The sequence below is a fragment of the Oncorhynchus keta genome, chromosome 23 (genome assembly GCF_023373465.1).
Source record: "Oncorhynchus keta strain PuntledgeMale-10-30-2019 chromosome 23, Oket_V2, whole genome shotgun sequence".
NCBI classification, from domain to species: Eukaryota; Metazoa; Chordata; class Actinopteri; order Salmoniformes; family Salmonidae; genus Oncorhynchus; species Oncorhynchus keta.
The window spans coordinates 25,195,334-25,267,422 of NC_068443.1; the positions used below are offsets into that span (position 1 = coordinate 25,195,334).

Below are 72,089 nucleotides of genomic sequence, written 5' to 3' on the forward strand. Positions count from 1 at the left end.
ATCCAAGTATTTCTTTCTAATCATCTTTCCTATATTCCGGTTGAAACATCAATGGTTGAATGTCACCATGTAGCTAATAGACCAGTTTTTGATGTTCTATCGTCAAATTCGTTGGGTGGAATCATTTGACGCCATTGCGTCAGTTCTTTCAGTTTTGCCCAAAGGATTGTGTTAATGTCTGCCTCCCTTTTTAAAAAGCCTGCCTCGGGGGAGGATGTGGCCAGAGCACCAAGCACCGCCCCACACGAGTTGTAGTCTTTCAGAGACTGGAAATAATGTGTCAGTTTGTATATTTAGCAATGAATTCAGGGATAGAAACATCGCTGAAAGACGTCCAATGGCTCTACTGAACTAGGACAACATATCTACTCACACAAAAACGTATAGCGTTATCAATATAACATTGAGCACAGGTGTCAAACTCATTCTACGGAGGGCAGTGTGTCTGCGGGTTTTCACTCCTCCCTTGTTCTTGATTGATGACTTAAGGTCACTAATTAGTCATTAATTTTGCTACACCCACACTAGCATCTGCAAAAATATGTGTATGTGACCAATACAATTTGATTTGAACTATCCACACTTGGTTGTCTCGGGCTTTGCGCAATGCCACAAAGCAGGACTACATTTATTTTCAGATCACACCCCCATATCAATAGACTAGAAGCCGTCATAGGGTGTATCATTCAGCGCGCGAAGCCCAGAACTTCCTTACTTCTGGGCAATTATGTGTGAAACACATCTCACTGACGTAGGTACGCTTCAGACATGATGAAAACATGCCCAGATTCCTCCAGATTGAAATTCCCCATTAACCAAATTAGACACTCTCTCTCATTGACCTCCATAAAAAAAAATATTTTAAAAATCGCCACCTGCTGGAGAAGACAGATTTTGGGCCCAATTATCCCTCTCGCTTCACCTCTTCCTCTCTATTCTAACTAACTGCACCATGAATGCAGCCTGACTTGCATTGTTGGAGGCAATATTTGTCAACCAATCATTAGGGTGTTTTTGTTTGACCCACTCGAACATGAACATAGATGGGATTGAAACATGATCGGGATAGAATTGAAAATTATATTTGAGACCTCTTTCTAACCAATTAATTGTGCACATATTGGGCCTCCGGGGTGGCGCAGGGGTCTTGGGCACTGCATCACAGTGCCAGCTGTGCCACCAGAGACTCTGGGTTCTCCAGGCTCTGTCGCAGCCGGCCGCGACCAGTAGGTCCGTGGGGCGACGCACAATTGGCCTTGCGCAGTCAGTGCAGCTTGGTTGGGCTGTGATTCGGAGGCCATGTTGTAGAGACAAGATAGTAATTGCTAACAATTGGATACCATGAAAAAGGGGGTTAAAAAACACATTTTTTGCACATATGTTTTCAGTTTGTGATATGGGGTATAGAAAAGTGTATTTAGATGTTTATACATAAACTTTTACAAACAATACACTATATACAAAAGTATTTGGACACCCCTTTGAACTAGTGGATTCAGCTATTTCAGCCACACTCGTTGCTTACAGGTGTATAAAATCGAGCACACACCATAGACAAACATTGGCAGTAGTGATTTTCTCAATGACTTCCAACAAGTCAGGTTGTCAAATTTCTTTAGAGCTGTGCGCAATGCCAAGTGTTGGCTGGGGGGGAGTAAAGCTCGCCGCCATTGGACTCTGGAGCAGTGGAAATGTGTTCTCTGGAGACATAAATCACGCTTCACCATATGGCAGTCCAACGGACAAATCTGGGTTTGGCGGATGCTAGGATACGTTACCTGTCCCAAGGCATAGTGCCAGCTGTAAAGTTTGGTGGAGGAGGAATAATTGTCTGGGGCTGTTTTTCATGGTTTGGGCTAAAAACCTTAACACTACAGCATACAATGACATTCTAGACGATTCTGTGCTTCCAACTTTGTGGCAACAGTTTGGGGAAGGCCCTTTCCTGTTTCAGCATTCCAATGCCCCCGTGCACAATGCGAGCTCCAAAAATAAATGGTTTGTCAAGATCGGTGAGGAATAACTTGATTGGCCTGCATAGAGCCCTGACCTGAACCCCATTGAACACGACAAGCTGGTGTCCACATACCTTTGGTCATGTAATGTATCTGGCCTTCTCCCCCTCCCCCTTCACTTCAATGGTGGGCTGAGAATAACTTTCCTTGTCTCTAAATATTAAAATAGAGTGAAGGACAGAATAATTTGACTGCTCCCTGCTTGGTGTTACTTTTCATCATGTTCTGTACTCTAGTTTCCCTCTGTTCAATGGCTTTTGTCTCTTGAGGAAGAAGGCAAGCTGTCAGGACATTCTGTATTCAGGTTTTATTCTCTGTCTACATTGAGCTCAGTAATAGTGTTTTGATTGACAAATACCTTATTCTTGTTCTCAGCTGAATTGCTCACCGGGGAGTGCAGGCAGATGTACTGCCTGAGCCCTATGGGCCCTGGTCAAAGGACTTGAACTATATAGGAAATAGGGTTTCATTTAGGAATGGGATGCAGCCATATTTTGACAGCTGGATAAATATTTTATCATGTTATTTCCAGATTATTTATTTAGAAGTGGTGCCTGTACACAAGGCGAGATCCATACAGAAATGGTTTAGTCGAGGTTGGTGTGGAAGAACTTGACTGCCTGCATAGAGCCCTGACCTCAACTCCATCGAACACCTTTGGGAGGAATTGGAACACCGACTGCGAGCCAGGCCTAATCGCCCAACATCAGTGCCCAACTTCACTAATGCTCTTGTGGCTGAATGGAGGCAAATCCCCACAACACTGTTTCAGTGGAACATTCTAGTGGAAAGCCTTCCCAGAATAGTGTAGGATATTATAGCAGCAAAGGGGGGACCAACTCTATATTAATGCCCATGATTTTGGAATGATGTGTTAGATGAGCAGGTGTCCACATACTTTTGGTCATGTAGTGTATGTTGACGCTGCCATGTTAATCTGAGCCTTGCTGTTGGGAAACCACTACAGTGTCCGACTTTCGGCTGTCGCAGATGCACCTCCCCTGACTTCATTCACTGATTTTCGACTACCGTCTGCATGCTTGAACACGCCCAGTGTGAGAAGGGGTTGGGTATGAGAGAGGTGTTAAGGGCGGTTGGGGGAGTTCCATGTGGGCGGGGTATTTTCGCGTTGTTGGCAATCAGACCATTTTTTTCCTCCAAGCAAAGAATACAGAAGTTGGTGAGAAATTGCCCAGAGTAATTTGTTATGACAATGGATACAATACGCTGTTATTTCATATTTTTGGTCATGTTTCTTGGAGCAGGAATTCACATATCAATCGGTAAGTGATGCAGACACATTAGACAAAGAATTATGATTCAAGTTAGATTTTCACACTTGGTTTTTGTTTTAAAAAATTATGTTTTCAAACATGGCGCAGGTCATGGGGAACCGAGCTGCCAGGAATGTTTATTGTCAAGCAAATGACCAGGCGGGTGAGAGAACGAATAAAAAGTCACTTGCACGAAAATTGCCTCACTTGGCTATAATTTAGGACTCGGAGGTGCTATGGCCAGACATTTATATCCCGTTGTATTGAAGTGGCTGATATGTTGTCTAGCAAAAGAGAGACTCGACAATTGCTCTTTCTGTACTTGGTGAAGTCGATGTGTCCTGTGTATTTTTTTTTGTCAACATAGTTTGTTTGAGTCATAGGACGAGCAAAGCGAACCGAAGGAATAGGATCGGCACATATGAGCTGTTGAAAACGTGACAGTTTTATACTTGATACAATGTGATACAATGTCCAGATAGTTATCATGGAAGCGTGATAGGGTGGCGACATTGGATCATACAATGCACCCGCTTCGTTGCTGAGGATGTGTAGTGTCTCTAGAGATCTAAAAAGCTCGTCATAGCACTTGTCGAATACAACAAAATAAGTTATCTGAAGACATTAGTCCAAAGAGCACATTATCATCTAAAATGTCTAAATAGTCGATTATTGATAAGGACTCACGTAGGAATATCAATATGTAGCCTAGGCTAAGCCGCTTCGAGCTATTTAACGTTAGATACACTGTTGCAAATAACTGACTACCGAATGACCCGTTTACCAGATTCAAAGCATACGATTTGTTACAGAATATTGGAGACGTATCGATTCAATACGTGGGGTTTCTGATAATTGACTAACAAGGAATGATGACTGAGCCTACCAAACATACTCTACGTGCCTGCTGATGCATCCATGGATACTGGAGGCGCATGTAGCCTACGTTGACATTGTAACCCACGAGTAGTTGCCCGAGGCATCAATTTATATATTTTTCAGCTTCTCCATTGAAGCTTTGCTATCGCAAAATTACCTTGTCACAGTATAGTCATTATCTCGATTTCCAATTCTAAAATTGTACAGGGAGTTAATTTGTATTTGTTATAACGGATGGATAGGAGATGTAGTCTAGAGAAGGTTATAGTTAACGAAGCCATAACGTATTTAATCTTAATCGCGATCCAATTTACGGAGTAGGCTCGTGGAAACATCCCATCTGTATGAGGAATGGTGATGGGCTCCATTTGTCCACTGATGGGCAGAGCTGAGAACGGCTAATCCACACATACCTTCAATGTACAGAGAGCACAAATGCTCCAGCACAAGCATCCCTGTGTAGGGTGTCTTGTAATGGATGACTAGAGGAGAGAAAAGCAGGGACATGATCAGAAACATGATCTCGTTTTCTGCTGTAATATGTCATAGGTTCATAAATGAGTAATGTTATTTTGCATGGTTAGATCTCATCTGGTCCATGCCTATCAGTGTACTGTGCTGAGATGTGAATAGGTCTGTATGTAATTTCCATAATGTGATTTACAAACCTATAGTCTACCCTGGGGAATAAACCCTCCTCAGAGCCATTCCACAATGTGCACAGAGGGATGGAGTTCTGTGAACCAATTGAAGATGGGTCTTTCCCAGATTGTATCTGTAGTTAGAAAGAGACAAGATTAGCATTCCTGCTAAATTTGGTTGAAATATAATTTAATCTCTGATAAATTAAGGTGATTGATTCCACACAAATTGGCCATTTTTAAATTATAGGATTCATATGCCAATTCAGAGACTTTCCTCAATTGGCCCAGACCAGACCTAATATTGAATCCACTTTAGAATAAATCAATTTGATGTCACATGTGCCAAATACAGCAGGTGTGGACCTTACAGTGAAATGCTTACTTACAAGCTCTTAACCAACAATGCAGTTAAGAAAAATAGAAATATAACAAATAATTAAGGAGCAACAATAAATTAATATTAGCGAGGCTAAAATACAGGGGGTACCGGTACAGAGTCAATGTGTGGGGGTACCGGGTAGGCGAGGTAATATGTACATGTAGGTAGAGGTAAAGTGACTATGCATGGATAATAAACAGAGTAGCAGCAGTGTAAAAATGGGGTGTGGGGACAATGCAAATAGTCAGGGTAGTCATTTGAATAACTGTTCAAGTGTCTTATGGCTTGGGGGTTGAATCTGTTAAGAAGCCTCTTTGACCTAAACTAGGCGCTCCGGTACCGCTTGCCGTGCGGTAGTAGAGAGAACAATCTATGATTAGGGTGGCTGGAGTCCTTGGCAATTTCTTGGGCCTTCCTATGACACCGACTGGTATAGAGGTCCTGGATGGCAGGAAGCTTGGTGTACTGGGCTGTACACACTACCCGCTGTAGTGCCTTTCGGTCAGAGGCCAAGCAGTTGCCATACCAGGCGGTGATGCAACCATGCTCTCGATGGTGCAGCTGTAGAACCTTCTGAGCATGTGAGGACCCGTGCCAAATCTTTTCAGTCTTTGGAGGGGGAATAGGTGTTATCATGCCCTCTTCACAACTGCCTTGGTGTGTTTGGACCATGATAGTTTGTTGGTGATGTGGACACCAAGGAACTTGAAGCTTTCAACCTACTCCACTACAGCCCTGTCAATGAGAATGGGGGTGTGCTCGGCCCTCCTTTTTTTGTAGTCCACAATCATCTCTTTCGTTTTGATCATGTTGAGGGAGAGGTTGTTATCCTGGCACCACACTGCCAGGTTTCAGCCTATAGGGAGGAGGTCAGTCTCATCATTGTCAGGGATAAGGCAAACTTGTCAGGCAAACTTAATGATTGTGTTGGAGTTGTACTTGGCCATGCAGTCATGGGTGAACAGGGAGTAGAGGAGGGGACAGCGCACGCACCCCTGAGGGGCTCCTGTGTTGAGGATCAGTGTGGCATGTGTTACCTACCCATACCACCCGGGGGCGGCCCGTCAAAGTCCAGGTCCAGGATCCAGTTGCAGAGGGAGGTGTTTAGTCCCAGGATCCTTAGCTTAGTGTTAAGCTTTGAGGGCACTATGGTGTTGAATGCTGAGCTGTAGTCAATAAATAGCATTCTCATGTAGGTGTTCCTTTTGTCCAGGTGGGAAAGGGCAGTGTGGAGTGCAATAGAGATTGCATCATCTGTGGATCTATCGGACGGTATGCAAATACCGACCCGACAGCCATGCCGCATCTGAGCCGGTGTAGTACGATTCAATCTTAGGCCTGTATTGACGCTTTGACTGTTTGATGGTTCGTTGGAGGGAATAGCAGGATTTCTTATAAGTGTCCTTGAAACCGGAAGCTCTACCCTTTAGCTCAGTGCGGATGTTGCCTGTAATCCATTGCTTCTGGTTGGGGTATGTACGTACGGTCACTGTGGGGACGACGTCATCGATGCACTCATTTATGAATTGGAACAACCCCAGAACATATTCCAGTCTGTGCTAGCAAAACAGTCCTTTAGCTTAGCATCTGTGTCCTCTGACCACTTCCTTACCTGCTTTAGTTTTTGCTTGTAATTTACCTTTATTTAACTATGCAAGTCAGTTAAGAACAAATTCTTATTTTCAATGATGGCCTAGGAACAATGGGTTAACTGCCTTGTTCAGGGGCAGAATGACAGATATTTACCTTGTCAGCTCAGGGATTTGATCTTACAACCTATCGGTTACAAGTCCAACGCTCTAACCACTAGGCTACCTGCCATCCCATAAGCAGGAATCAGATTTGTTATGGTCAGATTTGCCAAATGGAGGGAAATCTGTGTGTGGAGTAAAGGTGGTCCAGTCCCCCCTCTGCTGGCAGAAATGAGGTAAAACCGATTTAAGTTTCCCTGCGTTAAAGTCCTCGGCTTTTAGAAGCGCTGCCTCTGGGTGAGCATTTTTCTGATTTCTTAGGGCCCCACATCTGGTGAAATTGCAGAGAGCTAACATTTTAAATACACCATTCATTGTATTAAACATTCTTGTAAATACATGTATCTTACATCATTTAAAAGATGAACGTCTTATTAATCCAGCCGCTGTGTCAGAATTCAAAAAGGTTTACTGCAAAAGCAAACATGCGATTTTCTGAGGACGGCTCCCCACACACACACACACACACACACACACACACACACGTATTACTAGCATTTTCCAAGCATTAGCGTCAGAAACGACAATAAAATACATTGCTTACCATTGAAGATCTTCCTCTGGTGGCAATGCCAAGTGTCCTAACTACACAGTGAATGTTTGTTTTGTTTGATAAAATCATTTTTTTTATAGCCTAACACAAAACATTTGTAAACCGGTTGAGTCTTGATTTCCGTCTCATTCAACTTTGGATGAAGCGTTCGTGGTAATTACACACACTAAACAAACGTTTATACACTCCTCTGGTTGTTACTAACACAACCATACATGATGGTTCTTTTCCCAGGATGTATTGACCGAAACAAACCGATTTGAAGACACCAATCAATGACCTCATTGCACACCAATGGTAGGACCAGTCTATCGTTGATTGACTGTATTTTGGCCCAATGACCACTGATCATCTTGAAATCTAGCTTGGAAGATCGCCAATGAGCTAAGGTAAACGGCAATATGTAATGGTTATACGTTCGAAGACCAGCCTTTGTCGTAAACTCTGGCGTAAAAGAGGTTAATTCGCCATTGCAAATCCTACTTGACGGAGCCACGAGTGTTATGCATAGCAGTACATATTCAATAGCATTTTCAACAAGTTTATATATTTAAATTATGGTGAATAAATCAGGAAAAGCTAAAGCAAAGTCTAGGTATTCAGATTTAACCCAAATTATAGAGGAAATTGATCGAGACGGCGAGACCGAGTTTCTTCAGGAAGAGGAATCTTTCAGCGAAGCTAATCCAAGGCGGAAGACTTGTTTCTGCACGGCGAGGATGCCATGCTGGATTGGTAAGTTCTAATGCTAATGTCATTGTTTGAAATTAATATGAAATATTATTCATTTGAGATTTTTTTTTGTTTTATTTTATTTGCAATATATAAAAATATAATCTGTAATGAAATTGGCAATACTGTGTGTGTGTGAGATATATTTTTTAAATGTATTTTACATAAACATGGAATGGAACAGCACTTCACCATGGTGATTATGTTCCCTGTACTCAGAGAGATGTATATAGATATAGATATATATAGATCTGTTTATTTTACTTGTTGATTTAGGGCTCATCCGTGAAAGTATTGTTACTGATTTTTGTAATCTTTCACAGTGGCAGTGAATCTGATTATGAGCCGCCAATGTCTAGGTGTCAATCTCCCTCCGAAGCTGGTTCATCCAGCCGGACCCCCGCTGTCTACGGCTCCACACCTACCTGGCCATCTAGAGATGTGAAGTCAGTGACAAAGAAGAGGAGGTGGGGAAGAGATAAACCTGCAGACAGAGGGCCAGAGGGTTGTTGGCACTCTGTGTTAGAAGATGATGTGGAACCAAATCCACCAGTTTTTAGACCCAAAAGGCAGCCAGGACCTCAACTAGACATGAATGCCACAAAGTACAGCCCCCTTCAACTTTTTCAACTGTTTTTCAACTCATCAGTTGTTGATTTTCTGGTGGCGAACACCAATAAGTATGGGGCTAAGAAGCAGGCAGGAAAGAAAGAGGCATGGAAGACCATTTCTATGTCAGACCTTTTCTGCTACTTTTCAATGGTCATTTACATGGGGCTGGTGAAGTTGAAAACTCTAAGGGACTACTGGAAAGCGTCAGCTCTCTATCAACTGCCTTTCCCCATGACTGTCATGTCTTGTAAAAGGTTTCTGACTATCTCACGGGCGCTTTACATCAGTGACCCAGAAATTGATGGGGAGAATGACAAGAAGAGAGGCACACCAAGGTTTGATAGGTTTTGTAAAATAAAACCTCTCTACCCCAGCATCGTTGATGCCTGCAAGACTTACAGTATTTTCAGCCCGCCCAGAACCTGTCCATCGACGAGAGGATGGTAGCCTCAGGCCAGAATCAGCCTCAAACAATACATGAGAAACAAACCAACCAGGTGGGGTTACAAGCTGTTTGTTTTGTCTGATTCTGTGTGTGCCTACACTTGCAATTTTTTTGTTTATGAGGGGAAAAACAGTTTTGCTACCGGTAATGGACTGAGTTATGATTCCGTTATGGAGTTATTGGATTTTCAACTGCTGAGGAAGGGCTACAAACTGTTTGTGGGCAACTTCTACACAAGCCCTACCCTGTTTACAGAGCTGAGGAAGGGCTACAAACTGTTTGTGGACAACTTCTACACAAGCCCTACCCTGTTTACAGAGCTGAGGAAGGGCTACAAACTGTTTGTGGACAACTTCTACACAAGCCCTACCCTGTTTACAGAGCTGAGGAAGGGCTACAAACTGTTTGTGGACAACTTCTACACAAGCCCTACCCTGTTTACAGAGCTGGGGAAGGGCTACAAACTGTTTGTGGACAACTTCTACACAAGCCCTACCCTGTTTACAGAGCTGGGGAAGGGCTACAAACTGTTTGTGGACAACTTCTACACAAGCCCTACCCTGTTTACAGAGCTGGGGAAGGGCTACAAACTGTTTGTGGACAACTTCTACACAAGCCCTACCCTGTTTACAGAGCTGAGGAAGTGGGAGGTGTGGGCTTGTGGCACCATTCGTACCAACAGGGTGGGATTTCCAAAGACCAAGGTGAACGACATGCCTAAGCGGGCTGAGCGGGGAACCATACAATGGATCCGTGAAGATGGCCTGCTGTTTGTGAAGTGGATGGATACTATTGAGGTGGTCATGTGCTCCAGTATCCACAAGTCTACAGAATCAGTTCTGTTTGCGTGCTAATATAAGTACCATTGACTTTTGGGCTGTTTACCCCTCTTGGTCGACCAAGAGTGGTCTATTTTTTTTTTGACCAATTGTTTGGTAAAAAATGGAAACTGTGGATTTGTCAATATATAGACACAGTAGACACGGTGGAGATCACGTCATCAGGCGTGTGAAGGACGGTGCCGGGGCATGGACCACAAATCTCCCCATTCCAGCTGCTGTGAAGGACTACAACAAGAGTATGGGAGGTGTGGACCTGTCAGATGTGCTGATACAATGTTCTTCACAAGACCATGAAATGGTACAACTTTTCTTTCTATCATTTCATTGACATTGCTATGATGAATTCCTTCCTCATCCAGAAGGAAATGGCCAAGAGCTGTGGACAGCCCCCCATCTCACAGCTAGCCTTCAGGGAGCTGCTCATCCAGGAGCTTGCTAGCTACAGCAAGTCCACTGCAGCACCTTCTGCTCCAACCAGTGGTGTTCACCTGCCCAGATTCATCTCTGCAGGCATGAATGTGCCTCAGGGCAAAAAGGGCACAGTAGGGAGACGTCGTTGTGCCCTTCGTCACAGGAAATGCCCCATCACCTGCACAGTAAGCCTCTGCTTTACAGCAGAAAGAGACTGCTATGGGCCATGGCACCAGCAGCACAATATTGTGTAGAGGACTGAGGGTCTTCACAATATTGTAAATAGAAAATGTGTAAATAGTTACCCGTGTTATTTGTTTGTTTATTATTATTTATTTGATAATTTTTTTCATATATTTTTTTTTGGGGGGGGGGTGTTAGAATAGCATTTATGTATTTTGTATATAGTTCCTTCCTTCAAAATGTATCACTGTACCAATTCGGCCACTTGGGTACATTTGTGTGGGACGCCTGGGTGACTTCATGCTCAATGTCATGTAGCTCGCTCATTTTTGAAGTTATCTGTCTAAAGCTTTGCTCAGCTATTGTTGCCATCGTATGTCCTTCATTCAAATCATCCACAGCATCCTATCTGTATGTTTGGTTGTTCTTGGTCATTTGAAAGATGATGCAGCAACAATAAAAAAACAGAAAACGTATGTTTATTTCCTTGTATTTTTTTCTACCAGATCTATTGTGTTATATTCTCCTACATTCAATTCACATTTCCACAAAATTCAGAGTGTTTCCTTTCAAATGATACCAAGAATATGCATATCCTTGCCTCTGTGCCTGAGCTACAGGAAGTTAGATTAGGGTATGTCTTTAGGCGGAAATTGAGAAGGGGGGATACCCCAAAGAAGTTAACTGGCTTGCCTAATTAAATAAAAATACATCTGACTCCCTCTTCAGTATCCTACATTTTATTCAAACACAGGGTGTGTCTATATATTGACAAATCAACGGTTTCCATTTTTTACCAATCAATTGGTTGAAAAAAATGGACCTCTCTTGGTTGACCGAGCTTCATTTTTTTTTAATTGTGGGGGGGGGGTGAGAACAGCCCAAATGGTACTTACAGTGCCTTGCGAAAGTATTCGGCCCCCTTGAACTTTGCGACCTTTTGCCACATTTCAGGCTTCAAACAAAAAGATATTAAACTGTATTTTTTTGTGAAGAATCAACATGTGGGACACAATCATGAAGTGGAATGACATTTATTGGATATTTCAAACTTTTTTAACAAATCAAAAACTGAAAAATTGGGCGTGCAAAATTATTCAGCCCCTTTACTTTCAGTGCAGCAAACTCTCTCCAGAAGTTCAGTGAGGATCTCTAAATGATCCAATGTTGACCTAAATAACTAATGATGATAAATACAATCCACCTGTGTGTATAAATGCACCTGCACTGTGATAGTCTGAGGTCCGTTAAAAGCGCAGAGAGCATCATGAAGAACAAGGAACACACCAGGCAGGTCCGAGATATTGTTGTGAAGAAGTTTAAAGCCGGATTTGGATACAAAAAGATTTCCCACGCTTTAAACATCCCAAGGAGCACTGTGCAAGCGATAATATTGAAATGGAAGGAGTATCAGACCACTGCAAATCTACCAAGACCTGGCCGTCCCTCTAAACTTTCAGCTCATACAAGGAGAAGACTGATCGGAGATGCAGCCAAGAGGCCCATGATCACTCTGGATGAACTGCAGAGATCTACAGCTGAGGTGGGAGACTGTCCATAGGACAACAATCAGTCGTATATTGCACAAATCTGGCCTTTATGGAAGAGTGGCAAGAAGAAAGCAATTTCTTAAAGATATCCATAAAAAGTGTTGTTTAAAGTTTGCCACAAGCCACCTGGGAGACACACCAAACATGTGGAAGAAGGTGCTCTGGTCAGATGAAACCAAAATTGAACTTTTTGGCAACAATGCAAAACGTTATGTTTGGTGTAAAAGCAACACAGCTCATCACCCTGAACACACCATCCCCACTGTCAAACATGGTGGTGGCAGCATCATGGTTTGGGCCTGCTTTTCTTCAGCAGGGACAGGGAAGATGGTTAAAATTGATGGGAAGATGGATGGAGCCAAATACAGGACCATTCTGGAAGAAAACCTGATGGAGTCTGCAAAAGAACTGAGACTGGGACGGAGATTTTTCTTCCAACAAGACAATGATCCAAAACATAAAGCAAAATCTACAATGGAATGGTTCAAAAATAAACATATCCAGGTGTTAGAATGGCCAAGTCAAAGTCCAGACCTGAATCCAATCGAGAATCTGTGGAAAGAACTGAAAACTGCCAGTCACAAATGCTCTCCATCCAACGTCACTGAGCTCAAGCTGTTTTGTTAGGAGGAATGGGAAAAAAATTCAGTCTCTCGATGTGCAAAACTGATAGAGACATACCCCAAGCGACTTACAGCTGTAATCGCAGCAAAAGGTGGCGCTACAAAGTATTAACTTAAGGGGGCTGAATAATTTTGCACGCCGAATTTTTCAGTTTTTGATTTGTTAAAAAAGTTTGAAATATCCAATAAATGTCATTCCACTTCATGATTTGTGTCCCACTTGTTGTTGATTCTTCACAAAAAAAATACAGTTTTATATCTTTATGTTTGAAGCTTGAAATGTGGCAAAAGGTCGCAAAGTTCAAGGGGGGCGAATACTTTCGCAAGGCACTGTATATTAGCACGCAAACAGAACTGATTCTGCATACTTGTTGGGATTGGGGTGGGTGGCTTTTGACCATTTCTTTGGATCCTCATGTCTTACTCATTACTCAACACGGGGCCCCCTCAGGGGTATGTTCTTAGTTACCTTCTGTACTCCCTGTTCACCCACGACCAAATACGACTCAAACACCAGCCTTAAGTTTGCTGACGACACAACGGTGGTAGGCCTGATCACCAACAACGATGAGACCGCCTATAAGGAGGAGGTCAGAGAACTGGCAGTGTGGTGCCAGGACAACAACCTCTCCCTCAATGTGAGCAAGACAAAGAAACTGATCGTGGACTACAGGAAAAGGCGGTCCGAACAGGCCCCCATTAACCTCAACGGGGCTGTAGTGAGCTGGTTGAGAGTTTCAAGTTCCTTGGAGTCCACATCACCAATGATCTATCATGGTCCAAACACATCAAGACAGTCGTGAAGAGGGCACAAAACTTTTTCCCCCTCAGGAGACACAAGATTTGGCATGGGTCCCCACATCCTCAAAGTTCTCCTGCCGCACCATCAAGAACATCCTGACCGGTTGCATCACTACCTGGTATGGCAACTGCTCTGCATCTTACCGTAAGGCACTACAGAGGGTACTACATACGGCACAGTACATAACTGGGGCCAAGCTTCCAGCAATCCAGGACCTATATAATAGGCGATGTCAGAGGAAAGCCCATAAAAGTCCAGTCACCCGCACGGCAAGTGGTACCGGAGCGCCAAGTCTAGCACCAAAAGGCTCCTTAACAGCTTCTACCCCCAAGCCATAAGACTGCTGAACAACTAATCAAATGGCCACCGGACTATTACATTGATCCCCCCCCCCCACCATTTGTTTTGTACACTGCTGCTACTCGCTGTTTTATTATCTATACATAGTCACTTCACCCCTACCTACATTTACAACTGACCTCTAACCTGTACCCCCGCACACTGACTCTGTACCGGTACCCGCTGTGTATAGCCTCGTTATTGTGTTTTATATTATTTTGCTTTATTTGGTAAATATTTTATGAACTCTTCTTGAACTGCACTATTGGTAAAGGACTTGTAAGTAAGCATTTCACGGTTAAGTCCAAACTTGTTGTATTGGCGCATGTGACAAAGTTTGATTTGATTAACCACGTTTCCATCCACATCATACTGTATTAAAAAAACAACAGCTGTGATGGAAACAGGAATTTTCGGTAATGCAGACAGATTCTACATGGTGAGATCTTTTTGTGTCAGTAAAATTTTCTTTATACGGATTTTAGAATATTCACATCAGTCTGTCGTCAACTGGATGGAAACATATCTATTGTTAGACATTGTTGTTGCTCCAAATCAGATATTATGTACTTTAATATTTATTGAATATTATATGAATCCTTTAATTTAAAATGGCCCGTTTGGGTGCAATCATTTAGCTTAATTTACCAGAGAGAAATTATATTTCAACAAAATAATGTTGCAAAAATGCTAATCTTATGTTTCTTGCAGAAATGATTTCAGTACAATCTGAGATCTAATACAATTTTATTGGTCGTGTACACAATTTAGCGGGTTTTGTGGCAGGTGCAGCGCAATGCTTATTTTCCTAGTAATCAATGCAGTAAATGTCTACAAAATAATAAACTATGAGATGGTGGATGTCAATCCTTTCTTGTGTTTTTTTTCAGATGAAACGACACAGATTTCACATCAATTGACACAACCATCGTTTAGCTACTTTGTCAACCAATATTTCTCATCAACAAAGGCTTTGTTAGTGAATGCTTCTGCTCCACATATTGAATAAAGATGGTCGGGCCAGCACAAATTTATAGAATATCTTACATTTTATTTCGTAACATCAGCCTCAAGGACACATATTTTGGTCACAGAGGCTTTGTTAGCTGTCCACAAAGCTAGAATATTTCAGCCAACTTTGTTTTGTGAATTGTCTGGGCTGTTCTATCCTTGACATTGCTGTTATGAAATAGCCTAAGAAATAGCCACTGCACTATGTTTGTGAGTGCTGCTAACCTCTACATTCATTATGTAAGTGTTCAATGTCCTTGGTGACAGGCAATGGGTTAAGCAAGAGCCATAGGCTAGATGGATATTCTATATGACTGGGTAAGGCCTTCGGATCCTGCACAGGCACTAGGCATATGCAGACAGACCACATAAAAAGCTTATCCCACTATCTGACAGAATTATATTGTTGGGTCTAACTGTTGGCAGAACCACTTGTAGCCTTGGTTTCTGTTGGGTGTGTTCATGACTAGGTTTTGATTACTCTGTAGTGCTTATCATTTTCATGACAGGCTATAGACGGGTTTGTTGTTTCGCAACAAAACAGATGCATGCTCAACTATGGGGCAAAACTGTCGAGGTTGGCTTAGTGTTGACAACATGTAGACAATATTTAATCTAATGTTTATTGAAAACATAAATACATTTGCACAATGAGCACTTGTCTCTCAAATACATTGTTAGTTTTTGGTTCGCTAGTCAGCGAATGTGAGCCATATTACCATAGACGTGACATCAGTCAAAACAAGACATGGTATCAAGAACAAGATGAAACTAGCTGAAACGAGCCACCTACATTCCCCATGTGGCTGCTTCTTGTCACTGTTGCTAGATACACTAGAGTGTGTGTGTGTGTGTATATGTGGACACCCCTTGAAATTAGTGGATTCGGCTATTTCAGCCACACCGTTGCTGACAGGTGTATAAAATCGAGCACACGGCCATGCAATCTTCGTAGACAAACATTGACAGTAGAATGGCCTTACTGAAGAACTCAGACACTTTTAACGTGGCAACGTCATAGGATGCTACTTTTCAGTTTGTCATATTTCTGCCCTGCTAATCTGCCCCGGTCAACTGTAAGTGTTGTTATTGTGAAGTGGAAACGTCTAGGAGCAATAACAGCTCCGCAGCGAAGTGGTAGGCCACACAAGCTCACAGAACAGGACCGCCAAGCACTCGCACACAAGCCTAAGATCACCATGCACAATGCCAAGAGTCTGCTGGAGTAGTGTAATGTTCACCGCTATTGGACTCTGGACCAGTGGAAATGTGATGAATCACGTTTCACCATCTTGAAGGACGAATCTGAGTTTGGCAGATGCCAGGAGAACGCTACCCGCCCCAATGCATAATGCCAACTGTAAAGTTTGGTGGGAAATCTTAACGCTATAGCATGCAGTGACATTCTAGAAAATTCTGTGTTTCCAACTTTGTGGCAACAGTTTGGGGAAGGTCTTTTCCTGTTTCAGCATGACAATGTCCCCGTGCACAAAGCGAGGTCCAGACAGAAATAGTTTGTCGAGATCAGTGTGTAAGAACTTGAACACCTTTTGGGATGAATTGGAACACCGACTGCAAGCCAGGCCTAATCGCCCAACATGAGTGCCCAACCTTACTGATTTTCTTGTGGCTGAATGGAAGGAAGTCCCCACTGCAATGTTCCAAATTCTATTGGAAAACCTTCCCAGAAGAGTGGAGGCTGTTATGGCTGCAAAGGGGGGACCGACTCTATATTAATGCCCATGATTTTGGAATGAGATGTTAAACGAGCAGGTGTTCACATACTTTTGATCATGTAGTATATGTTGATCTGAAACTTGCTGTTAGAAAACCACTACAGTGTCTCACTTTTGGCTGTCGCAGATGCCCTTCCCCTGACTATATTCACCGACTTTCAACTACAGTCAGCCCGCTTGAACATTCACATATCCATCGCTAAGTGATCCAGTCACTGCCAGATATGGCTTTAGACACAGAATTGTGATTCTCTTAGTTAGATTTTCACACTTGCTTTTTGTTTTCAAGAATGGTGTTTTCAAACATGGCGCAGGTCACGAGGAACCGAGCTGCCAGGAATGTTTATTGTTATGCAAATGAGAAAGCGGGGGAGAGAACGGTGGGCTGAGAAGAACTCCTGTGTTCCCAACTCAACGTTCGCTTTCCACATCATGACATTTTAATACTCTATCCCTGTTCTGGATAAAACCTTACATTTACTTTCCCTGTCTCTAAATATTCCAATAGAGAGGATAGGATAGTTTGACACTGCTCCCAGCCTGGAGTTACTTTTCATCTAGTTTCTCTCTGTTCAGTAGCTTTTGTCTCTTGAGGAAAAAGACTAGCTGGCAGGACATTCCATATTCAGGGTAATTCTCTGTGTGTAGATCTACATTGAGCTCAGAAATAGTGTTCTTGTTCTCAGTTGAAATGCTCACCTGAGTGTGCAGGCAGATCCCAAATTGCACCCTATTCCTTATAGGAAATATGGTGTCATTTGAGAGTGGAATGTAGCCATAGTGTTTCAGCTGTATAACTATTTAATCATGTTATTCCAGATTTATTCATGTGGTGCCTGTGAATCGAGACCGTCCGTCTGTGCACTGCCAACAACTATAACAAGTTAAATTGACAAATGTTGTTTATTTTCACATTTCCAAACAAGTGTACAAGTACCTTACAGCTCAGCATTTCTCCGCTCGCAAAAAAATGAATTCAACTAAGCAGGTTAGGGTTTTTATTGTATTTGGACCAACTCGGGAAATGTTTCCTCTGAAATTGGTTGTGTTGGTTGGTGTGCTATAAGGACAATACGGTTTGCCAGGACAGGGGAAAGTGAAAACACAAACGTGATCTCAGAAGTACATTGTTGGCATTGTAGGTTTCCACAGTATTCAAATATCCTTTTACCCTTGAGCAAAGCAATTTTATATGAACTATCGATTCATATAAAATAATTATAGAGGAGCAAAGACTGCTCTTTAGAGACTGACAACACAATTAGTCACTAAGCTAAGGGCAAAACATTGGGTGTTTCTCGAAATGCATACTACCGTATTCCGAGCACGCAAATTGGAGTACAGCAGGGTCAGAGTATAAGTCCAAATCATAGTAAGTCTATAGGGCTAACTGGCTAGCTCCTACTGTTAGCTAGCCAGATGACCATGAATAATTCTTAGCTAGCTACCCACAAAGATTTGACATGCCTAACTTGCATAACATTAGTTTTAGGTCATTTTTGCCTGTTGAACTATCTGGTTAGCTATATTTTAATTGTCATATTGTAGCTAACTGATAGTTATGAAGTAAAATGTTTGCTTTGTGTACTGTATATCATGTTTAGTCTTTATTGACATTTTCCTGGCTGGAAGAAGGTTCAGTGAATGGGTAAAATCCGTAGTAAGTCAACAGGGCTAACTAGCTGGTTAGCTAGCTACCTACAAAAAATGTACATCTACCTTGCATAACCTTAGCTTTAGGTCATTTTAGCTAGCTAGATTATGATTCACATATAGCTAGCTGATAATCTCCATTGTTGCCATTGTCTTGGCTATAAGAAGGTTCAGTAAATGGGTGGTGCAGTGTGAGGTAATATAGTAGGTGCTGCTCAAACCGTGGAGGCTGCTGAGAGGAGGACGGCTCATAGTAATGGTTGGAATGGCGTCAATGGATAGGTATCAAAGATGTGGTTGATACCATTTCATTAACTCCATTTCAGCCATTACTACGAGGCATGCTCCCCTCAGCAGCCTCCACTGTTCTCAAATGTAATGTTTTATGCGTTCTCCACCCTCTCGTCCTCACAAGAACATACTCGAGAACATCCTCGATGAATGCACTCGGAGCATGGTAGTGTCGTGACTTTGTATTAGTTAAAGTGACGACTGTTGCTCATCGAATGATTAAAGTTTCTAATTGCGTGATTAACTGAATCAAGCAATTATTAACTCATTAACCTGGGGCACCATGGGAAAACTAGTTTTATTGAGTTTCTATTTCCCAAATTAACTCAAAGAATGTCGATTTTACAACAGCCGCTAATTAACCAGTTACCTCTACCATCTCGTTCTGAACGTTGTATAGTCCGTGAATCTGCACAGACCCGGGTCTCACCAATGAGTTCGTACCACACCAATCTTAATTGAATATTTATTTTACTAAAAAACTAAAATGATGATAAAAGATACACATAGACAAAACACATTTTATACTATTGATTAGAACTTAGTATAATGGGCCAACACACTTTGGCGCGTGTTACCCAAAATGGGGATTTCAATGGGGGAGAGAAAAAATAAAGTACACGAGAGAAATATACATTTGGGTGATTTGTCAGCTATACTATTCTAACCCTAGCCTTGCCCCAAACTGCCGCTCTTATGGGTCAGAATATATGATGTAATTACGTGGGGGAGGTCTCCGAGGATTCTCTGCGCGGACCGTTCAAGGGACCGTTCAGCTGCTCGATGATGCACTTCTCCGGCGCGCCTTTCTGGTTGTCCTCACGATGTCAGTGTCCTTTTGGCTTAGGAGTCTGTTCCCTCACCCTTGCTATGGAAGGGGTCTTCTGAGGACAGACAGCTCTGCAGCTCAGAGGTCACAGCGTTGGAATGAAACAGTGTAGATAGCACGATTCGATGGGAGATGGAGGCTAGGTGGTTCGACTTGAATTCACCCGCTTAGACACAGCTACTCATCCATAGCTTGGGTAGAAAAATATTTATTTGTCTTCAAACTTGCATTGCGTTTTGGGTTCGTTGACTTTTTAGACCTTGGCTGCAGCTTGGGTTACGTAGTCTTCTCTGGAAATTCTTTACTAACAGGTTTTATATCCTTGGGTCAGAAGTGGGCATAACCGCCTTTAGGGCAATTCTCTGGGCGTACCAAGTTAAGAGGGCAAGGTCTAGATTTTACTCAAATCCAATTTTAGACAACTAACTTCACATTTCATCTTCCCCAAAACATTCTCTTTGATTTGGATATTTTCCATACAACGTACAATGTATAAACATCAAACATATACTAGGAAAACTCTTGACGTTACAATGTTTTCGTAATAACGTCATCTATTAACCTTTTCATAACAAAACAAAAATTACTTACATTTTCATATTCCATTTATCGTCATGACCACCATTGTGGCTGACAGAAACCATTGTTCCAAAGTCCCTTTATTTAATGTGTAATGTTCTGAGGCTGGTTCTCCACGACAAAGGAATTTGTCTGTGGCCTGAGATTTACCAGGGGCGTGAGGGGTCATGAAACCCCCACATCTTCAGACCCCTAGATCTCTCCTCCTCTGTTGGGGATGAGAGATCATCTGTAGGGTTGTGGTCTCCTGTAACCTGACCTGATCAGGACAGTCATGACAGTAGTATGCATATTGACAAACACCCAATATTACTTATAAAACATTGTTTTTTCCCGAAACCACTGTCTAGAGGGCGTATGGAGGAACATGTGTTTTTGAACGCTTGTTTTGGAGTGGCTTCTCCATACGTGTGGCTGTCTTCCAGTTCAGTGTGACTCACAGGGTGGATTTGGAGAAGACCAGTGGCTGTACCAGGCTGACTTTTTATTTTATTTTCTCCAGACTTTGCTGTCTGTCACTTCCTCTACAGGCAGAGCAGACATATTGAATAATGCTTCAGCAGAAAACACATTCTGCAGAAGCCCAACAGATTCCATTGAAGTACATCAAGTCAAAAGCTATACACTTGACTTTGTGTTCCAGCTCTAAAATCGATTTAGATTTGTGTTAAATTAGGTAATCTCAGTGTACTGTCATCAGCTAGTCCGAATAGGCTCACACCTACTGAATTACGCTTAGGTCCCTAAAGTCATGAATGGGCAAGGAACAGGCCACGACCAGACATCTGCTGAAATCAGGCCTTGCCACACACACACACACACACACACACACACACACACACACACACACACACACACACACACACACACACACACACACACACACACACACAAACGCTCTCGTGAGGACAAAAGAGCTTCAATCAGGGTGATGGAGCAGAGCAGCAGGGCTGTGACCTGACTATGGAAATGAATGTAGAGCTGTCAGCTCAGTGGAGTCAGACACACAGGGAGGGAGAAGCAGCTGATCAGTGTGACCAACACAACAACAGAGTCAGATTAAGATTAAACCTCTCTCTCTCTCGTGTCACAATTACCTCAATGTCCATTGTCCATGAGATGCCAGAATCATCAGTGTGGATAGGTATTCTTGATTGTCACTTCTGTGAATCAAAGGTAATGGAGTTTGGTTATGGTAATTTCTGTTAATGCATTCAATATATATTATTATTCCTTTAACCGTTCTCATTATCAGAGTAGACACATTGTTTGCAGAGCGACACAACCTATACAACACAGTATTGGTTTATTTCATTCCATTTTACGAGTTTTGTCAATTTGAGTCATTTTCTTTTGTTTGGAGCGCTCCTGTCAATGTTGAGTAAGGACGCTCACCTGATAACGCTTAGAAGTAGGCCTATAGGCTACCTGGCATGCGTGCCATTGTGGGCATATACGTGTGCCAATTTGGGGATCTGATTGTATTTTTGATTGACTTAACACACCACCACTAATGAGCTGTGGAGCTTCTCAAAGTAATGTTTTCTTCACCTCAAACGGCAAACAAACCAAGTCTGTTTTTACATCCATTGAGATTGACAATAGTTCCTCAATGTAGTTGTAAAATCTTTCCAGCTCTCCCCCTTTCAATAACCACTCAGTGTGAAAGGGAAAAATGTCATGCTCTGATCCAGTGGAAATTTAATAAAATAAGCCTACCTGACTATTTCTTATTAGTGCTTAACTTGGAGAGAAATAGGTTCTGGTACTCATTTTGGGTGCTGGTAATGTTTCTATTTAGGTGTAGGAGCTCCACAATACTTTTAAGCTAATATTATATAAGAGGAACTGGAGCTCAAACAGTAGAACATTTGAGGTGTTGGTACTCTGCTCCGGTGAGCTCCTGTCCAAGTCAAGCACTGCTTCTTATCCCTTGCACAAATAGCCTACAGCTGTGTCTGTCCAGAGCTCACTGGTGTGGGAAACTGAGGGCCCAGAATATTTTATACAATTTTGCAAGTTCAGCAATATTTTATACAATGTTGCAAATTCTCGCAAGCTTCAGGGACTCAAGTTAATAGTTGATACAATGTTTCAAGTTCAGGCCATGCAAAACCAATGTGATTTATAGGATACCTGCAGGCTGCTGTTTTTATTTGTTGGCTTTATGTAGGCTAATTTTACACATTTGGCAATAGAAGTTACTTTTTAGGTTTATCATTTTAATTTAGATTTGGATAGAATTTTGATTAACCACATGACAATGATTTTGAGATATGAAGACTATTATAAATGTGCATATTAAAACCATATCTGGCACGCAGATCGGTAGAAATGTTAACATAAATTGGCATTCCACATGAGAAAGCTTGCCGACTCCTCTTGTAGCCTATTACCGGCAACTTCAGGAGAGTAGTGACAGAATCTGTGAAATCCAGCAGGAGAGGGAAGAGAATGTTTGTTTGTTTTGGTCAGGTTAAGTTTTTTTTTTCTCTTCTGGTTATCTAGATCTCTGGCTTTCATCTTATTTCATTAAACAGTAAGCCTAAAGCATCAGATAAGCTCAATGCATATAGTTGATTTTATTAAAACACATAAGGTGTGTCAATATATGGAAAAATACACATACCATTTTTTTCTACCAAACGATTGGTCGAAAGAGCAGGCGACTTTCGGTTGAGCAATATTTTTTTTTTTCAGGGACAGTCCTAAAATAATAATATAATAATAATAATATATGCCATTTAGCTGACGCTTTTATCCAAAGCGACTTACAGTCATGTGTGCATACATTCTACGTATGGGTGGTCCCGGGAATCGAACCCACTACCCTGGCGTTACAAGCGCCATGCTCTACCAACTGAGCCACAGAAGGACCACAAATAAACACCTGTCTAGATAAGGTTCCACAGTTGACAGTGCATGTCGAAGGAGAAACTATACCCCGAAGTCCAAGGAACTCTCCGTCGATTTCAGAGATAAAATCAGGATGAGGCGTATATTTGGTAAGGGTATAAAACAATTTCTAGTGTTGAAAGTTTCCAAGGGCACAATGGTCTCCATTGGGAAATGGAAACTACCCAGACTGCCTAGAGTTTGCTGTCCGACCAAACTGGGCAAGAAGCACCTTAGTCAGGGCGGTGTCCAAGCACCCAATAACCACTGACAGAACTACAGAGTTCCTTGGCTGAGATGGGAGAACCTGCCAGAAGGACAACAGTCTCTACAGCACTTCACCAATCTGGGCTTTATGGGAGAGTGGCCAGATGGAAGCCCCTCCTGGAAAAATGGCACATGATAGCAAGACTGGAGTTTGCAAAAAGGCACATGAAAGCCTCTGAGCATAAGGCAAAAGATTCTGTGGTCTAAGACCAATTGAACTCTGGCCTAAATGCAAAGGGCTATGTTTGGAGAAGCAGGCACAGCTCTCACCTGTCCTAACACCATCTCTACCGTAAAGCATAGTGGTAGCAGTGTCATGCTATTGTGATGCTCTACCTTCGGGTAAATGGAAAGGCTTTCCCAAAAACGTTTTCAATTACATTTTCAACGTCCACATCAGTAGAAATAAACTTTTTCAAGCTGAATGACGATGGCCAGAGCTTACCCATAATGTTGCAAAACGATGTAATTCAGTAAGTCATAGTTTTAGTAAAAGTGTGATATATTCAGGCTTGAAGTGCCAAATCCAAATGTGTGACTTTGGATGTTTCCGGGAGTCTTGCCTGTCTTTTTCTATGAGATGTGCAAATTATTTTCAGCCCATGTTTCAGGGTTGGGTTTTATATATTAATCAGAAACACCTGCTGCAAAGTTCTTCCTATTCGCAAGTCATCTGTAGCCTTAATTTCAACTAGCTAAAACAACCACAAAGTCAAAATTCGCTATATCATACAAATGTTATGAAAAGAAAAAGGTTATGCTACGGTTATCAGTGCGGTTGAGTTAGGTTTAAAATCTAATTTTTAAGAGAAAATGTAGAAATGTATTACTTTGTGTCTGTGTTAACTTGTGACGACCCTACACTTGGCCACCTTGCCATGGAGCCAATTAAAATATGGTGTGCAAAATGTTTTGGCACCTCCTTTTTTACATGCAAATTATCATAATTCCTGATCCATCAAATTTCACTTTTGTTTTTAGTTAGTCTGCATATTTTTTTTTTTAGAAATGGTAAAATTGCATGATCTGACTGCATTTTAGAATGCCTTTCCCCCTGTCACCCCAAGATGAATGGTTTTGACCAATAATGTTTTAGGCAAATTCCTTTTGCATGGCCGGGTGTGCAGAGTTGGCTCATTCCATTGATCTTAAAGAAAAATCTCCACCCATCCGGGGCACCGGTCCATGCAAAACAAACTCGCCCATTATTTCAATACATGCTCCAAACCGTTTAGTGGTTATACTATCCATTTTACCGGAGCTTATATAATTTTTATTTCTATGGCATATTTGCGGCCGCAATTTTGATAATGCAATGACATTTCGCTGCCCTATTTTGATAATGCATTAACACTTTTTTGGTTACTATGATTCCATGTGTTATTTCATAGTTTATGTCTTCACTATTATTCTACAATGTAGAAAATAGTAAAAATAAGGAAATATTAACCTTTTGCGTGTAGGGGGCAGTACCCATTGGAAACTGCCTATTTCTCAGCCCCAGAAACTAGAATATGCATATAATTGACAGCTTAGGATCGAAAACACTCTAAAGTTTCCAAAACTGTAAAAATACTGTCTGTGAGTATAACAGAACTGATATTGCAGGCGAAAGCCTGAGGAAAATCCAATCAGGAAGTGCCTCTTATTTTGAAACCTATCTGTTCCTATGCATGCCTATCCTCCATTTAAAGGGATATCAACCAGATTCATTTTTCTATGGCTTCTCTAAGGTGTCAGTTTTTAGACATAGTTTCAGGCTTTTATTTTGAAAAATTAGCGTGAAAGATCACATTGCGTAAGTGGATAGGTGGGGGCTCTCAGAGTGAGTTTTGCGCTACAGAGTAAAGCGGCCATTGTTCCTCCCGGTCCTATTGAAAAAGCTACACACCCGGTTGATATATTATCGAATATATATTTTAAAAACAACCTGAGGATTGGTTATAAAAAACGTTTGACATGTTTCTGTGGACATTATGGATATTATTTGGAATATACGTCTGCGTTGTCGTGACCGCTCTTTGCTGTGGATTTCTGAACATAATGCGACAAACAAACGGAGGTATTTTGGGTATAAAAATCATCTTTATGGAACAAAAGGAACATTTGTTGTGTAACTGGGAGTCTTTTGAGTGAAAACATCCGAAGATCAAAGGTAAACGATTAATTTGATTGCTTTTCTGATTTCGTGAGCTTAATGCTTAGTGTACATAATGTTATGTTATGCTATCGATAAACTTAACTTGGGATTGCTTTCATTTGTAAAGCATAATTTCAAAATCTGAGACGACAGGTAGATTAACAAAAGGCTAAGCTGTGTTTTTCAATATTGCACTTGTGATTTCATGAATATGAATATTTTTTTGAAATATTATTTATCTGTGGCGCTATGCTATTCAGCGGTTGCTGATGACAATTATCCCGCTACCGGGATGGGTAGTGTCAACAAGTTAAACAAATTAAAATATTTTATATTTCAGATTCTTCAAAGTTGCCATCCTTTGCCTCTTGACAGGTTTGCACACTAAAAGCTTCTTCGGGCTAGGCAACCTCCGGTGAAACTGGAGGGCGTGCAATTCAAAGAAATAATAATTAAAATGATGGATATTAAACATTTAGGAACATACAAGTGTCTAATAGGTTAAAATATAAAATTTTTGTTAATCAAACTGCACTCTCCGATTTACAGTAGGATTTACAGCGAAAGCATGCCATGTAATTGTTTGAAGACGGCACCTCACATCAAAATATTTTTCCACCGGGCACGGGTTTCATAAATTCACAAATAGCAATTAGATATTCACTTACTTTTTCCAAATCGTCCTCCGATTTGTTATCCAAAGGGTCCCAGCTATAACATGTAGTGTCATTTTGTTAGATAAAATTATTTTTACATCCCAAAAAGTCTGTTTAGGTGTGGCAATCAATTTGAGTAATCCACTCGTTCAACATGCCAAGATAGGATTCTGAAAATCTTCCCCTAAACTTTGTTTCAACAAGTCAAAATAGGTTTCTATTAAATCCTCAGATACTATAAAATGTAATTCAACTATAATATTTTATACGGAAAGAAGTATGTTCAATAGGAAAACGATATTAGCAGGTGTGTCCTCTACCTCGCGTGAACATACACAAATTTACAAGTCTGTGTCCCTGTACTAAAATTCAATATTCTTCCTCGTTTTAGAAGAAGCTTGAAACCTTGAACATTGAGTACTGACACCCAGTGGAAGCCATAGGAATTGCATCCTGAGAGCTAGATTTCAGAATGCCCCTATACTTTCCATTGTAAGAGCATGGGATTTTCTTTGGATTTTCTCCTACCATATCTATTGTGTTATAGTCTCCTACATTATTTTGTCTTCTTTCCAATGATACCAATTATATGCATATCCTGGCTTCAGGTCCTGAGCAAAAGCAGTTTACTTTGAGTACGTCAGTCAGGCGGAAATTGAGTAAAGAGGACCCTAGCCCTAACAAGTTTTTTAAAAACTGAAGTGGTGCTCCCATAACTTTCATTAGCTGGCTAAGGTTAGCATGCTAGCTAGTTACACTGACAGCTGTCAGTCAGTGCCCCAGTTCTCTGCCACACATGGAATTCACCACAACATTCCCACCCCCATTTTTTCCCCACCTTTATTTAACCAGGTAGTCCAGTAGAGAACACGTTCTCATTTACAACTGCAACCTGGCCAAGATAAAGCAAAGCAGTGGACACAAACAACAACACAGTTACACATGGAATAAACAAGTGTACAGTCAATAACACAAAAGAAAGTCTATATACAGGGTGTGCAAATGGCGTGAGGAGCTAAGGCAAGAAATAGGCCATAAATAGGCAAAATAATTACAATTTAGGAAATTAACACTGGAGTGATAGATGTGCAGATGATTCTGTGCAAGTCGAAATACTGGTGTGCAAAAGAGCATAAAAGTAAATAAAAACAATATGGGGATGAGGGTAGGTAGATTGGATGGGCTATGTACAGCTGCAGTGATCGATTAGCTGCTCAGATAGCTGATGTTTAAAGTTAGTGAGGGAAATAAAAGTCTCCAGCTTCAGCGATTTTTGCAATTTGTTCCAGTCATTGGCAGCAGAGAACTGGAAGGAAAGGCGGCCATAGGAGGTATTGGCTTTGGGGATGACCAGTGAGATATACCTAGTGGAGTGCGTGCTACGGGTGGGTGTTGTTATCGTGACCAGTGAACTAATAAGATAAGATAAGATAAGGCGGAGCTTTACCTAGCATAGACTTATAGATGACCTAGAGCCAGTGGGTCTGGCGATGAATATGTAGCAAGGGCCAGCCGACTAGACCATACAGGTCGCAGTGGTGGGTGGTACATGGGGCTTTGGTGACACGGATGGCACTGTGATAGACCTCATCCAGTTTGCTGAGGAATGTGTTGGAGACTATTTTGTAAATGACATCGCTGAAGTCGAGGATCGGTAGGATAGTCAGTTTTACGAGGGTATGTTTGGCGGCGTGAGTGAAGGAGGCTTTGTTGTGAAATAGGAAGCTGATTCTAGATTTTATTTTGGATTGGAGATGCTTAATATGAGTCTGGAAGGAGAGTTTACAGTCAAGCCAGATACCTAGGTATTTGTAGTTGACCACATATTATTAGTCAGAATCGTCCAGAGTAGTGAACTACTCTCGGGCGGGCGGTTGCGGATAGGGAACAGTTGAAGAGCATGCATTTAGTTTTACTAACATTTAAGAGATGTTGGAGGCCACGGAAGGAGAGTTGTATGGCATTGAAGCTCGTCTGGCGGTTAGTTAACAGTGTCCAAAGAAGTGACATCATTGATATATACAGAGAAAAGAGTTGGCCCGAGAATTGAACCCCGTGGCACCCCATAGAGTCTGCCAGAGGTCCGGACAACAGGCCCTCCGATTTGACCCACTGAACTCTGTCTGAGAAGTATTTGGTTAACCAGGCAAAAGTTGCATATCGCAGGGACTATTCGATGCTTGTGCAGTCCGCCACAGGATGATTTTGTGCTGGTCGAGGGCAGTCAGGTCTGAAGTGAACCAAGGGCTATATCTGTTCTTAGTTCTATATTTTTTTGAAAGGGGCATGCTCATTTAAGATGGTGAGGAAATTACTTTTAAAGAACGACCAGGCATCCTCTACCAATGGGATGAGGTCAATATCCTTCCAGGATACCCGGGCCATGTCGATTTAGAAAGGCCTGCTCGCAGAAGTGTTTTAAGGAGTGTTTGACAGTGATGAGGGGTGTCCGTTTGACTGCGGATCCATAGCGAATGCAGGCAATGAGGTAGTGATCGCTGAGATCCTGATTTGAAAACAGCAGAGGTGTATTTGGAGGGCAAGTTGGCCAGGATAATATCTAAGAGTGCCCATGTTTACGGATTTAGGGTTGTACCTGGTGGGTTCCATGATCATTTCAGTGAGATTGAGGGCATGTAGCTTAGATTCTAGGACTGCCGGAGTGTTAAGCATGTCCAGTTTAGGTCACCTAACAGAACAAACTCTGAAGATTGATGGGGGGCAATCAATTCACATATGGTGTACAGGGCACAGCTGGGGGCTGAGGGGGGCCTATAACTGGTGACAACAGGGAGACTTATTTCTGGAAAGATTCATTTTTAAAAGTAGAAGCTCAAACTGTTTGGGCATAGTCCTGGAAAGTAAGCCTGCAAAGTTCTGTCAATCTCTGCAGTAGCTTGCAACTCCTCCCCCTTTTGGCAGTTCTATCTTGACGGAAAATGTTGTAGTTGGGGATGGAAATATCAGAATTTTTGGTGGCCTTCCTAAGCCAGACACGGCAAGGACATCAGGGTTGGTGGACTGCTAAAGAAGTGAGTAAAACAAACTTAGGGAGGAGGCTTCTGATGTTAACATGCATGAACCCAAGGCTTTTACGGTTACAGAAGTCAATAAAAGAGAGCACCTGGGGACACGCAGGGCCTGGGTTAACCTCCACATCACCCGAGTAACAGAGGGAGGAGTAGGATGAGGGTATGGATAAAGGCTATCAAAACTGGTCGTCTAATGCGTTGGGGACAGAGAATAAAAGTAGCAGATTTCTGGGCGTGGTAGGATAGATTCAGGACATAATGTACAGACGGGTATGGTAGGGTGCAGGTACAGTGGAGGTAAACCTAGGCATTGAGTGACGATAAGAGAGGTTGCATCTCTGGATGCACTAGTTATGCTGGGTGAGGTCACCACGTGTGGGAGATGGGACAAAAGAGGTATCTGAGGCATGTTGAGTGGAACTAGGGGCTCCGCAGTACACTAAAACAATGATAACTATCCTAAACAACAGTATACAACGCATATTGACATTAGAGAGAGGCATAAAGCAATCACAGGTGTTGATTGGGAGAGCTAGCTAAGACAATGGGTACGACAACAACAGCTAATCAGCTAAGACAACAACAACAGGTAAAATGGCGATAAATTGGCAGAGAGGGTCAGTTAACTACACACAGGGCCTGAGTTTGAGGCTGGGGCCGACAGAAAACAAAAATAAACTAAATGTATTACCGTGACTAGCCAAGTGATCATAAGGTCCAGTGAACAGCAATAGATGAAACAGGGAAGCCGCTGGGTAGTTTTTACTACACTAGCAAGCGAATGACACAGCGTTGAAAAAAAAAGAGTTAGCAGGCCGGGGCTAGTAGAAGCCTCTGCTCCGATGTCCGGCAAAGGCCGGTTGAGGGCACAACGAATGGAATTACGTCGGCAGACCAGTCGTGATGGAACGGTGGGGCTCCGTGTTGACAAAGGGTCCAGGCCAGTTGGCAAACTAGGTATTGTAGCCAGAGTAATTTAGTTTGCCAGCCGGGAGATGTGCCTGGCTCGCGGTTAACTGGTTCTAGCTTCGGGACATGAGCGTTAGCCACTATAGCCACCCGGTAGCAGCGATGATTCGATGCAAAGGTCCAGAACTTACGGCAAGAATCCAGTGGAGTAGTCGATTCTAGTCGTGTTAGTGAAGAGCTCAGCTGTGTAGCTGAGTGATCACTGAGCATGCCGGCAGGTGGACCTGGCTCAAAGCTAGCTTCAGGGCTGGGCCTCTCGGTGGCAGCTAGCTAGCTGTGAAGATCAGGGGTAATGGTCCAGGGCTTACGGCAGGACTCCGGTGTTGTAGTGGAGAAAACAGTCCGATACTGGCAGGCTGTCAAGTATTATCCAGGCTAAAAGCGGCTGGTGTCTGTGCAAAAGGTAAAGGCCGCTAGCAGTGGCAAACAATGACTAAATAGCTAGTAGCAGGTTAGCTCCTGATGGAGGTTCTGGCTATGAGGTTTAAAAATAGCAGATCCGTTTCACATTGGGTGAGGCGGGTTGCCGGAAGGTATGTTTAATTAAAAAATATATATGTATTAACAGCCTGCATCCGTCTTCGAGGTGGAACCTAAATGAGAATTTCTGCTCTGACAGGAATTGCTTGAAATTTGTGCGGCAACTTCCTCTGAAGGTGGGCCTTTTTAACTTCAAATTAGGTAAGTAGCATGAATCCAGTGGGTATTTGTTTTGCAGACTCTACCATCACGTGCACTACAAAAACACAGCTAAACAACAGTCTCTTGCTAGGTGTGCATTTTAATCTTAGATTTTTCCAGACCTCAGTGGTCATCTGATTGTGTAAACATTGTTGGGGACTTAGAACATCCAATTTTGTTGTTTTTCTATTATTATGAAATTATATACATGTTTTGTTACTTAACTGGAAAAAAATAAAACATAAAAAATAAAGATAATGTGGGCTATTTACTTCATTTATCTGTTTTAATAAAATACATCATTTGAATAACAAACCATGGTGGCAATTCATATCTTGCAGTAAAGCTGTAAATAAGACGTTGGTTTCAAGAGAAGACATGTTAAAGGTTTAAAGGCTGTCTACTTTTTTTTTTTTGGGGGGCTACTCTATGTACTTGTGGAAAACACTAAGCCATGACTACAATATAGTATATACATATAAAGTGGTAAAACAGTTTATTAAAGAGATGAGTGTTCAATGACTGTGTATAGTGCCTTGACCCATGTCATCCAAAAATTATACTTTTGAATAATCTGTCCATAGAACATTCTTTCAAGAGTCTTGATGTTCTTCCAGGTGCTTTTAGGTAAACTTGAGTCAACTTTTTGGATGACATGGGTCCCCTCATGCCAATAGTCAAGCATGATGGTGTTAGTGTGATGGTGTGGGGATGCTTTGCTGCCTCAGGACCTGGATGACTTGCCTTAATAAAAGGAACCATGAATTCTGCTCTGCATCAGAGAATTCTACAGGAGAATGTCAGGCCGTCCGTCTGTGAGCTGAACCTGAAGCGCAGCTGGGTCATGCAGCAAGACAATAATCCAAAACACACAATCAAGTCTACATGAAATTGCCTAAAAAGCAACACATTTCACGTTTTGGAATGGCCTAGTCAAAGTCCTGACCTAATTCCAATTGAGATGTTGTGGCATTTCATGCTTGAAAACCCACAAATGTCGCTGAGTTAAAGCAGTTCTGCATGCAAGAGTCGGCCAAAATTCCTCCATAGTCATTGCAGCTCCCAAGTGGCGCAGCGGTCTAAGTAACTGCATCTGAGTGCTAGAGGCTTCACTACAGACCCTGGTTTGAATCCAGGCTGTATCACAACCGGCCGTGTTTGGGAGTCCCATAGGGCGGTGCGTAATTGGCCCAGCATCGTTAGGGTTTGGCCGTAGTAGGCCATCATTGTAAATAAGAATTAGTTCTTAACTGGCTTGCCTAGTTCAGTAAAGGTTTAAAAAAAAATTAAAAAGGGGCACAACCAGTTATTGAGTGTAAGGGGGTAATTGCTTTTTCACACAGGGTGTTGCTCAACTTCTGTTAATTTAGTAAATAAAATGGGTTATTTGTAAACTCAAGTTCCCTTTTTCTAATATTAGGTTTTGGTTGAAGATCTGATTCAGTATCAAAAATATGCAAAAATAGAGACAATCACAAAGGGGGCAAATACTTTTTCACGGCACTGTACATAGGACAGCAGTCTCTAAGGTGCAAGGTAGAGTATCTGGTGGTATCTGGCTAGTGTCCTTAGTGTGTCTGTTGTCCACTGTTTAGGGCCCCTGAAGTGTTCTCTTGGACCTTAGAGAAGCCTTTTCCAACAAGGCCAATGACTATTAAAACCTTTTGTGACTAGGGGGCAGTATTTTCATTTTTTCAAAAATAACGTTCCTGTAGTAAACAGGATATTTTGTCAGGACAAGATGCTAGAATATGCATATAATTGACAGCGTAGGATAGAAAACACTCTAAAGTTTCCAAAACTGTAAAAATATTGTCTGTGAGTATAACAGAACTGATATTGCAGGCGAAAACCTGAGAAAAATCCAATCCGGAAGTGCTTCATGTTTTGAAAGCGCTTGCGTTCCAATGCGTCCCTATTGAGCAGTGAATGGGCTATCAACCAGATTACTTTTTCTCCGTATTTCCCAAGGTGTCTACAGCATTGTGACGTAGTTTTGCTCATTTATGTTGAAGAATACCCGTAAGCGGCAACTTTGCGCAAGTGGTCACATGATGCTCCCAGAGTGATTCTCGCGTAAAATACAGAGGTAGCCATTATTCCAATCCGTCCTACTGAAAAACCAATTGTCCCGGTGGATATATTATTGAATAGATATTTGAAAAACACCTTGAGGATTGATTATAAACAACGTTTGCCATGTTTCTGTCGATATTATGGAGCCAATTTGGAATATTTTTCGGCGTTTTCGTGACTGCAATTTCCGGGCGATTTCTCAGCCAAACGTGAAGAACAAACGGAGCTATTTCTCCTACAAGAATAATATTTTTGGAAAAAAGGAACATTGGCTATCTAACTGGGAGTCTCGTGAGTGAAAACATCCGAAGCCCATCAAAGGTAAACAATTTAATTTGATTGCTTTTCTGATTTCCGTGACCAAGTTACTTGCTGCTAGCTGGACAAAATGCTATGCTAGGCTATCGATAAACTTACACAAATGCTTGTCTAGCTTTGGCTGTAAAGCATATTTTGAACATCTGCGATGACAGGGTGATTAACAAAAGGCTAAGCTGTGTCTCAATATATTTCACTTGTGATTTTCATGAATAGGAATATTTTCTAGGAATATTTATGTCCGTTGCGTTATGCTAATTAGTGTCAGTCGATGATTATGCTCCCTCATGCGGGATGGGGAGTCACTAGAGGTAGAGCTGCTGCAGCAACAGGGCCCTTGGCTCTACAGGCCCTACCTCACCCCTCAGCTGGTGGAGACGTCTCGCATACCTTTCCTTTCACTTCCGCTCTCTTACCGCTCCCCACTCCATAATTTCCTCTGGCTGTGTGCTTAGACCCAGGCATTTCCATCTGTCTCTCTGTGCTCCAACCTGCTGCTGCTCGCAATCAATTTTCTTTTCTCTCTTAAAGCCTTTTAGTGATTCCATATGAAACCAGGACAACAAAAAAATACTATGATTTTGAGGATTTTCACAAAATTGTATCCATAGGATGGAAATAGTTATCAAAGTTTGCATATTTATAGTTGGCATATTTATATTTTTGGCCTTACCCAGGCTTCCTTTTTAAAGCTGCAATATATAACTTTTAGGGTGACCTGACCAAATTTGCTTAGAAATGTGAATTATAGATCTGTAATTCTCATTGAAAGCAACTCTAAGAAGTTGTAGATCTGTTCTATGTGCAATATTTATTTCTACACTTCCATTGCTGAATTTTTGTTTTTGCATCTTCTACTTTCTGTTTTGTACACCAGCTTAAAACAACTGGAAGTTCAATTTTTTTCACTTATGGAAAATATATTTCACAGCGTTTTACAATTATTCTTTACATTATACTCGCTTGTTTTGTCACAAACTGAAATTAAGCAAACTGTTAGAATTTTAGCAACAAGGAAATGGCAGAGCAATTTCTGCACACATATACACACACATTTTTTCTGTATGAAATGGGATGTAACAAAAACATGTGCAGATATTCCAACCTGGAACTTTGATATGACTGTGGATGTATAAGATAAAAACAATTTTGATTTGGCATATTTTGTTTTTCATGTTTCTATTTTGCTATATTCATAAATGTAATGTAAAATATTTTGTTTTACTGATCTCAAACGGGACCATGCAGTAATATGGCACATATGAGCTTTTTAGCACCTACAGATGAAGCATTATGGAGTCTTACAGGAGGCCTGGGTAAGTCCAAAATGTCATAAATATGCCAACTTTGATGAATTATTTCTCTATTATGATTTTAGGTATGTCAACAATTCTTCCTCCAAAGGACCATTCTATGGATCCAATTGTGGGAAGAAAATGTGTCCTTGTTTTGTATGGAATTATTTTTTAGTGATAAAAGCAGGCAGTGGATGAATTGGGTTGTCATTTTTTGAGGAATCCTGCTGGTATTGGGTTTTGTTCATTGTGTGTTTTGGAGTTAAATCATTTTTAGTGATGCTGAGTTGTAGTGATTATCCTGTCCCAGTGAAGCTGTCAATCATCCTTCTCTATAGATTTTGGAAGATTCTGTTCCCGCCTATTGGCAGGCCTTGCTCTCTCTGGCTTGGGGGCAGGGTAGTGGGTGCCGGGCGTTGCCAGTGGTGCTGTCTGATACTGTTAGGCCTTATGGCCGTCTGTCTGTCAGTCATCCTGCTCCCAAGCCATGTCACGCCACCCACAGCCTCAGGTATGCCTGCAGAATATGAGGGGAGCAGGAGAGCAATTGTAAGACCATCAAGGCTGCAGGTGCCTGAGGGGAAAGGAACAGGCAATCATCCACTCCTCTCATTCCCTTTAGCTCTGATCTCTCTCCGGTTTCTTCTGCTGATCACAGTATTACAACGACCATACTGATGAGCTTTTCCAATGCTCTGTTTCCTGTGAGACCACCTCGAGAACCGTTGTTTCTTTGTCCTCCTGTTCTTTATTTATTGTCTTGGCTCTATTCTGCTGTAGCCTCCCCTGTAACCTGTACACATCCCCATGTACAGTGTGTCCAGTAGACGTTTTCTCTCCGTCTGCTGGTCTCTAGATTGTAAAAGTGTAGTTCTACCTTGGGTTTCTTTTCATTCCACCATTGAGATATAAATAGGGTGTTCTTATTCTATGGTTTCTATGATGATTGGATGGCACAGTGGGGGCTTCAGTTCTATGCCATTCGGTTATATGGAGCAACTCACTCTGTCTGCCAAGCCCACTGTCTGACTGTTACATATGTGAATCTCCAATACCAGCTACCTTTTTGTAAACAGTAGGAAAGATGGGATACTTTGAAGCTAGAAAGCAGCTCCGTAAAGATATTTTGATGCTAGTCACCTTTTTCTGATCTTTTGGTGCTTTTCAGCTGCTTGCTTTGAAGTGTAACTCGTTTTGATCAGCGCTGACATCAGGGGTGTCAAAACATTAGCGGTGCCTTTCCATCTATTGATTGGCCAGCCAGGTTTAAGCTCCTGTCACTGCTGATAGAGAATTGATTGGCCAGAAATACAGATAGAGGACAAGCCGTGGGAGAGAATGAGTTTTTGACTGATTTGTCTAATAACCCCTAGAGATTGGGTAAGTAAGGTGGTTGTGGGGGAGTGAAAGAACCAAGGCAAGGAGTGCAGAGTGGAAGGAAGGAGTTTGAGGAAGGAAGGAGAAGCTGGCTGGTGATTACAGTAAATGATGGTATGTGGAGAGGCCAGGCCATTCACGAATGAATTAGGCAAGCACTCTAGGCAGCGATACTTAGAGCGACTCAGAGTACCTGCCACCTCGTTCGTATCGGTCTCCTGGGGGCCTGCCTGTTCCAATGGACTGGTTGCATCCCAAATGGTACCATATTTCTCCATAGTCCACTACTTTTGACCAGGGCCCGTATGAGGGAATATCAAGCCATTTTAGGATGAAGTGGGACTCAGCGAGCCATGCTGGGTTCATCCTCATTCCTCACACCGCCCTGGATGTGTGATAATGATCACACCAATTTAGAGGCTACATGGCATGTGTATGACATGCATGCAGGCCAAATCAAGCGGAGTTGGCTGTGCTGGATAAATTCTGTTGCATGCTCTAAGCCTGTGTTTCAATTAGATGTTGAAGGCTATGCGTGATCCTCAGAAAGCTCCTTTGTTAAATAGTTGAAGGTCTAGTACAGAACCCAGTATTTATTGAAACCCAACTCCCCTGTGAATCTCTTTCATATAACGGCACAATGTTAAGCGTTTGATAAATGGATCGAAAAAAGCAATTTTGAAGAAAAAAACGACTTATCCTAACTTTTCTCTTTTGGGCTTGGAGATTTAGGTCGATACTTCTGTTTTTATGTTTTCAGCAGTCTCTGCCAAGCAGATGGAGAGAGTAGTAGATAGATGGATGCTTCAGTCAGTGCTACAGGATAAATGATTAGACTGCCCCTGCCAATTTTCTCTCACAAACAACTCTCCTCTCCTGACTCTCTCTGCAGTACTCCTGCCATTACAGCTCCCTCTCAAGTCCCTACCCCAGATCCTCTCTCTAAGAATGCAGCAGAGTTCATTTACGGATAGTGTTCCTTTAATGGCCTCCCTCCCTGGGCTCGTTTCAAGCCAGAGGTCTAGAGGTCCGTCTAGACTTCCTGCTGTCCCACACTGCTTTAATTGTAGCCTGTGGTTTGGTGAGAGGCCGTTCTAGGTTGGGCATCCAGTGTGTGTGTCTGTATATTTTGTGCGTGCCTTTGCGGTGTGTGTAGTGTGTCTAGCCTACACAGTAAATTTGCAAGTGTCAGTCTTGGTTTTAAGATACAGTAAGTGTTCTGAGTGATTCTAGTGGGGTTAACACCAGTGATTTACACGTTATTTGAATCCCAGTGGAATCATCTCTGCGTGGGTGTTACTCGACTGTGTTGAGTTAATTTCCGTTAACTCTTTGACTATATATATTATGCATTTAATTATAGCCAGCATATTGTGACTTGCAGGTCTGGTGTGGCTCATTCAAACACATTCACTTGGGCAGAATTTTTTGAACGCAACCACCATCATGTCTCTGTCACTATCAAATACAGTTATGGGTTACACAGTTATCGCTCACATTCATTCAAAACATTCATTCAAAAGGCATACTGGGAAATACGCAAATAAGCCCCCAAAAAAAAAGAAACTAACACTAAATATGTTTTGGCCTAACACTGTGTATGTAACAAGTGTACCAGCATCAACTTTAATAGCCATGGTGTTAGGGACCAACACTATAGTAGGGTTGTTAGTTTGTCAACACTTTGTAAAGTGTTAGTTTAACACTATTTTGGTGGTTCATATATAATTTCTAAGAAAGTGTTACATTTTAACACTGTGGATGTTAAGATTCTGATCTCAAATTTGCTGTGTATGTAAGATCACAGGAGCTGAGTCACTTGCTGCAGGCTGGGTGTAGTGCTAGGCCCACTACATCTGGCTTGTGTTGGCTGCAGCTCTGCATGATGGCACGTTTGTGCACATCTATACACACCCCTCTCCCAGCTATCCCTGTGTAACCTGAGCTATGGGGCCAAAGGCTGACCAATAACAACTCTCTAGTCTGGATTCTCCTGTTGCTGTGAAGGCATTAGCAAGTCTTTCCTTCTACTTAAGGGTCACACACAACGCACAGAATTTTGATCTAGCCTTCATCTGCCGATTGTTCAGTGTTTTAGTGACACCCCTCTGTAGACGTCTGACTGATGCCATTTTTCACCTGATTCTACATGTAAAATTGTTGCTCACTCGCCTCACAAATTATGTTCAGAAGACCTGAGGTGCTAATTCCTCTCGGCCAGAAACCACTATTGGTGTGCCTGAGCCCTTACTGTGTTCTATGGTGTCTTCAGTTGCAACCCACTATCAACCACATTGTGTACTGACAAACCACATCCGCTCTTATCACATTTATCCTGCAATTACTGCTCTGAAAAAACATCCCTACCTGTTGTGCACTAAGAGTGACAATTTTCATATGACATAACTGGTGTATATTCCAGACATATTGAAAAATGTTAATGTGTTGACTTGGCTATGCGTTTCTTTTTTATCAGATGTACTTCTTCCTTTTATCAGAACAAGAACTTCTTTCTTTTTACCAGATTTTGTTTCTATATTCTGTATATTCACTAAAACCCATCCCCTTTCTCCTCTCTCAGCGTTGCAGTGCGACTGCCAGTGGTGTAGTAACAGTACCTGCTACACGGATGGCCTGTGCTTTGTGTCCTTTGTCAAGTCGGGCAGTAAGATGGTGGCACAGGGGAGCAGGTGTTTACTGGAAGCAGACCTCATCCCTAAAGACAGGCCGTTCTTCTGCGCCCCTTCCAAGAAGGAGAACACTGGTGTTGTCCCTGTCTGCTGCAACAGAGACATGTGTAACAAAGACCTCAACCCAGAAGACTACTCAGAGACATGTAAGTGTCTGATATATCTCGGGTCTCTATCATCTTTCACATGCATGCCATGTCCTAAATTGGCTACTAGCTCATAGGCAATTACCTAATGTGCAGTGCATCTGTGTAGATCTGAAAGGAGGAAGTCATGATATGAAAATGTTGCCCATCATATTACCATATACTTTCCTAATCATTTCAGATGTACAAAAAATGTTTTGGGGGTAGGTGCTAGGTGTATATATGTGGTATTGGGTGACTCAATCTAAACAGCGAAGCAGAGAACTGATGGCGAGACAATATATTTCTAAAGCATGTTTGATCCTCCATTCACTATTCTACAATGTCTCCTGCACAAAGCATTCCCTGTACTTTCAAGGACCATGGACCTTGAAAATATGTCACAGAATTGTCTGTGTTACTGTGTGTGTGCGCGCTCTGCATAAGTACAATTGAATCTTTCCCCCATTCTGCTCCTCTTTCAGTTTCTGTCACCTGCTTTTTGAAATATGAACCCATACATACAGGCCACAGGCCCAAGTCATTTTTCAGCTCTGATTTATTGGATGTTAGGTCATTTTTATAAGAACAGGAGGTGATTGTTATTGATACTATTCTCCCAGCAACAACCCATGTTTCTTCATGAGTTATTTACTTTCTCCCCGCAAGGCTCTTCCTGTTTCTTTTTATAGCACTCTCACTCATGCGGGAGAGTCACAATTACAATTTATAAACCCAGTATCCTGGACACGGACACATATTCCATTGAACACGCATTTTAGTTTAAGACAGTCTTAATCTGTGTTCAGGAAACTGGCACTATATGTCACTGAATATATCGGAAACAATGTCTCTGCTTGGACACGCAGTCTGTCGGGTTCTGCTCTTGTGGTCAGAAAGAAGCACCTCACTGCTCCCATTCTTGATCATGGGTCTGGAACTGCCTCCATGCTGTGCTTCTCAGTATGGTAGTCAGCAGATATCCTCTCTCACCATACTGTCATTCAGTAATAGCAAGGCCATTCTTAAGCCGTCCTCTGTGTGCAGCTGTGACTATTGGAAAGATTTGACAGGTGGCAGTCGCCAGGCAGTTGGATGATTTGAAAAGCTCCAGAAGGAACTTTTGATGCTTCATAATGGAATCCCACGACAGCTCTTATTCTGAGAGCTCAAAGTGTCTGACTTAAAGTTCCATTAATATTTGATCACCCTCAAGTTTCAGATCGCACTCCTCTGATTCTCAGCAAGTCAATTAGAGAAAGTCTAGCCAGTATCAGGAAATGCATTTCAATTTAAACCAGACTGTCTTCAAAGGAACTCTTATCAGTTCCTGCTTTTTTTTATCACTGTCCTATGCATGTGTGTTAGTATGGCACAACACTAACCCCAGTCTCGTGCCCCCTCCAGTCCCCACAGCCCGTACCCCTCCACTGAGCCCAGTGACCCTGGCGGCCGTCATCGCAGGGCCGGTGTGTATGCTGTGTTTCGTGCTGCTGCTGGTGTTCTATGTGTGCCACAGCCGCTCGATTATCCACCACCGCGTGCCCAACGAGGAAGACCCTGCCATGGACCACCCCTTCCTGGCTGACGGCCATACCCTCAAAAACCTCATCTACGACATGACCACCTCAGGCTCCGGATCAGGTGGGTTTTTTTTTTAATGCCATTTAGCAGACGCTTTTATCCAAAGCGACTTACAGTCATGTGTGCATACATTCTACGTATGGGTGGTCCCGGGGATCGAACCCACTACCCTGGCGTTACAAGCGCAATGCTCTACCAACTGAGCTACAGAAGGTTCTATGTACATTCATCACACCCTTTGGGAGATACGTTTTAAACAGATTGAGTTTAATGGAGGAGGTGTAGCATGCTCTACTATGGTACCGATAAAGCTTTGTACAAGATGTCCGGTTTTATCTTCGTACATATGTTCCTAAAAATTAACATAACGGTGTCCCTTCTCCCTACCAATGCAGTTTTCGCACCTCGGGGTGCTAGAATCTCCCTTCGGGTAGATTTACGTATATTCCATATATTTTAAGGTGGGATGCTATATCAGCCCAATGCACAAAGTCTGACTGTAGGCACTTTCAAATGACATTTACTGACAGGGTTATGTAAGTTGTTCTGAAAATGCCTAGAAGTTGTTTCTATAGAGCTGCAATACTGTCCGTGGGAACGCTTACAGTCTTCTCATACTAAATGGGTTGTAATAAAGAAGTTCTTCAATACTGTGGTTTTCTATGGAGCGGTCCGCAAGATGTAAATGAGAGCCAATAAGCTGCCGGAAATGTTCTTGGCTATGAATGTATCAGCGAATGATTGAGACCTGAGTGTTTCATCAGTAATACATCCGTTTAGCAGCCGGTGAGACTGGACCATCATTCAATCATGGAAACAGAATCGTATTAATCTAATTCAATCAGAAAAATAGAATTGTGGCCATCATTCCATAATGGCTTTAACATGAACTGGAGATGAAAAGTTATTCAGCAACTTGATATCAGCCTTCTATTGTTGGCGAGGTCGTGACAATATTTGGTTTTTCTCTGCCCTGGCACCAACTTACTGGTTATTCGCTCTGCTCATTGAGTTTAATGTCCAGGTTGAAGAGAAGGTCAAATAATGCAGACCACCCATGCACCTGGAACGTGGGCAGAAGTACGCTCTAGAACAGGGTTTCCCCAAACACCTCTCATGCCTCTCCCCCCAGGTGCACCTTTTGTTTTTTTTGCCTTAGCAATACACTGTTGATTCAGATAATCAAAGCTTGATGATGAGTTGGCTATTTAAATAATCTGTGTAGTAATAGGGGGGGAGGGGGAAACTGTCCTGCCCCCCCCCCCCCCTAGTACTGAGGGCTCTAGACTGTTTTATATACATGTACGGTATACCAGGTGAAACCAGACAGACAGAGGACCTCCAAGGTACAAAATGAGAGGATACTGTCAAAACAGACACTCTTCAGACAGTGATTCATTTGTTCTATTTTCCAAAGATATTTTGTTTGACGTCTTTGAAACAGAGAGTAGCGGCAGGTCTGACTGTTGAAGTCTTCCTACTGTACCTCTTGTCTGCCTCAGTGTTCTTCTGGACTTGTGCACACATTGGATCTGTCGACAGAAAGAGTCATTCCATTTTTGGATCCAATGGCCTGCTTTTAATCCGTGTCTTCAGTGTCTCTTCCACACAACCAATATCACAGTTGTTAGTTCCTCTCACCTTGCTGTATAGAACTGCTTTCAAACTTCTCCTAAAACCCTGGCCTCCTAATAACTGGGCTCCCTCTCCATACAACCCAACCCCCCCCCCCCCACAGGTCTGCCCCTATTGGTGCAGAGGACCATAGCCAGGACCATCATCCTGCAGGAGAGCATCGGAAAGGGGAGGTTCGGGGAGGTGTGGCGGGGCCGCTGGCGAGGAGAGGAGGTGGCCGTTAAGATCTTCTCATCCCGGGAGGAGCGCTCGTGGTTCCGTGAGGCCGAGATCTACCAGACAGTCATGCTTCGCCATGAAAACATCCTGGGCTTTATTGCCGCTGACAACAAAGGTCAGAGGAAATATTGGAACAGGGTAGTGTTCAGTAGGGTGAAACATTTTTGAAACAGAAACTTGTCCAATAAGAGCCCAGATTTTCATTTTCTGTAGGAAAATGTTTTGATAGTGTGCCCTACTGAACATGACTGTATTGATCCTATGTTCTATGACTAATGATGCTCTTAATTTGACAAGAAGTTGGAACTGTGTATTTGGGACCAAGATAGTATAGTCAGGATACTAGCAGGCAGCGTTTTATTGAGTTTCTCTGATGATCTGTTGTAAATGCAGGCATTGTGTAAAGTGTAGCTCACCTAACGTCTCTCTCTCACTCACTCTCTCACTGTTCTCTCTCTCCTTTCCTCTCAGATAACGGCACGTGGACCCAATTGTGGCTGGTATCAGATTACCATGAGCACGGCTCCCTTTTTGACTACCTGAACAGGTACACGGTGACAGTGGAGGGCATGATCAAGCTGTCCCTGTCCACCTCCAGCGGCCTGGCTCACCTGCACATGGAGATTGTTGGCACGCAAGGTGAGGAGGACCAATCAAAATGTGGCTCTTAATGTACTTCGTATAGCATATGTATCCACATAACATGTACATAGTTATGAAATGTAGTGGTTTTACTCTGCACTCAGATATTCCTTTCTCTGCATCGCTCTTCCTTTTCCTCTTCTCTCTCTCCTCCACTCGCTCTCGCGCTCTCTCTCCATTTACCCACTTCCCCCTGTTCTCCTCCACACAGGTAAACCTGCCATCGCCCACCGCGACCTGAAGTCTAAGAACATCCTGGTGAAGAAGAATGGTACTTGCTGCATCGCTGACCTGGGATTGGCTGTCCGGCATGACTCTGCCACTGACACCATCGACATCGCCCCCAATCACAGAGTTGGAACCAAGAGGTGACTGCATGCACGGCCAGAGAAACAAGTGTCTGCGATACACACAGAGGGAGAAACACACATACACTGTAAACACAGAAATGGACACACACACAGACAGATAAAGAGAGAGAAACCTCACGTAATGCGACAACTACTTAAGATTAGGTAGAACTCAATTAGGTTACATTATTTTGCTCGGGTCCCTTAATCCACACGGCTGTGTATGCCCTCATTGGAGTGCTGTCAGTATTGAGTCTGTCTTGGGCTGAGGCTCAGGGAAAATGACATCTGAGTCATTGGGCCTGTTGACATTGGATGCCTGTGAGTGATAGAGAGAGCGGAGGAGTGATGACGAGAGAGACTGCTGAGTAGATACAGCGTTATCTCTGAAATCTTAATCCGCTCAGTGGAAGGAGCGTGTTGGCAAAGTATCGCTATCTGATCTGATTGATCCATTACACTTCTCGGGTAACAGTGTAAAACATGGTTAAAACGATCATTTTGATATCATGAATGGTGAATTCTTGCATCCATAGCTCGGTCTATGAATTTGAGTGATTCAATTTCTCCAGCCACCTTCCTCAGCTGTTTACTGAACCAGGGGTGAGACCCTTTGTTATTGTTTATACTGCTGATTACCGCTTTAAGGTATCGCCTGCATTACTTTTATTTGCGTGAGTAACGCCATTTATCACTAATGTTCATTGTTTACAGTTTAAGTCGGAAGTTTACATACACTTAGGTTGGAGTCATTAAAACTAGTTTTTCAACCACTCCACAAATGTATTGTTAACAAACTATAGTTTTGGCAAGACAGTTAAGACATCTACTTTGTGCATGACACAAGTCATTTTTTCAACAATTGTTAAGACAGTTTATTTCACTTATAATTCACTGGATCACAATTCCAGTGAGTCATAAGTTTGTATACACTAAGTTGACTGTGCCTTTAAACAGCTTGGAAAATTCCAGAAAATTATGTCATGGCTTTAGAAGCTTCTGATAGGCTAATTGACATCATTTGAGTCAATTGGAGGTGTACTTGTGGATGTATTTCAAGGCCTACCTTCCAACCCAGTGCCTCTTTGTGTGACATCATGGGAAAATCAAAAGAAATCAGCCAAGACCTCAGAAAACAAATTGTAGACCTCCACAAGTCTGTTTCATCCTTGGGAGAAATTTCCAAATGCCTGATGGTACCAAGTTCATCTGTAAAAAAATTGTATGCAAGTATAAACACCATCGGACCAAGCAGCCCTCATACCGCTCAGGAAGGAAATGTGTTCTGTCTCCTAGAAATTAATGTACTTTGGTGCGAAAAGTGCAAATCAATCCCAGAACAACAGCAAAGGACCTTGTGAAGATGCTGGAGGAAACGGGTAGAAAAGTATCTATATCCACAGTAAAACAAGTCTAATATCGACAAACTGAAAGGCCGCTCAGCAAGCAAGAAGCCACTGCTTCAAAACCGCCCTAAAAAAGGCCAGACTACGGTTTGCAACTGCACATGGGGGCAAAGATCGTACTTTTTGGAGAAATGTCCTCCGGTCTGATGAAACAAAAATAGAACTGTTTGGCTATAATGACCATTGTTATGTTAGGATGAAAAATGGGGAGGCTTGCAAGCCGAAGAACACCATCCCAAACGTTAAGCACGGGGGTGGCAGCATCATGTTTTGGGGGTTCTTTGCTGCAGGAGGGACTGGTGCACTTCACAAAATAGATGGCATCATGAGGGATGAAAATGATGTGGATATATTGAATCAACATCTCAAGACATCAATCAGGAAGTTAAAGCTTGGCTGCAAATGGGTCTTCTAAATGGACATTGACCACAAGCATACTTTCAAAGTTGTGGAAAAATGGCTTAAGGACAACAACATCAAGGTATTGGAGTGGCCATCACAAAGCCCTGACCTCAATCCCATAGAAAATTTGATGGCAGAACTGAAAAAGCTTGTGCGAGCAAGGAGGCCTACAAACTTGACTCAGTTACACCAGCTCTGTCAGGAGGAATGGACCAAAATTCATCCAACTTATTGTGGGATGCTTGTGGAAGGCTACTTGAAATGTTTGACCCAAGTGAAACAATTTAAAGGCAATGCTCCCAAATACTAATTGAGTGTATGTAAACTTCTGACCCACTGGGAATGTGATGAAAGAAATAAAAATATAAAAGAAATAAAAGAAATAAGTAATTCCCTCTACTATTATTCTGACATTTCACATTCTTAAAATAAAGTGGTGATCCTAACTGACCCAAAACAGGGAATTGTTACTGGGATTAAATGTCAGGAATTGTGAAAAACTAAGTTTAAATGTATTTGGATAAGGTGCATGTAAACTTCCGACTTCAACTGTAGGTATCTTAATTAAGAGGACAGTGTCCAGTGTCGTTCCCACAATGATATAAGGAATGGACAAGGATGTGTAAAAGAGTAGATGAGGATGTGAGAATGGTTACGTGTACAACGATGTGTCAGGCTCATGCTATACAGAGGGATGGAAGAAGGGGGTGTGAGGGGAAGTGTGAAAGAAAGACTGTCGTGTGAGGGAGGAAGGTTGAAGCTGAAGTGTTGCAGCGCGGGGCATGTCAGGCAGTGCTGGGGGGCTTGACTGGTCACAGCGCTCACCAGCAGGCACCAGCTAATCCGCTTCACTGATGCGGTCTTTCTGTGTGTGCTGTCAACCCCACTTTAACACACACACAAGCTCACACACACATGCACAAGCACACTCACACTGACGTGTGCAAACACACATTATGTTCTTCTTTCCTTGTGGAGACCTAAAATTACATTTCCGTTCAAAATCCTATTTTCCCTAACCCCAAAACTAACCCATAACCTAAACCTAACCTCTAAGCTTAAAATAGCCTTTGTCCTCATGGGGACATGGAAATGTTCCTTGTTTTACTATCCTTGTGGGGACGTTTGAGGATTTTAGGTCCCCACAAGGACAGAACCAACCCACACACACACACACACCGTCCCTTCCCCCCCATCTCACCACCACTGTCCCCTGGGGCCTCCAACAGCATTTTCACCCCACCAGGCGGCGCTGCAGTCACTGACAGTGTGCTAATGTGTCACCTGGCTTTGTATTCTTGCCACACTCTGCCCTTCCTGTCCTTTCATGTACACGGTGATAGACCGTGAACTCTAACCTACTACAGCCCCTCTCTCTCGCTCGGTCTTGCTCGCGCGCTCTATTTCTCTTGCACTATTTCTCGCTCTCCCGCTCTCTCTCTCTCCCGCTTTCTCTCTCCTGACAACACTGCAAGGCTCGCCTCGATCAGATCATCATGTAGTGAAGGATTGGACAATAGACTTGAGAGTGTACAGGGTCACTCAAGATACTCTGAGAATAATGAGATCATGTTGTCACTCTGTCTGAGAGGCTAAAGGGAACTGTCTGGTGAATGTCTCCTCAGGTACATGGCCCCTGAAGTCCTTGATGACTCCATAAACATGAAGCATTTTGAGTCATTCAAGCGGGCAGATATCTACGCCATGGGCCTGGTGTTTTGGGAGATCGCACGGAGATGCTCAATAGGAGGTGAGTTAACACTATGCTCCTTTTAGCTCCGAGTTGTTTTGGCCCCAAGGACCTTGGCTAATTCTGAAGCATCAAGTCCATTACACAGAGCAGCCAGCCACTGACACAAAAGGCTTTGGATCTGTGGGACTGTGACGTAGAAGTCCGTCACTGGCCGCGGGCAGCATTTGGTTCTTTAACGCACACACATATTCATCACTCCTCCCTGCGCCATTATAAGATAAGTTAACAATGTGGGTCGACACACAAATTAACTTCTGTCTTGGTGCATGCATTTTACACTTGTCAATGGTCATATTTGAGAGATACAATAATTATTATACTTATCAATGTTGTGGATGAGCGCATTGTTTGTTTGTTCTGTTCCTCTCTCTCCATCTCTGTAGCTTCCGGGTATGCTGGAAAAGGACCCGAGCTAAGGGAATTGGGTTGGCTTTATAGTGCCTGTCCCAAATGGCTCATTAATGCATATGGGCATATTGAAAGATATTGTCAGTAGTGATGTAATGTTGTAAATGTTATGTTGTGATATTGTTTAAAACCGTGTTGCAATGTATATCCTTTAGTATGTTTAGTTCATGGAAAATGTAGGTTTGTATTGTTAATTGATTAATTAATTAGGGTTAATTGTTCTGAGGGGAGGGGCTAGCCCTACAAAAGGAGCCTCTCTTTCAGTCATGGAGAGGGATTTTTGGATTGAGCTGTGGATGGGGCAGCATTGTTTTTAAGCTGTCCCATAAGGTAGACGTTGATGGCAGTACTGTTGTTTTTTGTTCCGGAATCACTTGTAAATAAACACCTTTGCACAGAAGAACTTTTGCGGCTCCGCCATCTTTTTATTTTGATAGAGGTTAGGTTATCCAGTTTAGCCTTCTGGCCTACTCTACGTGACAGGGACTCTGACTCTTCTCTCATCTGTCCCTTTAAGGCTTGGTGTCATCACATTTGTCATTCTCTGATATTTTCAACGTTTTCTGTCAGAAATGTATCGTAGATTGCCATTGGCCTGTGTTCTTAGATTGGCATTGGCCTTTGTTCTGTGTAAGCCTTTGTCTAAGCCAATCCTGTGTCTGTTGCCCCCCCCCCCCAGGTATCCACGAGGACTACCAGCTGCCCTACTATGACCTGGTCCAGCCAGACCCCTCGGTGGAGGAGATGAGGAGGGTGGTGTGTGACCAGAAACTACGGGCCAACATCCCCAACAGGTGGCAGAGCTGCGAGGTATGACACCATGCACTTCTTACCTTTAGGCACTGCCCTTAGGAATATCATGCATTTTGTTTCTCACTCCCTCTCTCTGTTTCTCGGTTGGTCTGTCTACCTCTGCTCTGTCTCCGTCTCTTGCTTTCTCCCCCTCTATCTTTCTCCATTGTTTTGTCTCTACTCTCCTTTCGGTCTCCTGCAAACAGCCTTCCCACTTCATCATCATTAGATCCACTCTCCCGCTCCTCTGTCTTTATTGATGCACTTTGTATTGCTGGAGAACAGACAATTAGATTACATCCAATTTGCAGTAATACAGCTTCCTAATCAAATCATCATCCCCTGCAAGGTTACAATGGCTGCTGCCAGAGCATCAGCATCCCAGGTCAGCTGTAAAGCAAACCACTGTATTGATGACCAAGCTTGTTAATATTAAATGGCCCATCAGTCTAGTCCATCAGTCTAACTGGCCCATCAGTCTGTTCTGTTCACTCTGTCTGCGGTTGGAGAAACAAGGCAGAAATTAGCGGTTTTAAATCACTCAAAGCTGATATGCTGAATTGACCCAAAGAGCACACCAGGGACACATTCAAAGAGATGAATAGGAGACTCATCTCTCTGCCCTTGTCTATGCTGCTCCTCACTTTAAATCTGGAGATGGACTGGTGTTCGTTCAGCAGTGCTGAGCTTTCTCTCTCTATCTCTAATGTTGCCAATGTTAAGTCATAAACATTTCCACAGCTCGGCTGCGTGGGTGTGAGCCGCCGGCATACATACATACACGTAGCAGCAGCCTTTAGTTAAGAGAATGAGTTTATCTGGATGTCTAGACAGGTCTGTTCCAGCCAGGGTCATGTTGTGTAGCTGTCTCCTCTAATAAGCAAAGCATTCACACAGACCGCTGGTTCTGAAGCGGAGCACATGTTCGTGACATCTCCACAATGAAACGCATTGTTGGTTCAGGAACTATGTTTATTATAAGATGCGGTAAAGACGTCAATGGAACAGAGACCGTGGGGATAGAAAGACGCCGGATTGGTGCACATGCAACCCTGAAAGTATTCAGACCCTTTGACTTCTTCCACATTTTGTTACGTTAAAGCCCTATTATGAAGTTGATAAATAAATATTTTTCCTCAGCAATCTACACACAATATCCCATAATGACGAAGCCAAAACAGATTTCTTTTTGACATTTGCAAATGTATTAAAAATAAAAAACAGATAACTTAAGTATTCAGACCCTTTGCTAGGAGACTCGTAATTGATCTCCGGTACATCCTGTTTCCATTGATCATCCTTAAGATGTTTCTACAACTTGATTGGAGTCCATCTGTTGTAAATTCAATTGATTGGACATGATTTGGAAAGGCACACACCTGTCTATATAAAGTCCCACAGTTGACAGTGCATGTCAGAGCAAAAACCAAGCCATGAGATCGAAGGAATTCTCTGTAGAGCTCTGAGACAGGATTGTGTCGAGACACAGATCTGGGAAAGGGAACCAAAAATATTCTGCCGCATTGAAGGTCCCAAAGAACACTCCCATCATTCTTAAAGGGAAGAAGTTTGGAACCACCAAGACTCTTCCTAGAGATGGCCTCCCATCTAAACTGAGCAAGCGGGGGAGAAGGGCCTTGGTCAGGGAGGTGACCAAGAACCTGACTGTCACACTCTGACAGAGCTCTGCAGTTCTTCTGTTTAGATAGGAGAACCTTACAGAAGGATAAACATCTCTGCAGCACTCCACCAATCAGGCCTTTATGGTAGTGGCCAGACGGACGCCACTCCTCAGTAAAAGGCACACGACAGCCCGCTTGGAGTTTGCCAAAAGGCACTGAAAGACTCACAGACCATGATAAACAAGATTCTCTGGTCTGTTGAAACCAAGATTGAACTCTTTGGCCTGAATGCCTAGCATCATGCTCTGGGGATGCTTTTCAGCGGCAGTGAGACTAGTCAGGATTGAGGCAAAGATGAAGGAAGCAAAGTACAGAAATATCCATGATGAAAACCTGCTCCAGAGTGCTCAGGACCTCAAACTGGGGTGACGGTTCACCTTCCAACAGGATAAACGACCCTAAGCACAGAGCCAATGTTTCTACTGTGCTTAAAGCTGCCCATTTAATAGTACATGCTCTAGCAATGTGAAATATGTTATTAGAAGAACAAGTGCTGGTTGAAGAATAATTCTAGTGTTTATTTAATTTAAAGATGTGTTTGTTTGAAACACTGCACTGTATCCCTGTTGACGTGCCATTGCAGAATAATTTGCGTGATGTGCGAGTTTTCAAGGAATATATATTGGTTGATAGGAATAACGTTGTTTATGATGTGTTGAAATTTCCATGGAAAATGATGCGTTTATGGTTTAAATTTATTTTGGGCTATTGCTTAGGCCTACTTAGGTGCTTATTTGGCCTTTTCCCGAGAGCGAGCAGGTTAGGCTTCTGCTGCAGTTTCAACAACATGCCTCTGAGTCTCTGTCACTGTTTATCTCTCTCACGCTCATGAGTTCTTGCACATCAACAGTGATTCTACTTCAAAGAATGACATTGTGACTTTGGTTGCAAAGGGAGGGTATATTACTGGGTATATATTCAGAAGTTTACCAGTAAACTACCAGCATTTTGGTATCTTCCAAGGATTTTATGAAATCTATCACAAGACATCTAGTGGTTGTTTGTTGTACAGGTAATTATCTCTGTCCGTCTGTGGCTTTATCACAGGTAAAATATATGAAATAATTAAACGTGATGAAAAACCTTAAACTATACATTTAGTAAAACTATACATTTAGTGAATACCATTTATGTTTAATATGATAGATTCCGCATGAAATATGCTTCATATTTTTAGACACTTATTAATTTTACGTTGTCAATATGTATTTGTCAATGTTTTGGTTTCAAACTGGTGGCAGTTGTGAAAATAGTTGGACAAGTTTCAGAGGTAAATGAAGATAATCCCATTGATAATGTTTTTCTTTTCATTAATTAGGCTATTTTCTCTGGAACCATATGGTCTATCTACTAGAAATTCATAGTCGATGTGGACACAGATATAAAAAATGAACACCAAATATGAATAAAACATTTTTTTTAAATATTCAATTACAAATTACCAAAGTTATGATAGATTGCCATAGAACTTCTGTTAATTACCAAAAAATACTGAAGATTCTGGTAAATTACCAGTAGCTTTGCAACTCTAATTGTGACATTGCTACAGACATGGTGTATACTCAATGATTGGTGGGGGCAGTTACTATCTCCGTGCTCAACAACTTGCAAAACAAAATGTGGGTGTGTTATTGCTGCTTGTGATATTGACCCACTGTCTCCCCTGCCTCTGTCCCCTCCCCAGGTGCTGCGAGTGATGGCTAAGATCATGAGGGAGTGTTGGTACTCCAACGGGGCGGCCCGCCTCACCGCGCTGCGCATCAAGAAGTCCCTGTCCCAGCTCAGCCAGCAAGAGGGCATCAAGATGTAGACTAGAGGGTCAAGACGACCTGTCTGTCTAGACTTTCTTTCTGTCCCCATCGCTATGTGCTGTTCTCTTCGACATCTCTTTCTCTGAAGAGGAAGGGAGGGGATAGTACAATTCAGGTGGGTGTGTGTACCTTTCAATGTCTCATTCCTTCAAGGCTGATTGGAGATTGCTTCTCTGCTCTTCTCTGTTCTCCTCTGAGATTGCATCAGGACATGGGTGGATTCTGGATAACATTCTAGACTCTGGATGCAGAGACACAACCTCCTGTCCCTCCCGTTGTTTTGCCTGACTGTATCCATCCCTTCTTTCTTACCCCATGCAAGAAACGCTGGACTTTATTGGAACCTCCTGTAGGAATTCCATTGCAAATATTCTGAATCAAAGAAAATATGCATTGAAAGAAATTCTACATTTTGATATACCTCTCAAGGTCAGTGTCTATTTAAGTGTTTTGTTTAAACATGATTAAGTGTTACTTATATGAATTTCTTTATTTCACTTAATATCTTTCACCTTAAAATGTTTATTTTACAGATGCCAGATCCATATTTTTTTATGTGTTTTGTCAAGCAAAACAGAACATGACCTCATTAAGCTTTGTCAAATATGCAGTGAAATATGCAATATCTTGTTCATTGCTTTGTATATATGTTCCTTAAAGTGTATACACTGCATTCAGACAGTATTCAGACCCCTTGACTTATTCCACATTTGTTACGTTACAGCCGTATTCTAAAATTGATAAAATTATTTTTTCCCCACTGATCAATCTACCGTACACACAGTACCCATAATGACGAAGCAATTTTTCTGTATGAATGTTTGCAAATGTATATAAAAAAAAACTTGGATGGGGAGTGTTGCTGCACAGCTATTTTCAGAATCTCTTCAGAATTGTTTGATCGGGTTCAAGTCCGGGCTCTGGCTGGGCCACTCAAGGATATTCACAGACTTTTCCCGAAGCCACTCTTGCATTGTCTTGGCTCTGTGCTTAGGGTCCTTGTTCGGTTGGAACGTGAACCTTCGCCCCAATTTGAGTTCCTGAGCACTCTGGAGCAGGTTTTCATCAAGGATCTGTCTGTACTTTGCTCTGTTCATCTTTACTTTGATCGTGACAAGTCTCCCAGTCCTAGCCACTGAAAAACATCCCCAGAGCATGATACTGCCACCACCATGCTTCACCATAGGGATAGTGCCAGGTTTCCGCCAGATGTGACGCAATCTTGGTTTCATCTGGCCACTCTACCATAAAGGCCTGATTTGGTGGATTCCTTCAAAGATATCTATCTTTTTTTATAATTTAAAAGTTTACAACTTTTTTCTCCCCAATTCCATGGCATCCAATTGGTAGTTGGTCTTGTCTCATCGCTGCAATTCCCATACAGACTAGGAAGAGGTGAAGGTTGAGAGCTGTACGTCCTCCGAAACACAACACAACCCAGCCAAGATGCCCTTCTTCTTGACACAATGCCCACTTAACCCAGAAGCCAGCCACACCAATATGTCGGAGGAAACACCATACACCTGGCGACCGTGTCAGCGTGCATTGCGCCTGTCCCACCACAGGAGTCGCTAGAGGGCTCATGGGACAAGAACATCCCTGCCAGTCAAACCCTTGCCTAACCCTGAGGACGCTGGGCCAATTGTGCGCCACCCCATGGGTCTCCCGGTCGCGTCTGGCTGCGACAGAGCCTGGACTCGAACCAGGATCTCTAGTGGCACAGCTAGCCTTAGACCACTGCACCACTCGGGAGCTCTGTCAGAGTGACCATTGGGTTCTTGGCCACATCCATGACCAAGGCCCTTCTCTCCCGATTGCTCAGTTTAGCTGGAGGGCCAGCTCTAGGAAGAGTATTGTTGGTTGCAAACTTCTTTCATTATAAGAATGATGGAGACCTTCATTGCAGCAGACATTTTTTTTTTACCCTTCCCCTGATCTGTGACTCTACACAATCCTGTCTCGGTGCTCTACGGACAATTTCTTCAACCTCATTTTTGCTCTGAGGTGCACTGTCATCTTATATAGACAGGTGTGTGTCTTTCCAAATAATTTCCAATCAATTTAATTTACCGCAGGTGGACTCCGTTCAAGTTGTAGAAACATCTCAATGATGATCAATGGAAACAGGATTCACTGGTGCTCAATGTTCGACTCTCATAGCAAAGGGTCTGAATACTTATGTAAGGTTTTTCTGTTTATTTTTAATAAATGTGCAAAACTTTTGAAAAACTGTGTTCACTTTGTTGTTATGAGGTATTATGTGTAGATTGTTTAGTGGAAAATGTATTTAATCAATTTTAAAATAAGGCGTAACGTAACAAGATGTGGAAAAAGTCAAGGGGTCTGAATACTTTCTGAATGCACTGTATATGAGTGGTTGTATATGGGTGTACTCAATTCCAATGCATTTGGTGTGTGTGTGTATACAGGTGTACATTCTGTATGCATGTGTACATGCAGTACATCTACGCTGATAGATATACATGTACCTCTATTTTATACAAACTGCTCTTTTGTTATTTCAACCACAACCAGGAAGTTCTCTGAATCAGTCATCCAATCATATGTTAATGTAGTAGTAGGAGGTTCTCTGAACAAATGGCTCCTCCCACTGCCATAGGAAATGATGCAGTGGAGATCAGGGTCATATTCATTAGGCACCAAACGGAAGGAAATGGACTGAAACAGGGTGGGTCTACCTGGACTAAATGTATCTAATAAGATAATGTTTTTAAACATTTTGCTAAGGTGTGCACTAATGAATAAACCCCAGGGTTGCCATTAGGCCTAAGCAACACCATGATACCAGTTGACCTGTCACTCTTCTCAGCAGTAATGCATCCTGTACAGTTTCAAGGGAAGGCATTGATGGAGCTACATTATGTAGGCTTTTTTATTTCCTGCATACTTTTATTGCTTTTATGTCAATGAGATTTCACATATCTATGGGCATAACATTTCAAACAAGAATGTACATTTGTATATCTTAGAGATGTGTACAGCTCTACCTTGACCGTGAGAAAGCCCCTTGAGACCTATACAGGTCCTGTAGTTGATCTTTCGTTGTTGGCATGAAAAAAAACGAAATGTTAATTTATTAGTTGGTAATATCCTTATGCTTTTAAACTTATAGATTTGATAATGTGACCTCACTTCTTATTTTCCAATAGGACAAAACACCGTAAACATGAATTTAAGCGAGTAAAGGAAATTCTGTAGACATTGTTTCGTATCGCTTCAGCAGTAAGGAATGCACTTTTGGGAATTGTTGTCTTACATGATCAAAAAACAAAAAATCCTAATCCCAAATAGGAGTAGACTACAATAGGATGAAGTGAGTTCAGATGGATGCTCGTCAATAAGTGCCATAGCATTTTGTTTGACGAGTAGTGTTTTTTTATATATATATTTTTGACAAAGGCACATGTCCTCTGCTACTGTGTTGTGTTGGTTTTTGTCTTTCAGCACGTTTACAGCATAACCTGCTTTAACCAACCAAAACACCCTTTAAATGTTGTGCCATACATAGAATGCAGAACTGGTCAACCGGGCATCATATGGATGAAAAACAATAGATTGTGTTTTTTGGTCACATTCATCCGACTTGAGGTGAAGAATATTGCTGCTATAATATACTGTTTGTTGAACCAAAAAAGTATTGTTATTTTACAGTGGAACACAAGATGCAACCGTTATCATTTACTCATCAAAAAATGTTACTTTCTACCGCATTCTTCTGTCTCAAATCACCAGCAGCCTTTCACTTTCTGAAGCAGCATTTGACTTTTCTGAAGCTAGAAACATCCAGGTACTCCTCTCAGCAACATCAACCGCCTCTGAGTCCCTAGCAGCAGGACTCCACTAACTATGGACTCCACTAACTATGCTCACTATCTGCTAGTGTAGTGTTCACCAGGAACCTTGTATTTACCCCCTCCAATGTCAATGTTTTACGATATTTCCTTTCCCAATTGTTCTATAATCTACAAATGTGGTGTGTTGTTTATGTCATATGGTGCTTTATACCTGTATACTGTACCATTCCCCATTAGTTTAGTTTAACTAGTGTGTGTCACTGAATTCCCCATTCTGCCAGTGATACAGTATGTAGCCATCATTATACAGGCATGATTACTGCTGTCACTGACCTGAACTCAAGCACTAAACGAGGAAGTGCCCCGCAGTTGTGTACTGAATGAGATGCTCTGGTTAGCAGAAGGGGAAAACGACCAGTGAGGCAGGCAGGCAGCAAGGCATTCATATTTAGTAGTGGGCTTCTGATGCAACCGCAAAATTGGAAATTGATATTTAAGCTCTGCTGTGTTAGTACAGATTGTGAAACAGAATTTAAAACATGTTTCTGGTAAGCATACCATTGTGAAACGTACAGGGATCCAACCTGAAAGTTCTGTTGTGGAAAATCACAAAATCAGTCATGCTATCCTGTGTTTTACTTCTTGTGTTATATGCTAGTGTTTTTCTTGCTGATGCAGCCTTGTCTTGTGTGTCTTAGTCATAAGTCTGGGCGTACAGATAAGAGCTGGGTGCAACCGCAGTATGTGACATCCCGTTTGTACTATCTGCAAGAACTCCTCTGTGTGTAAACTTGCAGGAAGTAACAGACAATGGTGGCAACGTCAGCTGTCTTAATCTGCACAGACAAGCTAAACGCCTCTTATACGCCATGTTCCCCACCCCTGTTTGCACACATCTGCTAACTGCAACATAGACAAAGAGGATGAACATTTCTCTAAAAGCTGAGAGCCACTGTTCGTTGGGCTTTTAACTGCACTGTTGAGTGGATTGTTGACCGCTCCATTTTTGCAAATCTTATAATTAAATTCTTCAAACAACAATTTTGTCTCTCTTCCCTTATGGTTAGAATTTCCACTACAGTTCCCTTGACATCTTTATCACATGTTCTGCAGTAGCTTTTAAGTGTCAAGTAGCTGCAGTATGTGCTACTACATGCTGGCTCCAGTACAAAAGAGCCTTCTTATTTCTCCCAATGCCCACTTTTCACTTATCTAGAATGTTATATGGAACCATATTCAAAGTCCACCATATGTGCTCCCATGATTCTGCTGAAAAGGGAGGAAATGGAACAATGTGAAGTTTGGCTAAAAGGGTAAAAACACAATCGAAAAATGTTAACTATACCTCAACAGACCAATGTTTTTTCAATTATAATTTACCTCAATGTACATAATACTTTATCTACCACATTTTATTTTTATGAAATGTCTAATAAAAAAAAGTATATTTCTTTATTTGACAGTGGTAGTCTGTGTACTGTTTGTCCCATATGTGTAAGAAATAATCCTATTGCCTGAACCAGAATCTGAGAATGTTTCATCGTTAGAATTCTGCAGTTTTATAGGAAGGATGATTTGTGCCAATTGTATGAAGGAGGGTTATGTTGCACCACTTCTGGGGTCGGCGTTCTCTCCTCAAGATACAGTATGTTGTATTCACCTTTTACAAAGTGTTTAAAAGAATGAGCGCTTGACATAGGAATTCAGAGGACACTGACTATTATTTCAAGATCATGTATAGTGAAGTAAGATGTTTTGTGAATAAATATATACACATTTTATTACCTGACTTTTTCCCCCCTCTTTCAAAGGTGCTCTATTGTTGGTGAATTCATAAGGCACTGCGGCCAAGTCATTCAATTGGTATTGCAATATTGAAGTATCCAACATAAATGCTTTATAAGTGGTGTATGTGTTATGAAATTATTGTAACGTCGACCACATTTGCCCCTTCCATGCTGCTCCCACCAACAGATGGTGGTGTTGCCTAAAAGTACATGACCACAGGGATTCTTGCATCTAGTGTGATGAGTGACCAGCTTTACACTACTTCCATACCTGATAGCACATTCAAAGATTCTAGTACTGTAAATGCATCCATTTGACTGTGATTTCCTAAAATTTGATATGCCATTAGGGGTTTGGGTTTCCATGCCATTAGGGGTTGGGTTTCCTTATTTCTCAATGTAACCCATCAGGTGTTCAAACTTTTATGACGTCTGGGATGTAAATAAGTAATGTGTTCAGGGGGAAATAAGGAAGGGTCTGACTGTCTATAGAGTCTAGACATTCCCTGGAGACCCTGTCTGTCTGTAGGAGATCCCTCTGTTCTGACCCATTGTAGCCAGACTGAGAACATCAAGCCATCTCTTACCTCTTGACAATTTATCCAGACATCAATGCAGTGTTCCTTCATTTGTCAAATCCAATTTGAGGGTTCCAAGGTGGTGAGTTCTGGTGAATTCTATAGTGTGAAACTTGAAAAATCAGTAATTGGACTCTTGAAGGGGGAAGACACGAGCATGATGGGTTTCCATAGGTGCTGAGAATTTTAATTGTAACAGATTTAACAATGACTGCATGCTATTTGAAAGGGAAAAACATTTTCAAAACCGGGAGAGAATAAATCAAGTCTGGAATGAAATAAAATCACCCTTCTGGATTTGGGCAAGTTAATCTCTTTATCCCTCTTCTGTCCTCCATTCATCATTTCCACATTGCTATATTTCTAGAAAGCTTGATAATGGTGGTCAGTGGGAATACAGTGAGCACAGGGAGACACATTTACCATCTGAAAAATGTGTGCTTATACATGCTCTGGTGATATGATCGTTCTCAGAGGTAATTCACTCTGGGATTTAATTTTCTGCTTTATTTCCATTCTGGGAAAAGTTATGTTCTGACAGTTGGTCTGATTTCCCTCCCGGTTTGTTCTAGTTCTCCATGCCTTGGTTTAGCCTACTTCTGCTGATTTTATTACAAACAGTGCATACGGGAAGTACACTGCTCAAAAAAATAAAGGGAACACTAAAATAACACATCCTAGATCTGAATGAATTAAATATTCTTATGAAATACTTTTTTCTTTACATAGTTGAATGTGCTGACAACAAAATCATACAAAAATTATCAATGGAAAACAAATTTATAGAGGTCTGGATTTGGTGTCACACTCAAAATTAAAGTGGAAAACCACACTACAGGCTGATCCAACTTGGATGTAATGTCCTTAAAACAAGTAAAAATGAGGCTCAGTAATGTGTGTGGCCTCCACGTGCCTGTATGACCTCCCTACAACGCCTGGGCATGCTCCGATGAGGTGGTGCATGGTCTCCTGAGGGATCTCCTCCCAGACCAGGACTAAAGCATCCGCCAACTCCTGGACAGTCTGTGGTGCAACGTGGCGTTGGTGGATGGAGCGAGACATGATGTCCCAGATGTGCTCAATTGGATTCAGGTCTGGGGAACTGGCGGGTCAGTCCATAGCATCAATGCCTTCCTCTTGCAGGAACTGCTGACACACTCCAGCCACATGAGGTCTCGCATTGTCTTGCATTAGGAGGAACCCAGGGCCAACCGCACCAGCATATGGTCTCACAAGGGGTCTGAGGATCTCATCTCGGTACCTAATGGCAGTCAAGGCTACCTCTGGCGAGCACATGGAGGGCTGTGCGGCCCCCAAAGAAATGCCCACCCCACACCATGACTGACCCACCGCCAAACCGGTCATGCTGGAGGATGTTGCAGGCAGCAGAACGTTCTACACGGCGTCTCCAGACTCTGTCACGTGCTCAGTGTGAACCTGCTTTCATCTGTGAAGAGCACAGGGCGCCAGTGGCGAATTTGCCAATATTGGTGTTCTCTGGCAAATGACAAACGTCCTGCACGGTGTTGGCCTGTAAGCACAACCCCCACCTGTGGACGTCGGGCCCTCATACCACCCTCATGGAGTCTGTTTCTGACCGTTTGAGCAGACACATGCACATTTGTGGCCTGCTGGAGGTCATTTTGCAGGGCTCTGGCAGTGCTCCTCCTGCTCCTCCTTGCACAAAGGCGGAGGTAGCGGTCCTGTTGCTGGGTTGTTGCCCTCCTACGGCCTCCTCCACGTCTCCTGATGTACTGGCCTGTCTTCTGGTAGCGCCTCCATGCTCTGGACACTACGCTGACAGACACAGCAAACCTTCTTGCCACAGCTCGCATTGATGTGCTATCCTGGATGAGCTGCACTACCTGAGCCACTTGTGTGGGTTGTAGACTCCGTCTCATGCTACCACTAGAGTGAAAGCACCGCCAGCATTCAATGACCAAAACATCAGCCAGGAAGCATAGGAACTGAGAAGTGGTCTGTGGTCACCACCTGCAGAATCACTCCTTTATTGGGGGTGTCTTGCTAATTGCCTATAATTTCCACCTGTTGTCTATTCCATTTGCAAAACAGCATGCGAAATGTATTGTCAATCAGTGTTGCTTCCTATGTGGACAGTTTGATTTCACAGAAGTGTAATTGACTTGGAGTTACATTGTGTTGTTTAAGTGTTTCCTTTATTTTTTTGAGCAGTGTATTTAGACCCCTTAACAGTTGGAAAAAAGTCATGTAACAGCCATATTCTGAAATTGAGGGAAAAATGAAAAAAAATCGATGTACACACAATAACCCTTTATGACAAAGCAAAAAAAGCGTTTTAGAAAATGTTAGCAAATTTATGAAAAAAAGTATTCAGACCATTTTACTCAGTACTTTGTTGAAGCACCTTTGGCAGAGATTACAGGTTCAATTCTTCTTGGGTATGATGCTACAAGTTTGGCACACCTGTATTTGAGGAGTTTCTCCCATTCTTCTCTGAAGATCCTCTCAAGCTCTGTCAGGTTGGATGGGGAGCGTCGCTGCACAGATATTTTCAGGTCTCTCCAGAGATGTTCGATCGGGTTCAAGTCCGGGCTCTGGCTGACAGTGGTGTAAAGTACTTAAGTCAAAAATAAAGTACTACTATTTAAGCAGTTTTTGGAGGTATCTGTACATTACAATTTATATTTTTGACAACTTTTACTTTACTACATTCATAAAGATAATATTGTACTTTTTACTCCATACATTTTCCCTGACAACCCAATGTACTCTTTATATTTTGAATGCTTAGCAGGACAGGGACATTGTGAAATTTACGCACTTATTATATATATTTTTTATTTTTCAATTTAACCTTTATTTAACTAGGAAAGTCAGTTAAGAACAAATTCTTATTTACAATGACGGCCTACACCGGCCAAACCCGGATGGCGCTGGGACAATTGTGCTCCGCTCTATTGGACTCCCAATCACAGCCAGTTGTGATACAGCCTAAACCACTTATCAAGAGAACACGTGGTCACCCCTACAGCCTATGATCTGGTAGACTCACTTAACACAAATGCATTTGCTTTTGTAAATAATGTCTGAGTGTTGGAGTGTGCCCCTGGCTATCTGTAAATTTAAAAAACAAGAAAATGTTGCTCTCTGCTTTTCTTAATATAAGGAATTTGAAATGATTTACACTTTTACTTCTACTTTTGATACTTAAGTATATTTAAAACCAAATCATTTGAGACTTTTACTTCCATTTTACTGAGTGACTTTTACTTGAGTAACTTTATATTATGGTATCTATACTTTTACTCAAGGACATTCAGAGACTCGTCCCAGAGCCACGGCTGCGTTGTCTTGGCTGTTTATTTATGGTCATTGTCCTGTTGGAAGGTGAACCATCACCCCAGTCTGAGGTCCTGAGCACTCTGGAGCAGGTTTTCATCAAGCATCTCTCTGTACTTCGCTCCATTCATCTTTCCCTCGATCCTGACTAGTCTCCCAGTCCCTGCCGCAGAAAAACATCCCCATAGCATGATGCTGCCACCACCATTTCCTCCAGACATGATGCTTGGCATTCAGGCCAAAGAGTTCAGTCTTCTCTTCATCAGACCAGAGAATCTTGTTTCTCATGGTCTGAGATTCTTTAGGTGCCTTTTGACAAACTCCAAGCGAGCTGTCGTGTGCCTTTTAACAAGGAGGGGCATCCATCTGGTCACTCTACCATAAATGCCTGATTGGTGGAGTGCTGTAGAGATGGTTGTCCTTCTGGAAGTTTCTCTCATCACAGAGGAACTCTGGAGCTCTGTCAGTGGGATCATTGGGTTCTTGGTCACATCTCTGACATCTCCCCCGATTGCTCAATTTGGCCTGGTGGCAAGCTCTGGTGGTTCCATTTAAGAATGATGGAGGCCACCATGTTCTTTAGGACCTTCAATGCTGCAGACATGTTTAGGTACCCGTCCCCAGATGTGTCTCAAAACAATCCTGTCTCTGAGCTCTACGGACAATTCCTTCGACCTCATGGCTTGGTTTTTGCTCTGACATGCACTGCCAACTGTGGAACCTTTTATATAGACAGGTGTGTGCCTTTCCAAATCATGTCCAATCAATTGAATGTACCATAGGTGGACTCCAAGTTGTAGAAACATCTCAAGGATGATCAATGAAAACGGGATGCACCTGAGCTCAAGGGTCTGAATACTTATGTAAATAAGGTATCTGCTTTTTATTTGTAATACATTTGCTAACATTTCTCAACCTGTTTTCGCTTTGTAATAATTGGGCATTGTGTATAGATTGCTGAGGATTTTTTTATTTAATACATTTTAGAATAAGGCTGTAATGTAACAAAGTGGAAAAAGTCAAGGGGTCTGAATACTTTCCGAAGACACTGTATACCACAAATGCACTTCATTTCCATAAGACTTTGTGCGACAAGATTCCTTGTTTAAAAAAATAAGCCAAACAGAGTCTCTGCTCTCCTTGACAAATTGATCGACTGCAAGTCAATTCTGTCACATCATGTGCTCTTCCCCAGCGGGTTCCACCCTATGTTCCCTGGGCCCTGTGCTCCCTCAGTCCCCACTGAACCAATTTCAATCAAAATATCAACGCAACATGTAAAATGTTGCTCCCACGTTTCATGATCTGAAATAAAAGATCCCTGAAATTTTCCACATGCACAGAAAAGCTTATTTCTCAAATTTTGTGCACATTTGTTTACATCACTGTCAGTTTGCATTTCTTCTTTGCCAAGATAATCCATCCACCTGGCAGGCGTGGCAAATCAAGAAGCTGATTAAACCGCATGATAAAAGCCTACTCTAAAATGTTCAGTTTTGTCACAAGACAATGCCACAGATGAGTATTTCTGTCTGTAATAAATCCCTTCTAATTGGCTGGGCCTAGCTCCCCAGTGGGTGGGCATATGCCCTCCCAGGCCCACCCATGGCTGTGCCCCTGCCCAGTCATGTGAAATCCATAGATTAGGGCCTAATTTATTTATTTCAATTTACTATTTGCTTATATGAATTGTAACTCCAGTAAAATCATTAATTGTTGCATCTTGCGTTAATATTTTTGTTCAGTATCATTTATATTGTTTTGGGGATGGAGATCATTAGAATAATACCCAGTGTGCTTTGCAAATGTTCATTTTCACACAACATTTGTCATTTAGCAGACATTTTTATCACACCATAGTGGCATCACACTTCCGATACCAATGCAGTAAATTTGGGTTGATAGAGGGCCACAAAATTGTGAGACGCTAGAAAAATGTTATAGAAAAGTACTGCATGTTTTATTTAAATTGTAACTAATTACAAAATACATTGCATTGTAGTTCAAGCCAGTGAAATACACATTGAGTATTTTGTATTTCAAAAACATGTACGGTAACAGAAATACTGCCCATCTCTGTTCAATCATGCAACAATGGATCAACTCCCCAAAAGGCATGAGTACATCAAGAGTGAAAAATATAAGCTATGTAAAATGTTATCACTCCCCTTTTAACCTGTGTAATATTATGCGTAGGTGGAAGATGCAGGATGACACATGAATAAACACATAGCCATCCCAAAACTACACTGCCAGCTGTCCTGAGGCATGAGTAAATACACTTTTTATACTCTAGTAATACAGTGCCTTGCAAAAGTATTAATCCCCTTGGTGTTTTTCCTATTTTATTGCATTACAACCTGTAATCTCGTGCAACCAATTGCCTTCAGAAGTCACACAATTAGTTAGATTGCACACAGGTGGACTTTATTTAAGTGTCCATGATCTGTCACATGATTTCAGTATATATACACCTGTTCTGAAAGGCCCCAGAGTCTGCAACACCACTAAGCAAGGGGCAACATGAAGACCAAGGAGCTCTCCAAACAGGTCAGGGACAAAGTTGTGGATAAGTACAGATCAGGGTTGGGTTATAAAAAAGTATCTGGAACTTTGAACATCCCACCGAGCACCATTAAATCCATTATGACAAAATGGAAAGAGCACCACAACAAACTTGCCAAGAGACCAAAACTCACAGACGAGGCAAGGAGGGTATTAATCGTAGAGGCAACAAAGAGACCAAAGATAACCCTGAAGGAGCTGCAAAGCTGCAAAGCTCCACAGCGGAGATTGGAGTATCTGTCCAAAGGACCACTTTAAGCTGTACACTCCACAGAGCTGGGCTTTACGGAAGAGTGTCCAGAAAAAAAGCCATTGCTCAAAGAAAAAAATAAGCAGACACGTTTGGTGTTTGCCAAAAGGCATGTGGGAGACTCCCCAAACATATGGAAGAAGGTATTCTGGTCAGATGAGACTAAAACTTAGCTTATTGGGACATCAAGGAAAACACTATGCACAAACCCAACCCCTCTCATCACCCCGGGAATACCATCCTCACAGTGAAGCATGGTGATGGCAGCATCATGCTGTGGGGGTGTTTTTCATCAGCAGGTAAACTGGTCAGAATTGAAGGAATGATGGATGCCACTAAATACAGGGGAATTCTTGAGGGAAACTTGTTTCAGTCTTCCAGAGATTTGAGACTGGGACGGAGGTTCACCTTTCAGCAGGACAGTGACCCAAATCATACTGCTAAAGCAACACTTGAGTGGTTTAAGGGGAAACATTTATGTCTTGGAATGACCTAGTCAAAGCCCAGACCTCAATCCAATTGAGAATCTGTGGTATGACTTAAAGATTGCTGTATACCAGCGGAACCCATCCAACTTGAAGGAGCTGGAGCAGTTTTGCCTTGAATAATGGGCAGAAATCCCAGTGGCTAGATGTGCCAAGCTTATAGAATTGCTGTAAAAAGTGCCTCTAAAAAGTATTGACTTTGGGGGGGGTGAATAGTTATGCACGCTCAAGTTCTGTTTTTTTTGTCTTATTTCTTGTTTGTTTCTCAATAAAAACACTATTTTGCATCTTCAAAGTGGTAGGCATGTTGTGTAAATCAAATGATACAAACACCCACAAAAAATACATTTTAATTCCAGGATGTAAGGCAACAAAATAGGAAAAATGCCAAGGGGCGTGAATACTTTCGCAAGCCACTGTATAGAGAAGCGATAGCTTTCTCAGAAAACTGAGAATTGATCCGGAGCAAAGTGCACTCGCAACAAACCAGTATATCTAGATTGAAGGTGCCTCAGTCAGAGCACATTTTTCATGTAAGGTTTGAAAGTGGATGAGGTGAATCATGTAGTGCGGGTACACGCGCACACACACACACAAGTTGTATGGACTACTGAGCATCATTGTGTAACAGTGTCTTTTGATACAGAGGGCTCTTACTGTGAACAATTATTTTGAGTCGGTGGATTACATTTAGGATGTTGGATAAATAGCATGTAATCGCGTCATTAGGCAATCGGGGACATTATGCTAATATCCTCAGGGTTATGTATTCAGTGAAGATAGTAATCCTGTGAGCCACTGACTGCTCCTGTGCTGCTGCTTCACACTCTGAAAATATATCTCTAGAAAGTCAGCCTGTCAGTGCTTGCAATGTCTATAGTGTAAACTCACTGTAGTTCTCCATTCAGAGAACTGTTTTTGGTAACGAGTGTGGCTTACAGTAATTTAATTTAGTTCTGTATTAAGAGTTGTTGGAAATAAACAAAAGGTTCATTTAACATGTTTTAAGCTTTTTAAATTAATCGATTAAAAAAAGCTCTGCAGGGCGTGTACAAAACACCCATTTATAGGATTTGATGTGTGGCATCCACTTAAAATGAAAATCCATTGGAAATGAGTGAACTAATGGGATACTGAAATCAATGGTTTGTGTTCTACATCAGTACAGCCCAACAGCTTGCCTCCAGAGTACAGAATATAAGAGCTGGATCATGCTTGAAAATCAGACATGTTACACAGATGTTGACTGACACCTGGTGGTTTAAAGTAATGTATTAGGATTATTGTTGAATGAGAAAAGTGAACACCAGAAACTTGTGATGAGAAATATTAGATTAGGTATCTGTGTACAGAGCATTGTAGTGACATTATCTTGAACCATTTGGAAGGAACACAATACATTTCCAGATGAATCACTTACCCCAGAGCCAAACTTTATTAGGCAAGCTGGTGATACATGTTAACTGTGTACGATGCTAATTCAGGATACCGTGAAAACATTGTGAGAAACAACAACCACAATCTACATCTGAATTCATTAGCAAATTGCATAGATTATTGGCAACACTACTTTAATAAAATATAGAAGACATCACAGGAGATTGGTGGCACCTCAATTGGGGAGAACGGGCTCGTGGTAATGACTGGAGTGGAATCAGTGGAATGGTATTAAATACATCAAACATGGTTTCCATGTGTTTGATGCCATTCCATTTGCTCCGTTTTCCCCTCCGCAGCCTCCACTGGAAGACATACACAAAATTAATTTTGAGGGAAACAGAGTTGGTATTTCTACAGTATGTCCACAGTATTATAGGCTACTGATCTGATCTAATCTACTGATCTGTACTAGAGATACTAAATGCTATGACAGCAGTGATATTAAAAACATAACAGATAGTGGGCAATAATACAGTATCCTGAGTGGGTGATCTGAGTTATGCTCAGATAGATGCTGCTCTTCCAGCTGACACAGTGTTGTTGACAGAGCACCATGCAGGCAGGCAGGCTAGTTGTTAATAGACAAACTGTTTGGATCCATGTCTGTTTTATACCATTGGGTCTCACCTCTGGTCGACATCTTAGAGAGGTGACATGAAAACAAACACTGAGACAAATCCATTGTGATTCAAACTGAGGCTGCTCTCAGACACAGATTAAGCCTAGTCCCGGACTAAAAAGCTATTATAATACATGTTTCAATGCATGCTTTTTAGACCAGGATCAGGGTTATTCTGTGTCCAGGAAACCAGCCCTTAATGAGCATGGATGTTTTAACCATCGAGATGCTATTCCAATACCATACCAGACTCGCTTTCTACTCGAACGTGGGCCAGTGACCCATCTCTGCTGTCAGTTGTGGCAGGGTTGAGAACTCTAAAGGGTTTGAGATAATTTAATTAATTCCAATGTCTTTTTCCTTCTGGTTACCTCTTTTCCGAGGCCTGCAGTACCTGTTCGTAGGGTGGAGGAGGGAGGTTGCAGTAGGCGGGAGGGGGAGGGTGTGGGTAGGGTGCTGCCATGTGGGAGGGGTGGACCGGGTGGGGATGGGCCTGTATGGGGTATGTAGGTGTGAGTATCATCCCTCCTGAGGCTCCATAGTTTTGCATGCCGGGCTGCTGCAGTCCTAGAGGACAAAGAGAGTAGAGAAATTAATGGAATTTACCATGGTCACCATCTATGCACTATGTATTGTGTCAAGTTTTATTTCGTAAGGTTGACGTAAATAACGGGTCCAGCAATACAGGGCAGATCACAACACACACAATACCACTATCCTCTAGACTTCTGCATTGTGACGGCTACATTTCCTGACTGCTATAGTGAAAGCTGCACTGATGATGATGATGAGTGATGTTTGGGTTTAGAGCGTATGTGTTACAGGCATGAATATGAATAAGCAGCATTACTCTCCAACAGCTCAGTTTCCATTGGTCCACTCAGGGACAAGGATGGACCATGGTGCAGGACTGAACTAGAACATATTACATTTTACACCTCAACACAGATAACATATGGAATATTAGCACCATTATGTTTTACTCCAATTCCCTCCGGAGCCAGAACATTAAATATTAATACCAATATTTCCAGGTCAGTGACTGCAGGGGCTTGGAGGAGAGTGTGTGTGTATGAGAGAGAGAGGAGAAGGGAATAGGGTGCCATTTGGGACGCAGATCCAGAATCAGTAGTAGAGTCAATCACTGTACTGTATGAGATCAGAGACACATGTCCCATCTGTCCCGATATCAGAAGTTACTGAGGACTGGAGCAAACTGAGAAAAGTTCCTTTGTACTGCTGTGTATAAAATACTGTGGAATAGTTAGCAATGAAATGAGAAGGAGACAAGGACATGAGTAGACGGGTGGAGTGGGAGATAAAGTGAAGGAGATCTGGAGAGAGGATGTGGGAGTGGGGAGTTGAGCGAGAAAATGAAGGAGGTGTACTTGGAAAGAAATAGGATATATAGTGAGGGTAGGGAGAATGGGAGAGGGATTGGATGTATAAGTATGATATGAAGAGGAGGAAGTGGAGGAAGAGGACATGGCACAAGGCGGTTGGTGTGACTGTGACACACCTGAAGCTGTCATTGGGTGTCTGGTGAATGACACATTGAAGGTGTCCTCAGGAATTGGGGAGGGGTTCATGCGTCTGCGGATGAAAAACCCTGCCCCACAGCAGAACAATACGCCCATCATCAGCAGGAGCCTGCAAACACAGACAGCAAATCTTGAACGTTTATTCAGAACTTTATACGAGCTTCGTCAACTCCAATGCAATATGTACATAGCCTTACAGCCAGAATGAGATACATGAAAGAAAGAGAGAGCTGGAAGATTTTCTGACCTTACGAGGGAAAGAGACCTCCATGCATTGAGTCCTCTGACATCAATGGTGGTCTTTGAAAGACCTTATATGCTCAATTTAATGGCGTTAGAGAGTCCATCCTTGACAGTCTGGACTCTTATTACACAAGTAAAATTATATCCCAATAGCCCAGTATCTATATAAATTGGGCAATCATGTACAGTACCAGTCAAAAGCTTGGACACACCTACTCATTCAAGGGTTTTATTTTTACTATTTTCTACATTGTAGAATAATAGTGAAGACATCAAAAAAGACATCAAAACCAAAAAAGTGTTCAACAAATCGAAATATATTTAATATTTGAGATTCTTCAAAGTAGCCACCCTTTGCCTTGATGACAGCTTTGCACACTCTTGGCATTCTCTCAACCAGCTTCATGAGGTAGTCACCTGGATTGCTTATCCAACAGTCTTGAAGAGCATATACTGAGCACTTGTTGGCTGCTTTTCCTTTACTCTGCGGTCCAACTCATCCCAAACCATCTCAATTGGGTTGAGGTTAGTTGATTGTGGAGGCCGGGTCATCTGATGCATCACTCTCCTTGTTGGTAAAATTGCCCTTACACAGCCTGGAGGTGTGTTTTGGGTCATTGTCCTGTTGAAAAACAAAGGACAGTCCCACCAAGCACAAACCAGATGGGGTGGCGTATCGCTGCAGAAACACTGACAGTGTCACCAGCAAAGCTCCTCCATGCTTCACGATGGGAACCACACAAGCGACCTCTGCGTCTCACAGAGACACGGCGGTTGGAACTAAAAATATCAGACCAAAGGACAGATTTCCACCGGTCTAATGTCCATTGCTCGTGTTTCTTGGTCCAAGCAATCTCTTATTATTATTGGTGTCCTTAAGTTGTGGTTTCTTTGCAGCAATTCGACCATGAAGGCCTGATTCATGCAGTCTTCTCTGAACAGTTGATGTTGAACCATACTTAGGTAGCCTTTTCCCACCTGTGTGGTGTGGGTAGTTATTTTCTGTTTAGTGCGTTTTGCACCTGACGGAGCTGTTTCGGTTGTTCTTTTGTTGCTTGTTGTTTAGTGTTCAGCTTTACCATTAAAATTATGAACATGTACCACGCTGCGCTTTGGTCCTCACCTTCTTTCACCAACGGCCGTTACAATGAGACCAAAATGTAACTTTTTGGCCTGAACGCAAAACGATATGTCTGGTGAAAACCCAATACATCGTTCCACCCAAAGAACACCATGCCTACAGTAAAGCAAGGCGGTGGCAGCATCCTGTTGTGGGGTTGTTTCTATTCAGCAGGGGCTGGAGCAGTTGTCAGGATAAAAGGCAAAATGGACAGTGCAAATTACAGACAGATTCTTGAGGAGAACCTGAATGTCCTTGAGTGGCCTAGTCAGAGCCCCGACATAAATGACTTAAAGAGTGCAGTCACCATGCAATTTGACTGAGCTTGAACAATTCTACAAGGAAGAATAGACAAATATTGCACAGTCTAGGTGTGCAAAGTTAGTAGAGACGAAAACAAAGAGACTCATGGCTGTAATTCAAGCAAAAGGTGGTTCCACCAAGTATAACTCAGGGTGGTGTTCACTTATCCAAATAGGGTATTTTGCTGTTTTAATTTGAATTCATTTTCAGATAAAAAATAATAATTTACCAGGAGGTTGTGGGTTACTGTGTGTAAATAAAGCCAGTTTCATTTCAGGCTGTAAGGCAACACAATGTGAACATTTTGAAAGGGGGTGGTGACTTTCTATATCTGTTATGAATTTTATGAATAATGACTAAATGATGTATACATTTAACATAGAACTATAACTAACATATTTCTACCCGATCACTGTATGATTGTATGAAATATATATCAGAATCATAAATCTAAATCTGATGTGTGTAGTTCTAGTCAGAATTAGAACAAGGACTTTTTGTTTCTTTTTAATATGAAAACAGGGTGCAAGTGTGAAACAAATAAGAAGAGCTATCGACAGACAAGCTGTTCTACTGTGTTCCTTACAGGACATTCTGTCCCCACCCAGGAAGGGGAGAGACCTTGGGCTTGTAGTAGATTGTATAACAGGTGGCAGACAATGTATGAGTAGGAGAAGACTTGTGAACTATATTGTCATTGTCTCTGAGAGGAGGAGGGACATTTATGGCGAAATGTGATGTATATAGACCAATGTACAGGAAATGATAAGCAGAGCTCTTGTAAATAAACATGCTGACTATGGTAGACTGGCCTCTGTCTGTTTCGTTTTAATAAGAACCTTACAAATTCTTAGTAACAGACAGAGTATTTTAATTGAATTATCTTAACAATATCCACTGTATATCTACATACAGTGCCTTCAGAAAGTATTCACACCCCTTTACTTTTCCAGATTTTGTTGGGTTACAGCCTGAATTTAAAATGGATTACATTTAGATTTTGTGTCACTTCTCTACACACAATACCTCATAATGTCAAAGTGGAATTTTGTTTGTAGAATTTTGGGGAAATTCATTTAAAAAAAAAAAAAAATGTTTTGAGTCAATAAGTATTCAAACCCTTTGTTATGGCAAGCCTAAATAAGTTCAAGGGAATAAATGTGCTTAAAAAATCCCATAATTTGCATGGACTCATTCTGTGTTCAAAAATATTGGTTAACATGATTTTTTTAATGACTACCCATCTCTGTACCACACACAATTATCTGTAAGGTCGCTCAATCAAGTAGGGAATTTGGTAGATGTGTGTTAAAAAAATATTGAGCATGGTGAAGTTATTAATTAGGCTTTGGATGATGTATCAATACACCCAGTCACTACAAAGATACCGGCATCCTTCCTAACTCATTTGCTGGAGAGAAAGGAAACTGCTCAGGTTTTTCTCCATGAGGCCAATGGTGATTTTAAAACGGTTACAGAGTTTGATGGTTGTGAAATGAGAAAGCTGAGGATGGATCAACAACATTGCGGTTACTCCACAATACTAACCTAAATGTCAGAGTGAAAAGAAGGAAGCTTGTACAGAATAACAAATATTTCAAAACATGCATCCTGTTTACAAGGCACTTACTGTAAGTAATACAGCAAAGAAAATGTTTTGTCCTGAATACAAAGCATTATGTTTGGGGAAAATCCCACACAACCCATCACTGAGTACCACTCTTCATACTTTCAAGCATGGTGGTGGCTGCATCATGTTATGGGTATGCTTGTCATCCGCAAGGAATAGGGAGTTTTTTGTTGTTGATAGAAATAAACAGAATACAGATAAGCACAGGAAAAATCCTACAGGAAATTCTGGTTCAGTCTTCTTTCCAACTGACACTGGGAGACGAATTCACCTTTCAGCAGGAACATCACCTAAAACACAAGGCCAAATCTACAATGGGGTTGCTTACCAAGATGACGTTTAATGTTCCCGAGTGTCCTAATTACAGTTCTGTCTAAATCGGTTTGAAAATCTATGGCAAGACTTGAAAATGGCTTTCTAGCAATGATCAACAACCAACTTGACAGAGCTTGAATAATTTTTAAAAGAGTAATGGGCAAATATTGTAGGTGTGCAAAGCTGTTATAGACTTACCCAAAAAGACTCACAGCTGTAATCTCTGCCAAAGGTGTTTAACATATATTGTCTAAAGGGGGTGAATACTTATCTCCTCAAGATATATTACTGTTTTATTTTTCATACATTTTTTATAAATGTTAGAAATCTCTTCAACGTTATAGTATTTTGTGTAGATGGTTGATCAAAAATGACAAGTCAATCACTTTTAATCCCAATTTGTAACAACAAAATGTGTGAATACTTACTGTATCTACCTCATACCCCTGCACATCGACTTGGTACTGGTCCTCAGTGTATAAAGCCAAGTTATCATTAGCCCACTCATTGTGTATTTAGTTCTCATGCTATAATTGTTCTATTATTTCTCTCTGCATTGTTGGGAAGATATCATAAGTAAGCATTTCATTGTTAGTTTACACCTGTTGTTTTACGAAGCATGTGACAATAACATTTGATTTGAGGTGAAGGATTCGTTGTAAAATATAGTATACAGACCTTTCTCTCAAACAGGTGTACTAAACTAAAGAACAAACCAAAGTCAAGATGAACCCCTATG

General features: G+C 42.0%; 2 protein-coding genes across 4 annotated transcripts in view; one reads left to right on the forward strand and one right to left on the reverse strand.

Annotated features, from left to right (window-relative positions):
- The first annotated feature begins 3,107 nt into the window (after positions 1-3,107).
- Positions 3,108-56,934, forward strand: LOC118402047 (TGF-beta receptor type-1-like). 2 transcript variants are annotated; one of them, XM_035799896.2, is made up of 10 exons: positions 3,108-3,298; positions 30,712-30,773; positions 38,421-38,675; positions 40,062-40,298; positions 41,977-42,207; positions 42,564-42,731; positions 42,946-43,102; positions 46,518-46,642; positions 47,733-47,863; positions 51,212-56,934. In XM_035799896.2, exons 1-10 carry the CDS (start codon positions 3,123-3,125, stop codon positions 51,335-51,337), a joined length of 1,668 nt encoding a protein of 555 aa, XP_035655789.2. In that variant the 5' UTR covers positions 3,108-3,122; the 3' UTR covers positions 51,338-56,934. The 2 variants fall into 2 exon arrangements, with proteins under 2 accessions (XP_035655789.2, XP_035655790.1); XM_035799897.2 differs by lacking the exon at positions 30,712-30,773 and having other exon boundaries at positions 3,153-3,298.
- An 8,617-nt stretch (positions 56,935-65,551) lies between these two features.
- The window catches only part of LOC118402048 (vesicular, overexpressed in cancer, prosurvival protein 1-like), a 23,826-nt gene continuing 17,288 nt past the window's right edge, over positions 65,552-72,089 (reverse strand). Inside the window, exons 4-6 of one of the 2 annotated variants that reach the window (XM_052476910.1) lie at positions 67,718-67,848; positions 66,593-66,765; positions 65,552-66,515 (exon numbers count right to left, since the gene is read on the reverse strand). In XM_052476910.1, the coding sequence (XP_052332870.1) occupies positions 66,492-66,515; positions 66,593-66,765; positions 67,718-67,848 (328 nt within the window). In that variant the 3' untranslated portion in view covers positions 65,552-66,491. Of the gene's footprint in view, positions 66,766-67,717; positions 67,849-72,089 lie in introns of both variants that reach the window. The other variant, XM_035799898.2, reaches the window with a different exon arrangement.

What these genes read in the sequence shown, in the direction of transcription:
- LOC118402047 (XM_035799896.2), top strand. Translation starts at nt 3,123, where the DNA reads ATGTGGGCGGGGTATTTTCGCGTTGTTGGCAATCAGACCATTTTTTTC. An exon ending in GGAGATTGTTGGCACGCAAG is followed by an intron (nt 42,732 to 42,945) that starts GTGAGGAGGACC and finishes TCCTCCACACAG; the next exon opens with GTAAACCTGCCATCGCCCAC. An exon ending in ACAGGTGGCAGAGCTGCGAG is followed by an intron (nt 47,864 to 51,211) that starts GTATGACACCAT and finishes TCCCCTCCCCAG; the next exon opens with GTGCTGCGAGTGATGGCTAA.